At 33.7% G+C, this 72,089-nt stretch overlaps 3 protein-coding genes across 3 annotated transcripts; all 3 read right to left on the reverse strand.

Annotated features, from left to right (window-relative positions):
- Positions 1-1,660: 1,660 nt before the first annotated feature.
- Positions 1,661-3,661, reverse strand: LOC144572813 (uncharacterized). Its single transcript, XM_078322487.1, has 2 exons — positions 2,506-3,661; positions 1,661-2,194 (listed from the first exon to the last, which is right to left on the reverse strand). The coding sequence occupies exons 1-2, from the start codon at positions 3,659-3,661 to the stop codon at positions 2,139-2,141; spliced, it is 1,212 nt and encodes a 403-aa protein (XP_078178613.1). The 3' UTR covers positions 1,661-2,138.
- A 9,689-nt stretch (positions 3,662-13,350) lies between these two features.
- On the reverse strand, positions 13,351-16,687 carry LOC144572841 (uncharacterized). Its single transcript, XM_078322515.1, has 3 exons — positions 16,075-16,687; positions 15,163-15,510; positions 13,351-14,511 (listed from the first exon to the last, which is right to left on the reverse strand). Exons 1-3 carry the CDS (start codon positions 16,468-16,470, stop codon positions 13,888-13,890), a joined length of 1,368 nt encoding a protein of 455 aa, XP_078178641.1. The 5' UTR covers positions 16,471-16,687; the 3' UTR covers positions 13,351-13,887.
- A 44,842-nt stretch (positions 16,688-61,529) lies between these two features.
- On the reverse strand, positions 61,530-66,166 carry LOC144572315 (metal transporter Nramp6-like). Its single transcript, XM_078321846.1, has 4 exons — positions 65,357-66,166; positions 63,992-64,128; positions 62,728-63,380; positions 61,530-62,272 (listed from the first exon to the last, which is right to left on the reverse strand). Exons 1-4 carry the CDS (start codon positions 66,037-66,039, stop codon positions 62,060-62,062), a joined length of 1,686 nt encoding a protein of 561 aa, XP_078177972.1. The 5' UTR covers positions 66,040-66,166; the 3' UTR covers positions 61,530-62,059.
- Positions 66,167-72,089: the final 5,923 nt, after the last annotated feature.

The following is a 72,089-nucleotide window of genomic DNA, read 5'->3' on the forward strand; positions in this document are numbered from 1 at the left end:
ACTCCTTACTCAACCTCTTCTTCAGTGACGCAATCTCACCCTCATCATCACCAGTGATAATCATGTCGTCCACATACACTGCCAGCATCGTAATGTGAACTCCATATCGCCTGAAGAACACTGTATGGTCTGCATTGGTCTGCTGATACCCCATGCCTACCATAGCCCTCCTAAACCTGTCAAACCAGGCTCGAGGGGACTGCTTCAGCCCATAAAGAGATTTCTTGAGTCTGCACACCTTACCCTCCGTTTGTTTCGTGCCAAAACCCTGTGGGACCTCCATGTACACCTCCTCCAACAACTCGCCGTGAAGGAAGGCATTCTTCACATCAAGCTGATGTAACTTCCAACCCTCATTCGCTGCTAAGGAAACAAGTGTCCGCACTGTACTCATCTTCGCCACGGGTGCAAAAGTCTCATCATAGTCAATACCGTACGTCTGACTGTACCCCTTTGCCACCAACCGGGCCTTGTAACGCTCAACCCGACCCTCTGGGCTTTGCTTCACAGTGAAAACCCACTTGCATCCAACCGCCTTCTTTCCTGGTGGTAATGGCACAAGCGTCCAGGTTTTGTTCTTTGCGAGAGCCTCAAGTTCCTCAAGCATGGCGGCTTTCCACTTTGGATCCTCCTTAGCAACCTGCCAACACTTAGGAATAGAGACAATGTCCAGAGATGCAATGAATGCTCCATGTGCAGGTGAGATGTGAGAGTAAGAAACAAACTGGGCAATATCATGTGGGAAACCGTATCGATCAGGGGGAACTCCCGCATTGAGGCGAGGAGTCCTCCTTACCGACATGGGAGTGGGAGGAGTAGAGAGAGGAATCATATCACCTGTGTGCTCTGAGTCAGTGGATGGTGTCTCAGAAGTCGGGGTAGGAAGGGACAAGGGACTTGGCACAAGCGGCACTGTAGGTGCGGTATCCTCAACCTGCCTCCTTCTCCTCGTGTACACTCGCAGCTCCCCTTGAGCTTGAGTGCCACCATTATCGGGATCATCCCCGCCTCGTTCCGGCACCACAGCCGATTCCACAACAGTCGACTCCTCAACTGTTGGCGCGCAAGGGACATCGCTCACACCCACCATCCTCCTCTCACTACCACTGCTACTCTCCCCCTCTCGCCTCATACCTCCAGTATCGAGCGAGTCTCCAAAAGGTGATGTAACCTGAGAGGAGTAGTATGGCTCATGCTCTCGAAACGTGACATCCATACTAACAAACAACCTCCTCTCCACGGGACTCCAACATGTGTAGCCTTTCTGAGTGGCCGAGTACCCCACAAAGATACATTTGACCGCTCGCGGATCCAGTTTTCCCACATTTGGTCTGTTGTTCTGCACGAAACACACACAACCAAATACCTTCAAGGGGAGACTATCACTAATCTCACCTTTCAATAACTCAAGCGGGGACTTCCACTCCAACACACGTGAGGGCATCCTATTGATCAGTCTCGCAGCTGTCAGGACTGCCTATCCCCACAAGTACTTTGGTACATTCATTGAGATCATCATGCTTCTCGCTACCTCAAGGAGATGCCTGTTCTTTCTTTCTGCCACTCCATTCTGCTCTGGTGTGTACGGGCACGTGGTCTGATGCAGGATTCCCTGGGAGGATAAGTATTCTCTGAATGCATTGTTCGTGTACTCTGTCCCATTGTCAAACCTCAATACCTTCACTACTGCCCCGTATTGAGTCTGAGCCCCTTTGTGGAAATCTTTAAAACAAGCAAGCACATCATTCTTGTTTTTCATCAAATAAAGCCAAGTAGTACGAGAAAAGCAATCAATGAAAGACACAAAATATCTAAAACCATTAACAGAAGTTGTGGAACAAGGTCCCCACACATCATAATGTATCAAATCAAAACTACAGGTGCTCCTACTACCTGTACTAACATACGAACTCCTGGTGTGCTTGCCAAACTCACAAGCATCACAAACAAGTCTCTCTTTATTAGCTTTTTCAAACATAGCTGGATACAAACGACTCAAAAGACTAAAAGAAGAATGACCCATCCGCCTATGGTAGAGCAACAACAAGTCTTCCACACTACTCCTCACTCCTCCAGACCTCTCCACCACAGATGCGAGGGCTGAGTCCATCCCTTCTCTCTCAAGGAACCACAATCCGTTACGCCATGTGCCAGTCCCAAGCCTCCTGCCCGTTCCCTTCTCCTGGAAGATCACCTTGGGAATATCAAAAGAAACAACACATTTCAGTTGGAGGATAATAGCACTAATGGATAAGAGATTTACTGGCAAAGATGGAGCATGCAAAACATTGGACAAAGTCAAGGATTCGGTACATCGCACAGTACCCTTACCCACTACGGGCTGGGCCGTACCATCGGCTGTCTGAACACTCTCAGGGACTGCCAGGTGAGTATAAGAAGAAAACTCCCCAACAGTACCCGTCACATGTCGGGAAGCACCAGAATCAATAATCCATGGTGAACTAACGGTGGATATAGAGGCAAGAGCATGGGTGTCACTAGTACCTGCAACTGAATGAGCATAAGTGGCAATGTTACCCGAGGTAGATGCATCCTCTGCCGCACCTTTTCCCTTCCTCCTAAGTAACTGGGAGTAGGCTCTCAAGAGCTCCTGATCCTCCGCAGAGAGCTTCTCATCCTGCGCACCCCCTTCATCCTCTTCTCCTGCTACCATCAGGTTTGCCCGGTAGCCCCCTCTTCCACCTCCTCTGCGGCCACGACCACGACCGCGCTCCCCAGACTGACCACGTCCACCAGAGTTCCTCACCTTTGGTGGCTTAGTGCAAGCCGACTTCAGATGGCCTACCTCCCCACAGTTGTAGCACTCCCGGGTCTCACCTCTAGACCTGGTACCACCTGAGTTGGAGACGGCTAGAGCTGACTTCACCCCTGGAAGTCCCCCTGCCCCGGTCTGGAGCCCGATCCGGGTCTCCTCCTGTATCATGGCCGAGACTGCCTCCTCCAGCGAGGGAATCTTCGGCTGAGCAAGTAACATCGCAGTCCTCTGCTCGAAGGCTGGGGCCAGACCTCTAAGGAACCCCATGGTCCTATCCTGCATGCAAGCCTCAGTCTTCCTGCACGCAGGATCAGGGCAACACAACGTCCTCGTGCAGTAGTCATGATCCAGCCATAAGCGCTCCAGCTCTATGGCATACTGCTGCACAGTCCTCTCCCCCTGTATGCAAGCAGCAATCTCCCCCTTTATCTGATAAACCCTCAGGTTGTTCCCCACACCATCATACGTCTTCCTCAATTTTTCCCAGACACACCTCACATCCTCCATGCCATCAACATTGGCCGCGATCTCTCGAGTCATCGAGTTCAAGAGCCAGATGTACACCAGCATGTGAGTGGACCTCCACTCATCCCTCGCCGGAGTACCCTCAGCTGGCTCAGCAATCGCTCCAGTCAGGTACCCCTCTAGTTTCCTCCCAACTAGAGTGTACCGCACCCGACGTGACCAGCTCAGATATGAACCTGGACCATCGAGTTTCACATCAATCGGGGGAAGCTCCACCCTTGGTGCTGGTGCAGGTGCTGGGGTTGGTTTCGGTGCAGTGTCACTAGAGGAAAAACTAAATGCTCGCATCAACATCGCGATCTCATCACCACTCAACTTACTCAAGGCCTCTTTCATGGGATTCGACTCCCCGCCTTCCATTGATCTGACTCCGATCTACACATAAGATGGAGTCAAATCCTCTTTCTTCTTCCCCAAAACCCGATTTTGAACCCTCAAGATCTAAAATCTCATCACTGCACCCCTCTTCCTCTTTCCTTTAACCCAATCTTGATCTTAGCACATCAAGATTTGAGCTAAACCAACCCGATCCGAATCAGAAAATAACAATCACAAGAGATGTAGAGAGAAAGAGAAGGAAAAAATGGAGCAAATCAAGGAAAAATTGAAGAAAAACTAGCTGTTCTCAGGTCAGGGAGGCCAGATCTGGGTGGAGCAACTTCTGGCGGGTCACCTGAACTTCTGGCGGGTCACCAGATCTGCTGACAGAGCCGCTGGCCAAGCACCAGCAAGGGTGGCGGAGCACCAGCACCCCTGGCGGAGCACCAGCAGGGCCGGCGGAGCCCCTAGAAGCCCGGCGGACCCTGGTGGAGCTGGCGGACCTCTTGGCGGAGGTGGCAGAGGGCTGGCGGAGCCCCTGGAGGCCGAGCAGACCCCCTGGCGGAGCTGGCGGAGGCCTGGCGGAGGTCTGGCGGCGCGGGCGGAGGTGGTGGCGGCGCTGGCAGGCGGAGGTGGTGGCTGCTGCACGGTTTTTGATGCGAAACCCTAGATCTGAAAAACAGCTCTGATACCAACTAGATTTGTGTAAAAAAGGATTATCTTTATTAATCAAGGGTTAGGCTTATATAGAGCCTTACAAAACACTCTTACAAATAACCCCCTCAAACTATCCTAATACAATAACAAACATAAACATACCAACACTATTTTATCCACCAATTAAGAGGCAATAGTTATATCATGTTACCAACAGTCTAGAACTTTAAATCTAAATTATTTTAAATTAATCTCGAACTTTTGATGAAAATCTTATCTATTTAATAACTCCAAATCTATTATATTCTAAAAAAAATCATGCGTCTAAATATATATAAAGTAAATAAAATATAATCAATGAAACCAGATCAAGAGAGGTGGATATCGAAAACGATTATGAACATGGGCGGACCCACAAATATAACAGGAGACGGAAATTTCTTACTTTTGAAATTTGAAAAAATAGAATTTTGTCCATATCTAATTTCAATTATCTAGGCCATTGCCGGCTCCCAGATTAGTAAAGTGTCTATTAAATATTAATGGACCAGGCTTTTGTTGAATTCGCATCCTCTGAGATATCTCAAACTTTGCGTGACTTTATGGAAAATCCTAACCGTTTAAAGATGTTCTGCACGAATCTCAAAGCCCACATGACACTGACCCCTACATCACCCCGAATAGGCACTGGACACGTCGGTCACGCAAAAGTTGAGATATCTCAGAGGATACGCACCTGCTTTTGTTTGGGGTTTGAAAATCACTACCAAAAAACGTGACCCAAAATACCTCAACTTCGCTACCCAAAATTTGCTCCTCATGCATCGTTCGCTTTAGGGACAACAATTCGCAAAAAAAAAAAAAAAAAAAAAAAAAAAGAGAGAGAAAATAAGGCGAATGGCAAGATACAATGGCGGGCGGAACTCGCTACCATCCAATGATTATCTGCTGAAATCTTGCTAAAATTCGGCTTTTAAAAAATATTTTGCTCACTCCTGACTTGATAGTGGCTCCGTTAACGGAGCGTGGATAGGTGAAGTTGCTTGTTAATTCGAGATAATAACCGCGCAATATTGGATGTTGTGCAATTATTTTTCACTGTAAACAAACAACAGTATACAAAGCTTATCCGATTTTCCAAGTTGAAATACTAAATTTCAACCAATACTTCTTATATTAATAAGATCTTGAAGAACAGAATAACGGAAGCAATAATGACAGGCCACACAATCCCCGGTACGATGGATATGGAAACCCCAACAAAGCAACAGAGCAAGAAATTCATTCTCTTAGAAAAAATGGGCCAGTTAAAAAATAAACAAAGTTGTGATTTGTGAAACAGTACCTACCTAAAGGATCCAGCCCAATTACAGTCTTGCCTCGTTATTTATTTGTTCTGTTTGATTCCTCATTATTTAGTAACCCAATAATAAATCGTAGATTATGGAGATAAAATTGAAAGCCACGCTAACTTCACATTGCAGATTTTGGTCTGATAATTAAGCCCAGGTGCTTAAAAAGAGCTATCGGACTTGGTACCAGGGAAATATATGATAATTATTTGATTATTCATATTTGTTTGTTATTCATTAATCTTAACATACTAGTCAAGTGCCCACGCTATGCCGTGAGGATTGAAAATATGTTTTGATCACCTTTTTTAAATGTGATTAATTTAAAAATTAATTGTATAATTATGTATTAGTGAATAATAAAAGCAAATAAAAAATTTAGTGTTTGACCCTAAAAATATGCCAAGATTACAATTTTTTAAAATAATGGTCATTGGGTCATTCACATAAATTATTAATTATAGGTTGTATTTAAGTACATGAATTAGAAAATTTTCTAAAAAATGCATTTTTGTCCGTATATTTTCATTCCTACGAAATCAAATAAATGTGTGGCTATCAATCTGTTTTGTCGCTTAGCGCCAAAAATAACTCCATCCTGGGCATAATAACTTCTTTTAAGCTATAATTAATCAACGGATAATGGAGAAGTGTTTCATTTGAATTTATTTTTTTCGTATTCTTTACGAAAATGCTTTTAATCTGACACCATTAAATAACGAAGGAAAAGAGGAAAAACCCAAACAAAAATAATTTAAATCAAACTTCTCTAGATTGATAGAGTAAACAACTCCACCGTGAAGTGTACAACTATCTACGTCAATAGCACGGTTCAAACCAATTCTACCATCAAGCCAATCATACTAAACCACGCAACAGTTTGGAAAGAATGTAAGAAACTTTGAGTGAAATTAAAAATAAACTATTTTTAACCGTACAAAACGAATGAATGAGAATTTTGTATGGACCCGGTTCAAACGATATTTGAAGGATGGTCCTACAATTCAGTTAAATAACCACTGCTTCATAAAGAAACCACGTTTAAACAACGGACTAAAATGAAAGCGACTTTTAAATGATCCCTATATCTATCGGCTAGATCCGACGGTTAATACATCACCAACTCGGCGTCTATGAATTCGAGCTGCAGGATCCATCTTGCCCCCAGGCGCGTTCGATCATTGACCGACCGAAATCGACCCTTCAAATACGAATTCGATTTCAAAAGGTGAGAGAGAGAGATTTCAAAAACGCGTTGTTGCGTCGGGACTCGGGAAGGAGAAAAGGAGAGGCGTGTCAGAAAGAAAAAATGTGTTTCATGTAGTGGGTAGCGGGTAGATATATAACTAAATTTGATCTTCTATATGCTTGACAACATGAAACAGTTGTGTAAAATCAAAATTATTTATTAAAGGCTGAGATTGAGATCTGTTTTGATGAGTGGCTGAGATTTATAGAATGAACGGCTCAGATCTTCTCTTGACAGATAGAGGGTTGGATCCCAAAAAAATATGCGTGGTATTATATTAGTGAGGATGAGGATAAGAGTAGTGTACAAATAGATCTAAATTTTCAACATGTAAGGATAGATTATATGTAATACTAATTTTAGGAGCCAAGATTATTGCTGTAGCTAACTTTTGGGCTACGAATCAAAAGTCTAATCTTACATCTCAACTTAATCTAATCTTATCTTCTGATTTGAAGGGTCTGATAGGTTCCACTACGGTTTCCATGGAGGTTACACATGATTCAACCCATATGCATGGACCAGGGATAACTTTGATGGATGACATGTCAGATTCCAGCTCCTCCATATCCTCTGCCAATTAGGCGTACAGGGGCTTTTTTGACTATTGGCATGTCTATGGTGTTTGTGGTGTTGTTATAGCTTGTTATTTTGTTGATTACTTGTTTTGGTTATACTAAGTTGTAGTAGATTTATATGTACTGTTTTGTTTTGTTGATGTTTTGCTCTTGCCTGATTGATACAAAGTAGTTATTGTATGATTTTCGATTCTATGAAAATCGGTGACTAAGCCACTTCTTTCAAAAAAAAAAAAAAAAGAGAGAGTATGAAAACGCCTTCAGCCAATCTAATCGAGTAGAGATTCAACTAGAAGTCAATTAAGCCATTGAGTTTGGAATAATAATAATTCAAATTAAGTTCAAACTTTATGGGTCTCAATCATTAACTTCTTTATTTTTTCTAAAAATAAAAATAAAATATCTAATAATTGTTCTTTCCTCGTGGAAATATAATTAATTAACAATATTGTTGGTCTTATAATAAAGTAAAAAAAATTTTACATATTATCTCACAATAATGTAAAAGATTTCAAATTATAACCAACCAAATTAAATCCTACCATACTAATACTCTGTTGGAATAATAACCCTTTTGCTCGAACGCAAAAGCAAATTTGCATCCTTCCAACTAATCGGAGTAGAATGTAGATGAAAAAAACATAAGAAATATAGATTCATCATTTGGAGAAGTTCAGCTCCCAGTTTAAAATCGGTAAAAATGTAGAAATTTGACCAGAGTTGTGTCAAGAGGAGTTCTCATAAGTAGGCGTGCACAAAAATACTCCTGACTTTTAACTCTTTCGGAATCAATTTGTATTCAACTCATCAACAATTCGAGTTGAAATTGACTCGAGTTCATTAACTCGATTGTCTCACGAGTTTAATCCAATTTGCCTCTAACTCGGTTCGGAATCAACTCAGTTAACTATATAATATTTTGTTATACTTTGTACTATTTAGAAATTTGATAAACTTTGTACTACTTAATTATGTATTTGCCACTGTTTCATTACGTAAAGTTTTAAATTGTGTATTATTTTAATAAACTATGTACTATTTATTTTGTTAAACTTTGTTTTGATAATTTTTAATTTGATAAATGATGTAATATTTATGTGTCACGAGTCGACTCGAGTTGTTCGCAAGTTGAATTCAAGTTGGAGTTTCTGACTCAAAAATGAATTAGTAATTCGGACTCAACTCAGCTTATGAATTCACGAGCTGAATCCAAATTGTCCTTAACTCAGACTAAACTCGGTTCATAAGTAGCCCTATTCATAAGCTAAGGATTGTATTTTTTTCCTCTCCTTTCAGAAACTCCATGACAATTAATTTTCTCAGTTAACAAACTAAGGATTGTATTTTCTTCCTCTCCTTTCAGAAACTTCCTCATGACAATTAATTTTCTCAGTTAACGAATAGTTCCAATTCAAAATTCAATTCCGTAATGTCCTCAATAAAACATTTTCATTGAACTCTCAAGTTTGATTCAGACTAAGGAGTAACTTGGAGAATAATACTTTTCTTTTTATTTAAAACCAGGCATTTCCTCGACAAGAAAATAATAATAAAACCAGACATGACATTAGTTCTAAGAAGTGCAAATGAAGGGCTTGGTTATAAATTTTTAGTGAGGCTATGTACTATGCACAGCGTGGATTGATTTGTACTATAGATCAATATATTTATTTCTCTTACAAAATTCAAACAATCAATCTAAAGTTCTAAACCGTTCAACATGATCTCCATATGAAAAAGTATTTGTACCCATAATTTTTAAATTAGTTCATTTTCTACCTATCTAAAAATATAGTAATATTTTTTTTAAAATATAAAATTTAATGTAAAAGTACATTTTCATACAAAGATTATATGGAACTGTCTAGATCAACTAGTGGGACATTTAAAACAGAGATATTGATATATAGTACAAATCAATCTGCACTGTATACATAGTACCAAAGTCTCACTCATAAATTTTCATGTAAGTTTACTTTTTGCACTTTTCAAAAATTAAATTTTGTTTTAATTCCGCATACCACTAGTTGTCTTGTTCCCGGAAAATACCACTACAATCTCTATTTCTTTCTACCTCGCACGTCCTTGAACATGAAAATTAAACCAAATATAAACTCATTTAAGAAATTCTAGATCGAAAATACAAATTATATTTTTTTTCACATATGGCTTTGTATAAAAATGTAAAGAAATAAAACTTGCTAGATCGAAAATACGAATTTCAGCTAAGGCGTTGATTGACACGAAGAGCAAATGAAACAGGCTTGGGCTGTTGGGCATAGATTGACTTGCTAATATCGGGCCCGTTTTGCGGCCTGCATGTTTGTCTACAACGGTAGTGAAAAGAGAAATTCAAAAGCAAACTTATTCTGATTTGAGATGTTGGTGTTAGTCTTTTACTTTTCTTGTGTTACCTTGAAATAAAAACATGCTCATGCACAACAGGGGTGAAGATTAAAGTCTGAAGAGGATGGCTGGATGGCAGGATAAATTTGCTGCGCCAGATGTCATTTCTAATAGTACTTATTCAAATGAATATGCTAGCACGGAGGGTCTCCGAGCAACGGCTCAATATTTAACTTTTTAAAATTCTAACGGTAGATCCGAACCGTTCATCTTGTTCTCCATATTAATATGTATTTGGAGATCAAATTTTATATTTTTTGGAACTTTTTTTACTATTTTTTTAGATTTATTTAAAATCGCTGTTTTTTTATGTTCCAGATTTATTGAAAACAGCGATTTTCAATAAATCTAAATAAATAGTAAAAAAAAATTCCAAAAAATGTAAAATTTGGTATCCAAACACATATTAATATAGATAACAAGATGAACGGTTCGGATCAACCGTTAGAATTTTGAAAAATTGAATATTGAGCCGTTGCATGAAGGCTCTCTATGCTACGCGTAACATGCTAGCATATTCCTTATTCAAATTCTAGACATTTTGCTATCTTCTAAGAAACAGAAATATATGTTTCTTTTTGTTGTGAAAAGCGTTGCAGCAAGAAAAAATAAATTATAATTATAATAGAATATCAACTTGGAACTCAAATTTTAATAGATCTTATGGAATTCGGTAAGATAATAAGATTAAGAATTGAAACTTAATGTAAATAAAAATGCATATCTAGGGTGTCAACGGATACAAGAGTCGGATGGAAGCATTTTCATATCCGCACTACTCATTATAAATTGTCTTTACCCGTATTCTATTCTTATTTGCTACAAATTATCTTATTCATACTCTATTCTTACTCGTTATGGTTGTTGGATAACGAAACAGCAGCAGTTAAATGACGAGTAATACTAATATAATATTTTTTTTTATTATTTATTAAATAATACATTAAAGCATATACATTCATTTCACACATATAGTGTCTTATTGAAAAACTAATTCTGATCATGTTAAGTGTAAGTAAACTAATTAAAATACTCTTTTCAATGCCTATTAATATATACTAGTATCATACCCGTGCGTTGCAACGGGGACATATTATAAGAAACTAATATATCAATGAAAATAATAATTATCTAAAAATTAAAACACATGTTAATAGAACATTTATATGATTATGTATTTTTAATTAACTTTAATCGTGATCTCTGATAACAATTTGATGATGTGATGATTTTTTATTTTTAAGTACCAATGGTATCAAATAATAGCTCGATTCGAATCTAATATCAAATATCATACAACAATTCAATATCAACATATAATATGATATCAAAAAACATAAATAAAAAGTGTTATCGTGTGTATGTATAGGATATACACACACATATTATAAGAAAAATATATATTTACACACACGTTCCAATTTATATTCTTCTTTGTTTCCAATTTAGAACACACACACACACATTGATATATTCTATATCGGAAATATATTCTAAATTGTCCACACCAATATGTATAGAAACAAAGAAAGAGAAATAAGGAAATAAAAAAAAATGATTTCCATTGTGATCCGTATAGAAACGAAGAAGTAAGGAAACAATAAATAAGAAAATGAAAGGTGGAGTCTTCTGAATTGAAGAGGAGAAATATGGAAACAAAAAAAAAAAAACGGATAAATATATCGCTAAATTTCAGAATTTATTTAATTTTAATTGTAACGTATCGTGTGGCAGCATATGTGATGGGTATGTTTTTAACTAAATTTAGACTTCTATACATAAAACAGATGCATTTAATCAAAAGAAGACAAAATATGTAATTGGAGAGCTGAGATCAAATCCGAAGTTTCATCTCTCAATCATAGCCGTTGGCGGATCGGACACCCAACGTGCTTAATAATAGAATAGAGATATTTTTTATAATTACCCGATCAGGTAACAGATACGAACTGAGCTTTATCCGTACCCAATGTTTTAAAATGCAGTTTTGTTCATGCATGCGGAAGGCCACTGCATACCGCATAAGCAGTATGCGGATTTTAATGCGAATTTATATATGTGGATTTTAAAATAAAAATTCACGTATATATATTCATATTCATATAGTTGAATTTATTTTCACATAACCAACATGAAGTGTGTCTTATTGTATATAAAAATTACAATAATTTGGGATGGGATGGTAAAACTCCGCATAATGCATATGAACTTTTAATTACATGCACTGCATATTACATTTTTAATCTGCATATCCGCATATTCGGACCGCATATGCGGCCGCATGCTCAAAACTGCATGGGAGGGACTACATGGCATTCTGAGCATGGTTGCTGACTGTATAAGCATATGCGGCTGCATTTTAAAACACTGTCCTTACCCTTACTCTTTTAGATAACGAAAAAAATCATTATTTGTATCCATACCCGATAAATTTATAAAATCTTATCCGTATCTATCTTATCAAATTCATTACGGATTGAATAAACGGATGAAAGAGTGCCGTTGACACCCCTTAGACCCCTATACATGTTGTATGTAAAGATCAAATTATTCCTACGTTGATGTTGCCTTACAATATGACTTGTCAAAATAAAATATTTGTCGGCCGAACTATTAATTGAACTAATTGAACTATTTTAATGATAAATAAATTGACAAAATCAAAGTAATATATTAATCGTTTTCCTTAATGTCTGGTGGTAAGTAAATTGCACACAATAGTGCACGACCAATTATAAAATTACGATTAAAATTATTTTTGCATATTACGATAAGAGAAAGAAATTGCCATGAACATAATTGACGTCGAAAAAATTATATAACGAAGTTATCATCAATCTAGAGCCATATCAACATGAAATTTTGCAAATATGTAAGGCTTGACAAATACGCTCAAAGACATCCTTAGTATTTTTCTATTATTCCCTGCATATAGCGAATTAAAAATTTAAAAAATGAGACCAATATGTAAGGCAACAATCTGTACGATTTTTTAAAAAAAATATAACTCATTTTAATCATTTTAACATAACAAGCACCTTATGCGGGATTTTTATAAAAATAGCCTTCTCCGATCTCTAGGATCGGTGTAGCAAGAAACTATTTTCTGCACCGATTTTATAGATCGGTGGAGCCATTTTTGCATCCGATTCTAGAGATAAATGTGAAATTTATTATAAAAATAGCTTAATTATTTTTATAACAATCCCACACACCATGCTTACCATGCTTGTTCCGTTAAAAGGGTTAAAAAGAGTTATATTTCAAAAAAAATTCCTAATCTGTGGCTTTGACATTGTATGACACGTGTATGCAGACAGTTAGATAAGGCATCTAAAACAGTCATCATAGTGCCTCAGTTTGTGAGAACATAAAGCGTGCATTGCAATTGTACCAACGCACGAGAAAATAATTTAAGGGAAGACTAGCCATCGGCAATTGATTACCAAAGTACCATAAAAGATTAAAAAAAACTAACCAACAAGATAAGAATAAAGCAAAATTTAATTTGAATACTTTTAAATAACAAGAAACTTAGCTTTCCTCAAGTTTTCTGGAAATTAAATGAGTACCACTATAAGGCGATTAAGTACAAAACCAAAGAAAAAAGCTAACATCACCCTTGCATGTTATAGCTTTAGACAATTACAAATGAAAAGCAACTAAAATCTGACCCACCACCTAAAAATAGTGAGTAAATCAGATCAATCTACCGGCATTGACCTTTTCACACCGGCATGAAAATTAGTCCACAAAGAAAGGCCATAGATGCTTTCTTTTTTTCAGATAAATTTGTTGGGAGGACCTGCAAAATTAAAAATAGAAGAAACCCCCATTTCTTTTGCTCAAACCAAAACCCTAGCACCAAATTAACCAAACCATCGAGGCCCAATCCCACCAATTGAGCCCTATTTACAGAAGATTAGGTTGAATTTTGCTTACCCAAATCCTCTTCCATCACCACTCCTACACCTAATTATGTTAGCCAACTTAAAATATTAAAAAAAATTAGAAACTCTAAACAAATTAAACCTGAACTTTCCAGCTAACACCACCATCAGACCCATCAGAGGCCGCAGCAACCTTGGCCCGATTAGTGGGGCCCAAGGATAACCCCATCTTATTTTTCTCCTCCCCCTGGTTGAAATCTAGGGTTTCACTTACTGATCCGCATTTCAAATCATTAGGTGGAATGAAACAATCAATCGACAAGCCCGGCACATTAAATGCCACTTCCTCAATTGACCATGCCTCTTCCATTCGAGTCTTTGTATGACTCATGGCAGACTCACCAAACCTAAAAAGTGTTACAGCTGATCGCCCTGAGTGCGCCACCATGGCACCTTCGACTGGTCGGTACTCATCAATGAAGGAATTGATAGTCGTCTCCCAGTAAATGGCATCTCCACCAGCAGTGGATTGAATGCGAGTCAGGTGAGAGTCCTCCAAGTGAATTAAGAGCCCGGTACGCTGACTGAAATAACCAAAGAGCACGTGACGAATAATTTCGGCAGGTCCCTCACTACGCGATTTTAGGGTTTCTGGGTCAGTGCAGAGTTTTAGGATGAAGCAGTCCTCACCATTGATTTTTCTTTCCCCAATGCACCGTGACTCAGAGAACATGCTTGCAGTGGTCAAAGGATCCAAACCCTAGAAATGTTCAAATAATATTTAAAGTTTAGCAAGTGAAGTTACTTACGTCACACACTATACTTTGAATAGGGTGGATATGAGAAAACACTAAACAATGCATGAGTTTGGCGCCATGCAAACAAATTAAATGTAATTCATGCTTTCCATATAAAATAGTACAAAAAAGGAAATTACATAATGAATTAATTACGGATGGTGTCCCATACCTCTCCGACAAACCAACGGAAAGAGAGAGGTCTCCGATGCATTTATTATGTTCACCACAGCTTTGGATGATGATATTTCCATGCATGCAGGACTAACAAGTATTGCACGTACAAAAGGTGTACGTGATATTCTAGATTTTGCAACAGCAACAAAAACAATTTCCCGCAAGGCATCAATAACAAGTAAAACCCACACAACTAGGGTAGCTCGCTGAGTTCAGATCGAATAATATATTAATAAAATTGTTTGTCTGCTGGAAAAGATACAAGTTACGGAAGTCACCTAACTGCAATATCTCCAAACTGCAAAATCAGTACCGGCCCTAATATTCTAATTTCTACCCAAAGTCTAAAATACAGACCTGATTTTCCACACTTTTGTAGGAGATTGTCAATTGCAGGGTAAAAGAAAAAACAAGTTAGAGAAGTAAAATTAAATTACCTGCAGTGCACGTCTAAGAGGTCTGACGGGTCCCTTAGCTGCATGTGCACCTAGCCACGGAGTGTGACGCCACACAAGCCGTCCGTTACATCCAGCATGAACCTTACTCCCACCAAGTGCGAGCTCAATGTACCACATCTCAGGCGCCATCTGCCACAGCACAAATCGGCCAGCCTCTGACGACTTTGCGGGGTGACGATTCTTAATCACCTTGTTAGCTGTCTCAAACTCTGTTGCCACCATCCTCACCTTCCCCATTGCGTACAAATTTTTGATCGAGCTTAAGAGTTTTTGCCCCCCTGAGGCTGCAATGTATTGCTGGAGGATGTATTGTGCAGATGAGGTCTCCTGTTTGAAGGGAAATTAGGAAAATGTTATAGTCACCTTGAAAAGTAATATTCAAATTTGATTGTGTTGCTGAATCTTTGGAAAGGCAAACACAGCAGTGCAAAAGTACATTCTGGGTTAGGTAAAAATATATCACAATTTAGTTTAGGTGTATTCGAAGGTGTTATTGAGAGGCAAGAAATGCCTACTGCATGCATGCATCATGTCATCTCTTTTAGGGAAACAATCTTCCTTTATTATTTGGAATGATACTGAATAGATTTAATTCAAAAAATTTCAAATCAAAAGAAAATCAATTAAGCTGTTGCCAGTAACAGATCTAGAAACCATGGATAGAGGCATTGCCCTGCAGCACCTTATATATGTTCCAGAGTTTTTAACTAAAGCATGAAAAATCCTAATAAGTTTAGGCAAAAATAGAAACAATTTGCGGACACATTTCTCATTTGAACAATACTAACATTAATCCATTATACAGAAACCATTGAAATAAAACAAAAAAATTCAGAAAGTGAAATAACAAGTATTGTACTTCAAACTTCAAAATGGGCAGAGAAATCTCACAATGGGAGTATCCTTCACACTGAGATGAGGCAACGGCTCGGCTGCACAGACATGGACCGGCGCGAGTGGGGCCCCCATTACCCCTAATAACAGCCTCAGATCCGACCTGCGGGGCCCAACTCCGCCATTCGACACACTCTGAGCACGGTTGAGCTGTCCCTTGACCCACCTGCTCCACCTTTCCTTCTTCTCCCCTCCGCTTCTCTCGTTCAAACCAGGATCTGGTCCCTCCATGAGTGGCGCCAGCGCCTCTCCGGCACCTACGAGAACTCCAGCACCGGATCTAGAGGGAGCCGCCTCCATCTCCGCTGTCTTCGATCGCCTTGACCTCCCTGGAGAGAGCCCCCTTGTTACCTCTTCTTTCAGCGCCGCAAAAAACCCTTGCTTCTTCTCCATTTGAGATAACTATAGACTAAACGAGGAGAAGTTTAAAAAAAGAGAGGAAAATTCGGCTTAAAAGGAAGAAGGGCTCATGGAGAGTGAGAGCTGTTCCCTTTGCTACTTTTAGGAAGAGACTGGGATTGAGAATAAGGAAAAAGACAGGGATGGAATAAGAAAAGGCAAAAAGTTGAGAGCTGCGAGGACGAGAGTGAGAGTGAGCGAAACAAAGCAAGAGAAGTGAGTGCTCATACGGTTTTATGGTGACGTGATCAGGTCACCGCCAGTAATGCTTACCGCCGAGAATCGGGTTTGGTGTCTCGCTCCACTTTGCGCTTGGATAACAATACAATGTACAGGAGGCAGTACAGCGGAATTTATTCGGATTTGAATTCTTTCTGAATTAATGTTTGTCACTTGTTTAGCTGTACCAGACGTCCAGACCTAAATTTAAAAATATTTCAGAAAATATATACTATATTAAGAAAATTCAAATTATATATTTTGATAGCATAACAATTAAAGTTTTAGTAAATTTATGTTGTAGCATGTAATGTTACTATTGATATAAGAATCTTTTATTGATAATTTTCTACAAGTAGTTACTTCATGTGCTGTGAATTATTGACATAAATGATGTACGGATTTAAGAATTATAACTGGAAAGGAATTCTTTCTTATTCACTTGCTAAAACAAAGCCTGAGGAGCAGTGCACCGGAGTCCAAAGACTAGACTACCAGCAGCGGTGAGGAGAATCAAGTTCGGTGGGGTCCAGAAGGCCGCACGCAGAACCGGGAAACCTTCTGACGGCGCCGTTAGAGAAACTTCCCCTCCGGTAACGCGTAGTATGACGGCTCAACCCATAGTTCTATTCTTCTGTGTCCGTCTATTGTATATCTTTTCATGAAGTGCATCAATTTCTTAAACTCAAACACCGATGTGTTCATCTATCTGCCACAGAGAAACCAGAATTACAAAAACGCGTTGCAACAACGGAAAGGTTATGATTCCGTCAGGGCACGTGACCATCTACTTGGATTATTTAGTATAGTAATCAGTAAGATACTTTTGTAAGCTCTGATTAATCCAGCTGTACCTCATTCTTTTAATTTAAGAAACATCGTTCCCCTGCAAAGCGTGACATAATCTCGTGGTTAATGATAGCTTTTATTGCTCTAGATTTATATCAGAAATGCTTCATCCTACCATATATAGACGCTACTTTAAACTGTCATCTACCATTTCTTACCCGATTAATTTATGGAAGGTTCAAAGCAGAGGACATGATATTTTAATACCATAAGTTATAACAATATTTACTTTCTTATTTTCATCAAAAAAAATATTTGCTTTCTATAATAATATTTAAATATTTAAAATTCAAATCCTTTTAATGAGTCAAATCCTTTTAATGAGAGATACATTCACGTAAAGGTATGTAATTTTTTTTATTTCATTTAATACAGGATTTTATTAAAAATTGTAGACCAATTAAATATAAGGGTTAGTTTTAGTATATTAATTGTTTGAGCTCTTAATATTGTACAAATAAAATTAAAATATTACAAAAAGTCTATGTTGATGCACCTCTTGTGAACTACTTGGATTACACAATTTTGAATGTTTTTTCTTGAAAATTTGAATGTTAATCTTAAATGAAGTAGTTAATAAACAATAAAATTAAATTTATCATATCGTAATGTCATAACATAAACATTGTAAAAGAGAATAATTATCCTTGGAAGCATCAGTGAGATTTGATGCATTTCAAATTTAATCGTGTAGAATTTTCTTCTTTGCATAGAACTTAAGTTTTAGACATCACTAATATATAGCTGAGATTGGCATTTAAAAAACGTTGCATTGACCAATTCATAAAAAAAAATGTAGAGGCACATCTTAATCTGATTGTATATCTTAATTTTGACCTCGTGGCCCTTAATTTCAATAGACGTCAGCCTTTGCGTGATGCTTTCTGGATATTTGCACAAAAAAATATATAATTTGGTCAATTTGCATGTGATGCTTGAAGTGAACATACATGAGCGCTTATTGCTTGAGAAAAGACTTTTAATTGTTAGTTGCAAACAATATTTTTTAGTAATATTTGAAGATTAAAGTTACTCAACTATTTAATATTTATAAATAATTACTTCTTTGAATTTTGACTTTGTAATTTCTGACACAAAAAAAATTAAATTTGTCATTAGATCAAAAATTAATTCTCATACTTGCAAATTATCATCCATGTTAATACTATGCAATTCGTAAATTTTCATTTAGAAATTTCGTATGCAAAGATTATATAATTTTTAAAATGAAATATTTAGCATCATATTTTAGTAGTCGTATATCTATTAAAATTTTCATATACATACAAGCACTATAATGACGTGCTATTTATTGTGAAAATCATAGATGATACCACATTGAGAACCACAATGATATTAAATATTATATCTGACAATATTGATACTTAATCATAGTTGGTGCTATAAACACACATTTTACTTGGTACGAAATGTAAATTATGGTCTCATTAATGACCTCTTTAATGAGAATTTTATTTCCATATAAAAAAAATCAAGCTTCTAAATAGTGATTATCACATCCTTGTGGAAAAACTATTACACCGAAAATAGCTCATAGCGCTATAGCTTTTAAGGTATGAAAAATATATAGCGCCACTATAACTAGCTATTAAAAACACTATAAAGTTTTAAAAAAAATTGAATTTATTTACCATCATATCGAGTCGTTAAAAAATGAAGTTTTTTAATAAAATAGTGCATTAAGATGCGCACTAAAATAAATGTTCTGGAGACCGAAAGCTTATTGTTGAAGTTCGAAAGGAAACACATTAGCTGGACTCTTTGTGTGTTTATGTGTGTGTGTGTGTGTGTATAGAGAGTGCGTGCGCACGAGCTAAGGTCACAGTGATATGAGTGACGCACTGGTACTACCAAGTCAATTTTAGCATTTTGAAAGTTCAAAAAATCGATCTGGATCTTTATGTGTACTCCATATTAAAATGTGCTCGGAGACCAAAAAATTTTTTTTTACTATTTTTTTAGTGATTTTTAAATCCTAAAAAAAAATTCCACAAAATGTAAAATTTGATATCCGAGTACATTTTAATACGGAGGAAAAGTTGAATACTTCAAATCAATTTTTTGAACTTTGAAATCGCAAAACTAATTGATAGTACCAAAATCTTAATCATTTATGACCCCCCCCCCCCCCCCTACATACATACACAGTATAGTTTTTTTTTTTTATTTCTAATAGTTCTTTATTTACAGATGTTATATATTTAAGTGTACTAATTTGACAACTTTTGCATTGTGATTAAAAAATATTGAGATAAACCATTCACTCTTTTTCAAACTGGATGTGTCTATGACTTGGCACACATAACACTTGGTAGTTGGTGGAAGGAAGCTACACCAATCAGTCAATCACTGCGTCAATACAAAAATCTCGGAAGAACAGCATGACAACATAGTTCTGACTTTTTACATTGTTAATTCGTATAACAAAATTGTGTCATGCATCTTTATTTTGCTCCATTTAAAAAAATATAATATAGTACTGTATCTGTAGTGTCATTTATAAAATATGGAGGCCTGTCCTCTTTTCTTAAAATAAAAAAAATGCTTTTGCATGGCACCGCCACCTTCATTGTGCATGATAAAGAAAAGGATAAATAAATAAATAAATGTCATGTCTGGGTACCAAAATGGGAGCCCTCTAAGAGGAAGCTGGAGGCACGTGAGTTGCAAAAGAATGGGGGCGCCTTAATGAACACTCTAACTAGATCTAAATAGCCCAACTTCATTACTTTATTAATTTGGGTACAGTTTAGTTGGAACATGGCATAATGTAGGCTTTAGATGATAATTAGTCCTTTTGGGGCAAAGATTTTCTGACGATGACTGTCATGCATTTTTTATGTCATGGTGTTCATTAGTCTCCATCAGTTGATGCCTGGATGGTGTTGGCTTTTGTTATTTATTGATCAATTAATTAGATAGTTGGTGAGAGATTGAGAGGCGAGGTTATGATCTATCTCAACGAGACAAAATGGTTGGTGGCAAGGATTTGTTTGTTTTAGAAATTTTCTCTGGTTATCAATTACTGTGTCTACCAGAATTTATTTTTCAAAATATGGGCCTTATTTTTTATGAGAACTCAAATGCCCTATTGCTTCCTGTCTCAATTATACCTCAATATTTTTATCTTTGATTTTAAAATTCAAACGAAAGATCCGAACTCTTCAACATGATATCCATGTTAAAATGTGCTTAGGGATCAAATTTTAGATTTTTTGGAATTTTTTTACTATTTTTTAAGATAGTTGCAATGATATTGTATCAATATTTTTCAGAAAATTGTGGACCATAAAAAAATAATGATATTGTATCTATCTTAAAAATAGTAAAAAAAATTTCAAAAATATAAAATATGATCCCCAAGCACAATTTAACGTGGATATCATGTTGAGCAGTTCATACCTTTTGTTTAGACTTTGAAATGGAAAATAAAGATATCGGGATATCATTGGGGCATTTGAGGGCTCAAATGCCACATTGCTTCATGCCCCAATCGTACCTTAACATCTTTATCTTTCATTTTAAAATTCAAATTGACGATCCGAACCGCTCAATATGATATCCATGTTAAAATATGATTGGAGACCAAATTTTATATTTTTTGGGATTTTTTTTACTAATTTTTAAGATAGGTACAAAAATCATTGTTTTTTTTAGAAAATTGTGGATCATCTAAAATAAGTGATTTTGTACATATCTTAAAAAATAGTAAAAGATTTTCAAAAAATATAAAATTTAGTCTCCAATTATATTTTAACGTGGATATTATATTGAGCGGTTCGGATCGTCATTTTGAACTTTTAAATGGAAGATAAAGATGTTGGGGTATGATTGGAGCATGAAGCAATGGAGCATTTGAGCCCTCCAAATAAAAATATTCCATTAATTTATCATTAATGAAAATTCTCCGAAGTAATTGTTTGACATAATTTATTTAAAAATATGAAGTGAAATTCAAAGAGAGAGAGAGAGAGAAATGTAATTTGTTAATGATTATTCATTTTTAACACAAATATACTACTGTCCTGATAAGGGTATTGTGTTTTGAAAATTAGATTTAAATTAATAAAATATGTAAGTCATACCGTTAATTATTTTAAATACAGTTCAAATCTGTTTGGCCGAATTTTATCTAAATTCGTGACTAATCAAATCACAGGTTTGAAACATCTAATTCGAGCATTTTTAGTTGATTGATTTATACAAGTTTTGTGGATTTCATTAAAAATATATACATGTACATACTATTGGTATCATAATGTATATAAAATTATAGGTATAAAATTCATATCAAGAACAAATTTTATATATACATAGATTAAGTTGAATTTTAGTAATTCTTTTCAAGATACATTCTATCAAGATTTAATCAATTAAAATATAAATCTAATAATCTAAATCTACAATTTCTACAAATCTTTTGAATCAAGTAAGTCAAATTAATTAGTTTATTGGGTTACTTTGACCACTAGCTCATAACAGTTTACCATAATAAAGATTACTTGAAGAAAAGAACCCTGAGAGGAAGCAGCCAAATGGATATGAGAAAGTGGGGAGGACCAGAAAGAGATTTTTATGGATTTAGTCAGTTATCAGTTGGTATAATTTGTCTTGTACATGTTACAGTAACTATATGACATTCTACATGTCTAAGCTTATTATTTTATTGATCTGATCTATCGAAGTTGGATATATATATGAGTAGAGTTCAAATGTCTTCATTTTTTGTGCGTCTATGATGCTTTTATTTTTAAAAACTTTAATAATTCAAAATTTAAAATTTAAAATAAAACCGTTGAATATAATCTACATCATTTTCTCTATACATGTGTAAAAAAATAAGACATTTTAATTTTATTTTGATTGTCATCAAGAGCTTATAAAAAACGCACTAATGTGGATGATTTATAGGAGTTGATTTTTGAATTTATTGATTCACATATAACCAAAATTGAAATGTAATATTTTCTTACGAGCACATAGAAAAAATAATATAGATCACATCTAACGATTTTATTTTGACTTTTAAGTTTTAAATTTTGAGTTATTACGGTTTTAAAAAATGGAGATATGAGGGAGGCACAAAAAGTAGAGGATTTCAACAGTTTAGATTTGACGTTTGAAGTCCATCCGATGAACTTTTGGAGTTGTGCTCACCAAACTCTCTTGGTGAGCACATCACACCCTAGCTTTACTCATATATATATATATATATAGAGAGAGAGAGAGAGAGAGAGTCCGGCTAAATTGCTGTCGGGGCAATAACTTATTTTGTGATATTCAAACAACAAATTCAAACCGTTAGATGTTTAATCTATATTAAAATCTACTTGGAGACCAAATTTTACATTTTTGGGAATTTTTTTACTATTTATTAAGCTGGTTTGAAAACCGTTGTTTTCAATGCTGCAGAAATTGACTGAAAACAACGGTTTTCAAACCAACTTAATAAATAGTAAAAAAATTTCCAAAAATGTAAAATTTGGTCTCCAAGTAGATTTTAATATAGATTAAACATCTAACTGTTTGAATTGTTATTTGAACATCACAGAATAAGTTATTGCCCCGACAACACTTAGCTGAAATGCTGCCGGCAGCAATTTAGCCGGACTCTCTCTCTCTCTATATATATATATATATATATGAGATGGGCTACGGTGAGTTGCGAAGTAAAGCGACTATTTTACTTCACGCTCATATTTTGTGATTTTTAAGTTCACAACGTCGATCCGAACCGTTCATCTTGTTCTCCATATTGAAATGTGCTTGGAGACCAAATTTTGTATTTTTTGGAATTTTTTTACTATTTATTAAGCAATTTTGAAAGTCGCTGATCTGATGGTCCAGAAAATTTTACTGTTTTTTTACTGTTCACAGCAAAACAGCAATTTTCAAAAATGCTTAATAAATAGTAAAAAAATTTCAAATAATGTAAAATTTGGTCTCCAATCACATTTCAATATGGATTAAACATCTAACGGTTCGGATCGGTCGTTTGGACTTTCAAAATAAAAATACGGCATGAAGTAGAAACGCGTTTTACTTCGCAACTCACCGTAGCCCACCTCATATATATATATATATATGGGAATATGCTAGCATGCTATGCATAGCATAGAGCCCCTCCATGCAACGCCTTGGATTTTGACTTTTCAAAATTCTAACGGTCGATCCGAACCGTCCATCTTGTTCTCCATATTAATATGTGTTTGGGGACCAAATTTTATATTTTTTAGAATTTTTTTACTATTTCTTTAGATTTATTGAAAATCGCTTTTTTTTTATGGTCCAGATTTGCTGAAAACAGCGATTTTCAATAAATATAAAGAAATAGTAAAAAAATTCCAAAAAATATAAAATTTGGTCCCCAAACACATATTAATATGGAGAACAAGATGAACGGTTCGGATCGACCGTTAAGATTTTGAAAAGTCTAAATTCAAAGCGTTGCATGGAGAGGCTCTATGCTATGCATAGCATGCTAGCATATTCCTATATATATGTTCTAAATAGCGATTATAGCGGCATAGCGGGGAGACAAAAAAAAAGCTATTGCGAATAGCGTAGCTATAGCGGAAGCTATCACACATAGCGATTTTTCCTTTTCAAACTTTATATTCTATATTTCTACTAATTATCAACATAATCAATATTAGAGAATTAATGTAACAACTAAATGACAACTAATTTAAGTCTATACTTTTTATCAATTACGCAAATAAGAAGGAAAAAAAATATAAAAAATAACATTATTTAATAGTTTATACTTCATGGTATTACATATTATAATAGACAAAGAATAATTAATTTTATAAGGTAAATGAAGTCAATATACATATTTAAACATTTTATAATTATAATAATAATCAAAATCAGCTTTCAATTGAAACGAACGATAATAATTTTACAAATGAATACTATAAAAAAAGTAATCAAAATGAAGAATTAGTATTTGAATATTTCTCGATATAGAATGATAAAATAAATTACAAATAAAAATAGAAGTATATAGTTTGGTTTAGTATACTTATCATAGAAGACCATGTAGCATTATAAATAAGAACAGAAGTACAGAAGTCTATATAAATTGCAAAAAAAAAAACCACGTAGCATAGCGGTAGCTATAGCGGGTCTCATATAACGGTAATAGCGGTCAGCTATTATAGCTATAGCGGTCGTAGCTGAGTTAGCGCAATTTTATCTCATAGCTTAGCGTTTATGATCCGGAAAAACTATAGCTAGCTATTTAGAACCTGATATATATATACACACACTTAATTAGGAGGACATGAATTACTTATCTGTGCATTGAAACATATGTGGCCAAGGCAAACTGCCCTTGTTCCCCTTTATCAGAGTCTTTCCCTGTGACCGCAGTTTGTTTATACAGAAAATTTGATCAAAGATCTCATAAATTTCTTGAAATAAATGATCCGACCTAAACACCCACGTAATTTAGAGAAGTTTTTATTTATAGAAATATTATAAAATAATAGAGGAAAAGAGTGGTGTTTTTAAATTTTTATGTACAGAAAGATTGGTAAAAGTTTCATCTATCCAAAAAGTTTTTTTTTTTTTTTTTTCAATTGCTTTGGATCCTCTACGGCTTACATCTTGTGAAGAAAAGAAAAAAATTCTCTATGAATAAAAATTTAAATCGAAAATCAAGATACACTCCTCTCTTCCTCTATTATTTTATAATATTTCCTATGAATAAAAATTTCTCCAGAATCTCACTACTATGCAGTGTATAAAAATCACATGTATCATTTTGCATGTTTTGGGTAATAAATATGTTTTTTTTTTTGAAAAAAAATAAATAAGAATCATGTCTGATCTAATGACCATGACTATTTTTATGTGTGAGATATTAGTGTCAACTGTCAACCCTCGTATAATGTTCAGAATAAAAATAAAATTGTACAAGGACTTCGATCGTCTTCTAATGCCCAAAATATATTAAAAAATTTGTTTAGTTAGATTTAATCACACTTGTACGATGTTATTATTTTAATCACCCGGTACATGGAAATTTAGGTTGATAGAGGGCCTTAATTAATGTTTAGGTAAAATTCAGAAATTATCTTTTGATTAAAAACAACAACTTGACAATTGGCATCATACAATTTTGTATGGTAATTAATTACAATCTCACATGGTATATAGATAGGGACCATCTAAACAACCAATTAATAAACTGTGGAGTGCAGACATGTGGGGCCTTTTGGTGCCATAGTCTCCACCATTAAATGTGATTAGATCCAAGTAAATATGATTGTGATGAGAGGCCTAGGCTTGTAGGCTAATTATGTTATATATGCATAATGCATCGGCCTAAGGCCTTTCATGTAGAGCTGAGATCCATTTCCGTTAATAAAATTTTCTACAAATTAAGGGATTTCAATCTGCTCCTTTTCTTGAGAAAAGGAGCACCCTCTTATTCTTCAATCCGAACTGTTTAAAGTCGATCAAATGACTCCAATTACTTTTTTCATTTATATCAATATAATCTATTAAAATGAATTAGATGTAATTGGAACCGTTTGATTGATTTTGAACGGTTCAGATTGAAAAATAGGAGGATGCTCCTTTTCTTGAGAAAAGGAGCAGATTTGAATCCCAAATTAAGTCCGTCTGTTTGCTTCAATCCATGCAAATTTAATTTCAAAATATTCCCCTTATTTTTATTTTATTTTTCTCTTATTTTTACTACAAGATGGATGTCCAAACTTGTTTAGGACTAAAGATTTTGTTGTTATTGTTATTTATTATAAGATGAGGGTCAAAATTCATTAACACATTTTTACTATGGATTTTCATTTTCAAACATGTGATATTTCGTTAGGGGTGTTCATACGGTTTGGTTTGGTTGGTTTTCAACCGAATTGAAATATTTTGATTTAAATGGTTCGGTAATCCGGTTTAAATGGATTAGTTCGGTTGAATTTTAAATTATTTTGATTTAAATGGATTGGTTCAGTTTAGACTTTTCAAAACAGACTAAATCGAATCGACCGAATTATAATGATTCAAAGTATGGTTTATATTTTATTTGTTTCAATCATCATTTCCTTCTATTTTGGTTTGTATATTTTAGAACATCTACATATATATTTTGTATGAAATTGGATATATAATGTGTAATATTGTCTTGCTATTTATTTCTATAAAATTTGTATTCAATTTTGACTTTTTGAAATTTATATTTTTATTCAGTTTAATTGAACAAAGCGAAATTTACTTCGGTTTAAAAGGTTCAGTTCTTATTCAGTTAGATATTTTAGTTCAAATATTGATTTGGTTTTTAAAAGCCGAAAAAAGTTTTGTTTACATTTTATTTCGATTTTAACTGAACTGACCGTTAGTTGAAACACCCGTCTTTCGTAAGAGCAATATCCTAGTCAATAAATTAGACGTAATTCTCTTTATGTTTAGTATCTAAATACGAGTCAACATTATTTTTTAAATATGCTCAGGGTGATAATATTACAACCATTAAGAATCTCGAATTTACAACAAATTGGTCCTTTAAAAACCTTTAATTCATATGTCAATCAGACAGTTCAAACTTTGATATTGTTCACAACGACATATCTAAAAATTCATAAAAGAATGAACATGACATTCAATTGTTGTAAGTCTATAATATTGTTATTGATGGATATAACTCTAAGATTAGAGAGCTTTTCAAGAAACTATGGAGCATTAAACTTGTCAAATACCTTTTCATTTGTAAAGTTTAAAACAACTTTTTTTAATCTTTTTTTTGTCCATATTTTAGATCTATCCAAACTTTTTTTTTATCCTCTTGGTTGTTCTAGATACATAAATAAATGCGATTTCTTAGACAACATTTAATTGGCTATGTGCACACCAGCGACCAGCGAGGCAGCGATACCTTTGAGCCAATTAATTTTTACCATGTTCTTTCAAACAAAATTATAAAAGAGAAATGATTTTGTCCCCCTTGAATCTATCCCCTAAACGCCCCCCCGCATCTTAATACCACTTCTAACTTTTCAATTCAGTTGACTTATAACGAACCTTATTCAAATCCAAAAAAAATATCATTACTATTTACGAAACTATTTTGGAAAATGATAATGATCGTCGCAACCATCAGATAATATGTCAAGTAAATTATTTTGAGAAAATACAAAAATTGGATCGATCCAAAAGATAATATGTCAGATAATACGAAACTATTTTGAGAAATGAGAAAATTGAATCGATCCAAAAGAAATCGCACGATCAGATAATAGTAATTAAAACTGGGATCGTCGTAGCCGTCGAAGAGAAGGCCGTCGAGAGATGTCATCAGAGAGAAGGTCGGATCGTTCTCTTCATGTATCGTCGAGATCTGACGAGGAGAGCATGATGCACCGTCGAGATCTGACAAGATTCGGTGAGGAGAGTCCAGTGCACCATCGAGATCCGGCGGGGAGAGTGTGGTGCACCATTGGAGGGGTTCATGCTAGCCCAGCGAAGGTTGTCAAAGTAGAACATATGAATACTTTATTAGTTAGATATGAATACTTCATTTGTTAGATATGCATACTTCATGTTATATATGAATACTTCTTGGAAGAGGTGGGGTGAGAGAGATGAATCTGACAATGAATTTTGAATTGTATAAATTATTTCGAACATGTATGAATACTTCGTAATCGTCAGTATGAATACTTCTTGGAAGAGATGGGGGTGAGGGAGATGAATCTGACTTTGAATTTTGAATTGTATAAATTATTTTAAACATGTATGAATACTTCTTGGAAGAGGTGGGGTGAGAGAGATGAATCTGACTTTGAATTTTGAATTGTATAAATTATTTCAAACATGTATGAATACTTCGTAATCGTCAGTATGAATACTTCTTGGAAGAGGTGGGGTGAGAGAGATATGCATGAAGAAGGGTCTCACTTTGAATTGTATAAATTATTTCAAACATGTATGAATACTTTATTAGTTTGATATGAATACTTCATTTGTTAGATATGCATGAAGAAGGGTCTAACTTTGAATTTTGAATTGTATATTATTTCAAACATGCATGAATACTTCGTAATCGCCAGTATGAATACTTCATTTGTTTAGATATGAATACTTCTTTATTTAGATATGAATAATATATAGATTCGCTGTAGTGGTCTCCAATCTTGGCAAATGTCACTTTCAGGCGGTTGCGGTCCCCAATCCAGACTGTCACAAGACGTCAGCGGTCCCCCTGGTCGTTACTGGTCCCCTCCAACTTGTGTTTACATATGACGAATGGTTCTGATAATAAGTATGAATACTATAAATTCGTAGGTATGAATACTATACGTTTTGACTATTAATAAAATAACATTAATCTTGCTCTTTGGTGGTAGTTAGCACGTTTTAACTATTTTTTTTGTCTTTTAGTGCGGAGGACAGATAGGGGACTGAACTAGGGAGACTGTTAGTCGATCCCATTATAAAAATATGTTAATATTTAAAAAATAATTATAATATTATGTCCTATCCGTATGATATTTTCCTAAACCAAAATTTGTTGCAAAAGATTTACTTTGAACAGAGACGTGTGCTGCGAGTTGTGCAAGGCGGCTGCGCTGCAGATATATCATAGATTCATGTATTAAATTTATCTGGTCAAATTCTCTAGAAGGGATGAGCCAGACAGATAGAGGTTATATCATAAAGATTCTTCACTTAAAAAGTTGTGTACCTTTTCAACCTAGCCTAACCTGTCTATACTCTAAATTGCGTGCGATTGATACAACTTTGATCGTACAACAACGGTACAATAAATTCGATCGTACCGGGGGTAGTTCTTTCATTTCCAGCTGGGTAGTACCGGCTGAACAAAGAAGGACAAGAAAGAGGAGACAGAGGAGGAAATATAGGAATTTTTTTATAAACCATAATTAATAAATCAATTCTTACGGAACCAGTATGAATACTTTGTTTTTTTAAAAAACCAGAAGGACCGAGTGCTCCATTCGGTCTCTATTTTTTTCTTTTCTCCAGACCGAATGGAGCACTCGGTCTCAACCATTTTTTCACGTTTTTCCTGCAGGCGCCACAGAAGATCCTGAAAATTCTAGACCGAGTAGACCATTCGGTCTTGAGATTTATTAAATTGTTCCCCGTCTCTATGTTGCGTTCCCCATTCACCATTTTTCCTCTCCCCCCGTCTCTTCTCTCTCTGTGGCTGCCTCAAAATTTGTTTTTTACTCTCTAATTATTAGTTTAATTTTAATTCTAATTATATAGGTTTGTGTATTTTTGAAAGGAGAACAAGAAGAGCTTCAGATCTACAAGTTTCGTTAGGTATGGAGTTTAATTCTCTTATTTTTTATTAATAATCCGAAATTATAAATAAATAGTTAGAATAAATGGTTTAGTAGCATAAATGATTTATGTAATAATGGTAGTATAAATAAATAGTTTTTGTGTAATTTTTTCTTTTTGTAGTATAAATGATTTATGTGTATTTTTTTAGTAGTATAAATGGCTTATGGACTAATTGTAGTATAAATAAATGTTTATGTAGTAATTGTAGTATAAAAAAATGATTTATATAGTAATTTATTTGCATGTAGTTTATGTAATAATTGTAGTTTAACTAAATAGTTTATGTTGTAATTTATTTGTATGTAGTTTGCATGTAGTATAAATAATTGTATTAATTTATATTTATTTGTATGCAATTTGCATGTAGTATAAATAATTGTATTAATTTATATTTATTTGCATGTAGTATAAATAATTGTATTAAATAATTTATGTTGTAATTTATTTGTATATAGTAATTTATTTGCATGTAGTTTATGTAATAATTGTAGTTTAACTAAATAGTTTATGTTGTAATTTATTTGTATGTAGTTTGCATGTAGTTTATGTTGTAATTTAATTGTAGTATCAATTATTTTTGTAGTAATTGTATTAATTTATATTTATTTTTCTAGCGTAATTTAAGTTTATATATTGTAACTATTAATTGTAGAATTATTTAGTGTACATGCATTTAGTAATTGTTGAATGATTTATTTTTTTAGTGTAATTTAGATTTTTATAGTGTAATTGTAGAATAATGAAAAATAATAGAATGAATGTTAATATTTAATTCAATATTTGCATGTTAATATTTAATTCAATATTTGCATGTCAATATTGAATTGGAATTGCATGTTAATATTTTTTTGTATGAATTTATTTATATTGTAGTGGAAAATGGAAGGTGAACAATCTTTATTGCAGTTGCCCCAAAAGCAACATAAATTATATGCGGCGACTACGAATGTATTTATTTAATATCGGTTTGAATTTAAATTTACTTATTAAATTTTTGAATTCAAAATCTAATTTTTGTAAAAAAATTTTTGCATGTCAATTATCGTTCCAGCCTGATTTTGAACTGCGTACTGGTAGTTGCAAAATGGCAGTTAGGTACCAGCCTAAGATGAAAGAAGGTTTGAAAAATTTAGGCTTGTATCAGATGGTTCATGTCCATCATTGTCTGATAGATAAAGGGTTGATCACTGCTCTCGTTGAGAGGTGGAGGCCCGAGACGAATAGTTTTCATCTTCCGGTGGGGGAGTGCACAGTGACATTAGAAGATGTTAGCTGTTTGTGGGGCTTATCTGTTACTGGTAAAATATTTTTTGTTGCTAATTTATACTTTTGTTATTAATTGAAATTTTGTACTAGTATAATTTTGTTTAACATCTATGTTTACAGGGGAAGACTATCTGTGGATGTACCGATGATCATTATTCACAATTGATCTTAGATTGTCTAGGACATGAAGTATATGATGGTTATGAATGGGATGATAATGATTTTTATCATAAAAAGGTGGAGAATAAGGGTGAACCCAATGAGAAAGAATCAATCTCAAAAAACTATATGCGTCTAACATGGTTGAAATTTTTTTTTAATGATACGAATTTGGCACTAGTGGAAGACAAGGAGATAATAAATCGGCACACACGAGCATTTGCAATGTACTTGTTCGGGTCTATAATATTTCTGGATTCGAATTCAAGTTCCGTCTCATTAATGTACTTACCATTCTTGGAATATTTGGGACCTCGAGGTGACGACCACTACAACTGGGGAGGCGTTGTGCTCGCTTGCCTGTATCGCCAGTTGTCACGGGCATGCAGGTATAAAGTGGGATCAATTAATGGTCCATTACCGCTTCTTCAGATGTGAGTTTGTTGCGTATAACCTCCATGGACAACCCTCTGCTTTACATATAACTATATAGCCAGTACGATTGGTATGGGTTTGTTGTAATTCTAAGTTATGATTTAGGGCAAATTCACCCAACTGAGATTTAAGATCGGCTTTGGAGTCAAACATCTGTCCCACTGAAAATTGACCGTCAATTCTGGGTGGATAACCAAAAAATGCTTCATCCTTGTACGACATCGGCACATCGTCATTAAATGCCGGAAAAGGATGCTGCAATCCTCGATTAATAAAGGGAATAGAATTTACCCACTCCTTCATTACATCTTGCATTCTAATTTGATCCTCCATTTCAGCCATATCATCTTCCCCGACAGCTGAGCCACCAAGGTCAGAGTTTGTGTCTGAGCTAGTATTATTATTCATCTCGTTAAAACGAGTTACCAAATCATCCACTATCGGTATTTTCGGGTGGGTTATCACAATATATGGGTGAATCAGACACCGTTGGGTCTCTGCTACTTCCAGGTACACTACCCGGATATGGGTCATAATTGGTCTGACTAACAAATGGTACTGACTCAACCACTAAATCAAGAAGTTTAAAATTCAGTACCGGAGTGGCATGTTCAAGCACCATGTGCCATATCGTTCCGTTATCTATGCTAAACAACTGGTATTTTTCTGCTGAGCCAGGGGGTACGATATTCAAACGTGCCCTGATTGTCAATTCGAACTGGCTAGGAAGCAAACGAATGCCAAGATATATATTTTTTCTTAGCTCATCAAGACTCGTTAAGTTAGTAATAGCAAATGTGCAGGTCGGTGCGTCTGAAATTTCGCGTTCATGATAAACATTTATTATTACTTGAGACATTACCTGAAAAAAACAAATTTCACAATCAATCATCGATATCATTTTTAATTTTACAACATATTTAAGTGGGATTTATAATTTTATAATTTAGATTTATTTTAAGTCGAATTTAATTTAAGTTAAGTTTTGTGTCAGGTTAAAATAATAATTTGACTATTCAAAAAGCAGTATATCACCACAAAAATTGCTAAGAACTGTCAAAACTATCTAATTAATTATTTATTAGTATATCACCACACAAAAAAAATTATCATTCAAAAGCAGCAAGCGCTTGTGAAACAATATACCTTAGTCTTTATATTATTTTTTCAAACTGAGAATTTATAAAAGTTATGAAGTTGCATGTAACTTTTATTTTCTTATCATGTCAGAATGTTAAAAAATATAGTTCATTTTATATAAAATCACGAAATGGTCAACCCTCAAGATCAATAAAAAAAAAAAATTTCAACTTCATTACTTTGTATAAAAAAAAACTAAATTATTATAACTTTTTTGAAGTTACATTTTTCTTTTAAAATCTTAATTTCCTAATGCAAGAAAATTTGACCATATACAGTGGAGCATAAGAAATGGTAAACATTTTGACTCCTTCTATAAAATATAATTACGTGTATGTTTTGTCTTAAAAAATATTTAGCTAATGTCAATCAATATTTATATATCGATTTATTTATTTTATATGATTTTTCTAATGAAAATAAAAATACAGTTAATATCTTCAAATAAAAGATGCTCTTATGAACGTAATTAAAAAAAAAACTTACTACAATCTTTAGATGAAAGCTACCAACACAATGCAGAGACCGATATGTAAAAACACAATATTGCGATGGAGCTTGATTTTCAGCTATAAATGGTGAAAATGGAAGAGTGAATTGGAGAAGAAAACCTTGAGAAGGGAGTGAATTGGATACGCTTGGGAGAGTTGATTTTCAGCTAACATAATGCTCTCTGTCTTATATAGACGGATTATGTCGGTGCGTGCACATAAACAAAAGGTAAAAGTGCTACCATATACTGCACCATTTCTAACTTGTAATGATGTCAATTGTCGGTGGAAATGGATTTAATTGGAAAAAAAAATTAAGACCGAATGTTGTATTCGGTCTGGAGGCATATACCGCACCATCCGCTGCACAGGAAATTGTGAAAAAAGTTGAAAAAATGGTTGAGACCGAGTGCTCCATTCGGTCTGGAGAAAAGGGAAAACTGGAGACCGAATGGAGCACTCGGTCCTTCTGGTTTTTCAAAAAAACAAAGTATTCATGCTGGTTCCGTAAGAACTGATTTATTAATTATGGTTTATAAAAAAATTCCGGAAATATAACAAAATTTGGGAAACAAAAGAGAAAAAAGAGAAGGGAAGAAGGTACACATTTCTTATTATTTTGCTTTCTGTCTTTTGACATTTTGGCATCTAAGCTAAAATGGCAATTGTTATATTAAAAAAAAAAATGAGACTTGATTGACAAGCATTGTCACATGCATTATATAGTATACAGGTAACTGGTAATATTGAAAGGACAATGGTGGTTAATCTTCTTTCTTTTTTTGGGCGCAGATTAAAGTGCTAGATCAAATTAATATAATAAATACATGCAGCTTGTTCTAACGAAAGAAATTTATCCAGCCTGTTATGATATGATTATAAACATCACAACTTTTTCATCATCAATTTTGATACCACTCATAAAATATATATATAGAGAGAGAATGGCTAATATCAAAACGTTTGCACCACGTCTCCCATGTAACCGATTCATTTTCCGATTTTTAAAGTCCAAATGATAAATCTAAACCGTTAGATCTGTTCTCCATATTAAAATGTGCTTGGAGACCAAATTTTACATTTTTTGGAATTTTTTTCTATTTATTAAGCCACATTGAAAATCACTGATCCAACGGTGGCTTCTGATTTTACTGTTCCAAACAGCCACCGTTGGATCAGCGATTTTCAAAGTGGCTTAATAAATAGTAAACAAATTCCAAAAAATGTAAAATTTGGTCTCGAAGCACATTTTAATATGGATAACACATCTAACGGTTTAGATTTATCATTTGGACTTTAAAAATCGGAAAATGAATTGGTTGCACGGGAGGCGTGGTGCAAACGTTTTGATATTAGCCATTCTCTCTCTATATATATATGCTATGGATAGCATAGAGGGCTACGGTGCTACGGCTCAATATTCGAGTTTTCAAAATCCTAACGGTCGATCCGAACCGTTCATCTTGTTCTCCATATTAATATGTGTTTGGAGACCAAAGTTTATATTTTTTAGAAATTTTTTACTATTTGTTTAGCTATGTAGAAAATCAATTGATCTAAAAAATTATGCACCATTCAGATATTTGATTTTCTACCTATCTAAAAAAAGAGTAAAAAATTTCCAAAAAATGTAAAATTTGGTCTCCAAACACATATTAATATGGAGAACAAAATGAACGGTTCGGATCAACCATTAGAATTTTGAAAACTCGAATATTGAGCCGTAGCACCGTAGCCCTCTATGCTATCCATAGCACCCAAGCCTTACTCTCTCTCTCTCTCTATATATATATATATATGGGTAAGGCTAAGGTGCTATGGGTTGCATAGAGGGTTACGGTGCTACGGCTTAATATTTGAGTTTTCAAAATTCAAACGGTTGATCCGAACCATTCATCTTGTTCTCCATATTAATACGTATTTGGAGACCAAATTTTACATTTTTTGGAAATTTTTTACTATTTTTTTAGATATGTAAAAAATCAGTTGATCTAAAAAATTATGTACCATTCAGATATTTGATATTCTACCTATCTAAAAAAATAGTAAAGAATTTGCAAAAAATGTAAAATTTGGACTCCAAACACATATTAATATGGAGAACAAGATGAACGATTCGGATCAACCGTTTGGATTTTTAAAACTCAAATATTGAGCCGTAGCACCGTAACCCTATATGCAACCCATAGCACCTTAGCCTTACCCTATATGTATATATATATAGAGAGAGAGATGGGCTATGGTACATTGCAATGTATAGCCTTCTTTGTACATTGCACTATAAATCACGTGATTCAAAGTTCCAATAACCGATCCAAACCGTTCATCTTGTTGTCCATATTAATATGTGTTTGGAGACCAAATTTTACATTTTTTGGAATTTTTTTAGATTTATTGAAAATCGTTGTTTTTTTATGGTCCATATTTGTCTGAAAACAACGATTTGTAATAAATCTAAAAAAATAGTAAAAAAATTCCAAAAAAATATAAAATTTGGTCTCCAGACACATATTAATATGGACAATAAGATGAACGGTTTGAATCAGTTATTTGGACTTTGAATCACATGATTTATAGTCTAATGTACAATAAAGACTATACATTGCAATGTACCATAACCCATCTCTCTCTGTATATATATATATCAGAACCAGCCTCTTATTCACGGAATAAAATCTATATATTGTTTTTCTTTGAAAAAACATAAATCTACTTTTGTCATCCAATTGGTTATTTTCGTCAAAATTTGCGTATGAAAAAAATATGAACGGTTGGATGAGAAAAAACATATTAAAAAGTACCATATTCTCTTCCTTGATTTAGGAGTTCAAATCCTATGAGATTACATAATATTTCTGTTATATTCTAACTGTATGGGCCCCCTTTAATATTTATGCGGATTCTGATTGGATGGTCCGAATCTAAACAAAAATATTTTGTTATGTAGATGATATGAATTTTCGATATAGTGCAAAAAACTAATGTATTTTATATAATGATCGCTTCTATAAAAATTCTTTATGAGTATTAATTTGTTTGATGGCTTGACCGTTAACTCTCGTATAGAAAAAAATACAACTGTTGAACATATCTCTTTAGTTCTTAATCGATTTATCACAGTTAGGAATACAATTTTCAATAGGAGATAATTAGATAAAAAAATTATATTGTTACTTCTAATTTTTTATTTAGAGCTCAGCTAATATAATATTAGTGTCATTTCAGTTTATAGAACATCAACTTCAAAATTTATCAAATCGGCTTTAAATGACAACTCCAAACCAATATAGTTTATTAGTTATGCATTTACATATAAATTTTATAATTTTTTGAATTTGTAATTAATTTGTTAATAAGTCCATCGAAATTAAAAAATTGCACTAATTTTTTGTTTTGTTTTTAAAGCAGTAGTAGCTTAATTAGCTACCAGATTTAAAAAATTACAACAAATGCATTTATTGCCCCCATGCATCTGCACGAGCTTAATCATTAGTGCAATTTTGTTTTAATTAATTTTCATGATATCTACCAACTTTATTAAGAAATTAAAAAAAAATGCCAAAAAAATTGAGCATCTTATGTTATGAAATGAGTGTATAATTAATCCAAATTGAATAATATAATTATGTGTAAATTTATTTTAAATCAAGCTCGAGTGAATCAACTCAAAAAATTTCAAACTCGAGGTAGTCAAAAATTCTAATCAAAAGAAACTGTTAATTTAAAATTTTACTTTTTACAAAGAAATATTATTATTAGCTCATGTCATAAAATATAATTACATTACGTTTATTCATCCAGCCGCCCTATCTCAATTTTCTGATTTCGACGTAAGCAAACCAATATGGCAATATGCTACCGTTGTGACTACAGTGTGAACTAAATTGAAGCTTGAACAGTTCATGCACATGATATGTTAGCTATTATAAGCATGATAACATATATTTTTTTTTTCTATGTACATAAAGCTACAAAATGCCTGTTCCTGTGCAACTTTGGTAACAGCAGCACACAGTATTCAGAGTTCAGACAACGACTAGCTATTGTTATATGCAATGAATTAGACAAGAAAGAAACAAATTAGGTGGGATGTCAAAATGAAGATAGAAAAGTTTTTAGGTGGAGAGGAGATGACTTTCTTTTTAGGGAAAGGTGGATTTGGAAATGAAATGAAACATGGCTACAGTGTTGTTGTGTCACTTGTGTGTGTTGGTAGGTGCGTGCGACAAAACCCACTCAGTAGTCTAGCCGTTGATTGCGGAATCAGAGATGGATACATTGTCATTATCAATGGCTGCTTACTTCATGTTAATGTTGACTGTAGAATTCATATCAGAATAGGGATTTTTTTTTTTTTATGAAAACAACATGATTAATTTTTTTTTTTTACAAAAATCATAATAACCGAAATATCATTTCGGTCCCATCCGTTTTCACAGATTTCGAGAAAAAAATACGTTGAAAAATTGTATAAATACCTGGAACCGAATTGCCATTTTGGTCCCCCCCCAAAAAAAAAACCGAGACCGAAATTGTATTTTGGTTCTTATGATTTAAAAAAAAAAAGTAATCATGTTGATTTCATAAAAATTATTTTTTTAATTATGGTTTATAAAAAAATTCCAGATTAGGTACCTGATCTTGTTAGATTATAACCGGAGTTATCGGGTACTTGCAAGGTGGATTCAGAATTTTCGTTGGGAGGTAAAAAAAAATATTGAATCGGGTTTAAGCCCATTAAATAATTAGGTTTTCGATAAAAAAATAATACTTTAACTTATACCTTCTAATAGTCTAACTCGTAATTTCTTATTCTCTAACCTATAATTATAATTACCAATTATAATTCAAGAATTTTATTTTAATTTTAACCTTAAATTTAATATGAATTACAAATCAAATATTCAAAGGAGGCAAAAGAAATTCATGAGGGAGCAAAGTCGATCGGAATGTTAGATTATATCTGGACCGCTCAATGTAAGTGCCAAAATTTTAAAATCTTTTAATGGAATTCTCCGTTTTTTTTTTTCCTGATTCGACCAAGGTAATATGAACAAATAAATATGATGTCCAATATATATATTACAAGTAATTCTTCAAATTGAAAAGAAGGTATTACGGGAAGGTTAATGTAATAATATGAACTTCGGCTAAAGTTTATTTAGGCTCCGTGTATAGTAATTTTACATTGATATTCAAATATTTTTGTGGGGAACTATATAACGAAGCAGCTGAAGACACTATTATTACCAGATAAGCTACTTTAATAATGAAGCAAGCTAGTTATGCATTGGTAATGACAACCGAGATCAATTTTATGGACGATGCAATTATAAGGTGTGCAATTAACAGATTATTAAGAATAAATAATTAAACGTGACAACATAATTTATAGTACTATAAGGGTGGAGCCAAACTTCTAAATAATGAAAGGTCAAACGTAAATGCAACTCAAACATATAGAGAGAGAAAAAAAAAACATAAAAAATAGACTGTAAATAGAAATTAATTTTACAATTTTCATAACATTTCAATCTAAGTTATATAGAAAATTTTATACAAGTACATAAATTTTGAAATAAACTCGAGTGAATTGACCCCATTCATTAACTTTCAATTCGTCCATGTATTCAAGCATTATAAACTGAGTAGAATTACGATGTTCTTGAGCTCATCAAACCCCTTTGTAAGCCTATCTCCAAAACCTATCACAATGACTACCAACAACAAATTAAAAACATTAAAATTGTAAGTATATGTACTTCACAAGTGATGTGTTTATGTGTTAAATTTATAAATTTCAGCTCAACTTGTATACAGTCAAGCGATTCAAAAATGAGGGTTTATAAGTTAATTAAATGCGTTCATTTTTCATCATTTTATGACTGTTTGACTTTATACTAAATTATTTAAAAAAAAAAAAAATCAATTTTACATGTATGCATTAGTCTTGAAGTATATAAGTTTCAATATTTGAATTTATTATTTGAAGTCAGCCTGAGAAATTTTGTAATTTCTCAGTTAAATCCACAAAAAACTTGGCGAGCTTAAAGAACACCTTAATGTTACTCTAGCAAACAATCACATAGTTTTCATGAGTAGAAATTTGTGATTAAAGATTCCAGTATTACAACCCAATATCACAAAATGAAGATTATTGGGTCGTTCAAAATAAGAGAAAAGAAATAACACAATCCCCATTGATTCCCAAATAAGTTTCCACGATGAGAATAAAATGAGTTTCATGATTACAATTCACAAGCAACACAAAATGAGTCATAAAAAGCTTTTTACTTTAATGTGTTGAACTAGAAGTCTAGAAGGGGTAAAAAGGAACCACAACAACGGGGAATTTTACCGCATTAATTAATTTTGATACATGTGGTAAAATAATTTCTTTGAAGTAAATAGCATCAAAATTAAGCGGGGCGGATGCCAGTACGAATGTGATAAAAAAATATATTATATTAATGACCTTTTTATCCAATTACTAAAAAAACTTAATATTTTTTATTATATTAATGTCGAACTTGATTAAAAAAAAAATTGTAACCCTATCAGTCCTTCCTAAACCCATTCCTCGAACTAAATTATTTTATGTACATCACCTTCCTACACAGAACATTTTAATTTTATAGATATTAATTTAAAAAAGAGGAAAATTTCATGTATACGGTATACCCCTCAAAATTTCGAAATTATGTATTTTTCCCTTCCAAAATTCTTAATATCATATATATCATTCTAAACTTCAAAAACTCACAAATTTATCCATTTTATTGTCTTTTATATTAAAACTCATTTTAAATTTATAAAGTATCTATTTTATTCTAATTAGTGGGTTCAAGGGCAAATGATGATTTCTCTACTCTGACTTTTACACACGCAGATATCTAAATGTCACAGTCTAAGTATTAGAAGTATAGAAATGATATATTTGTCATCGGAAACCGTCCAATTATAAGATTGTCAATTTTCTAAACCATCCTATATAATTTTTTTATTTTTTTTAATGAACGGTAAATGGATGCTTCATAAATTTAAAATGACTTTTAATAGAATAGATCAATAAATATTAAATTAAAACGGACAAAATCGATGAGTATTTTAAGTTTAGAATACTGTATTATGAATTTTAGAGGGGAAATTGTTGAGGTTTCACGGTGCTGTAACCAAAAACCTGTTTAGGTTTAAGTTGCGGAATGACCGTAGAAAAAAAATTTCTACGGCCAACTTAAGCTCAGGATTAAACGGGGTATGTCAGGAAACTTTCCAAGGCGGTCCACCTTCAGTATTCTTTTGGCATCAAAACCCAATTTAATCCTTTTTACAGATCTACTCCATGATTGATTTCTAAAACTTTAATCTACTTACCAATTAAATAGATTAATATAGCATATTTATACCTTGTTTCCAAATCACAGTTGGAATGCAGACTGAGCGAGTAGAGCCTCACCAGGGAAGGAATCGACTCGGAGTATCACACGTGTGATACCTCTATCGGTTATCCACTAGAACTAACCGGAGAGCGGTTTATTTCTTCTGCCAGAAATACCGTAAACTGCGGAATTCTGCAAAAACACTATTCACAAAAAAAAGACGAAAACCCGTAAACACGAATTTTCGGTTGCTCAGTTTCATCAATATGCAAAACTGACATACCGCGAAATTCGGTAAAACACTATTCATCGATCCCGTAAATATACCTCACAACAACTCGCAAGATTATACGTCAACTACGTATAACTTTCTTTTCTCAACCGAAACACTATTTGGGAGAGAAACCGAGAAAGAGAGAAAATACCGATCCGTTTCGACACGAAACGGTATGAGTGAATTAGCGATTTTTCTCTCTACATGCACCCCTCTATTTAGGCTTTTGAGGAGGTTCGCAAAAGACCGAAATACCCCTCAACATATGCCTATTTACAAGATATGTCATTGAATGGATAAGGATGACATGTCATGTGGATAAGATCGATGACGTGTCATCTGGATAGGATCGATGACATGTCATGCGGATAAGCACGCATCTGAAAAGACCCGAATGCCCTCGGCCCGAATACAAATAATATTCGTATAATTATTCTGAACAATTATATATATTTTTCTTGCGGTTGTTGTTTCGGTAATTTATACAATGTGTCCTGCACATTTATAAATTAACCGGTTAACTTTTATACAACGTGTCACACACGTTTATAAATTAACCAATGTTTTTGCTTGTTATTTTTACATAACATTTATAATTTAATTATAACACGTATAATTAATTATAACCATCTTACTATTGATCATAACCAATTTATAATCAATCACAATAAGATTCTCCGATTAACTTCTATATGGTGTGACCCAATAGGATCTGTGTTATGTTGGTAAACAGAGTTAAAACTGTTTTAACTTCTATAATCATGAGCGGCATCTGACAACACATCATGACCATCCAATTACACAGATGATGCTGTACAGTACAATATCACGATCCAGTAAACAATTTACTTGTGTCTGTTCTTCTGTCTCATAGCTATCAGATTAGTTTCAAGGTAGATGTGTGTCATCCTTGCTAACTGAATCTTTTCTTGACCTTGAGCAGATTATCAAATATAATTACTCTTGTAATTATACCGCTAGCAGATAATCTTACTCTATCAAGGGGCCCAGTGATGCTATAGCTCGTATAGAGATACGAGGGACAAATAGTATTCTTGGTAAACCATCACTACCTCAGCTAAGCCATGTATACCGAAGAGCTTCCCTTATAACTGCATTTTACCGACAGCGTTTGATAATAATCACACATATACATTTCTTAGTAGGAAAGATGAATACCTCATACTTTAGAACTTAACACTGAATGAAAACATTAATGACACGAACACAATTCTATTTAATGTTTCATTCGGGGTCTGTCAAATACCATGTTCCTAGAACATGTATCTATGTGATTAAAATGACATCTCGTGTCAGGTGGTTTGTAAAACTTAACCATCTTTTAATCCACATACTAACCTTATCGCGGTAATTAGTGTTCCTGCTAATTTTCTTGGTCAGTGACTTTTTAAGAGTATATATTATCTATATTATGGAGTTTCACAATTTTAGTCATGAACTCGAAATGATCAATAAATTCAATAATACTCAAGGCAACAAAATGATATTAATCATCCAATTCATGAACAAAGCTTTATGATAAATTATCGTATTATTGACTTCTAGATTATTACAAACTAACAGAAATATGAAATTTCCAAGTTTTTGAGGGGTATACATGAAATTTTGTGAAAAAATAATATAGCAAAATAGATTAACGGTGGTGATATTTCAAATCTATTGAAGAAATTGAAATGTTGATTCAGCTACTTTATGCGATTCTAAATAAACCAAAACAATAATTCAATTCTTTTAATTTAGAATAATTATACTAATTTCCTCACCCCTGTTCCCCCTTTTTCCCGCACTCTCTCTACTCAATATTAACTTCCTTAACAGTCTTTATCCCCCCATTTATTCCGCTAATAATTTTTATTTATCTCCGCATTAAATTAGACTGTCATTTAATAACAATCCCTGCATTAATTATACTGTCCTCTAATAACAATCTCCGCATTAATTATATTGTCCTAAAATAACAATTCCTGCATTAATTATACTATTCTTTAATAACAAATCCCGTTAACATAAAGTACTTATTCATATAACATAAAGTATTTATCATTATGCTTGAGAAGTATTTATCATTCATATTTTACTAAAAGTTGCAGCTATGTCTGTGAAGTATTTATCCATGTAACATAAAATATTTATCATTATGTCTGAGAAGTATTTGTTATTGATGTTTTACTGAAAGTTGCAGTTATATCTGAGAAATATTTATCCATGTAACATAAAGTACTTATCCATGTAGCATAAAATATTTATCATTATACATGAGAAGTATTTATCATTGATGTTTTACTAAAAATTGCAGTTATGTCTGAGAAATATTTATCCATGTAACATAAAATATTTATCTATGTAGCATCAAATATTTATCATTATGCTTGAGAAGTATTTATCATTAATGTTTTACTAAAAGTTGCAGCTATGTCTGTGAAGTATTTATCCATATAACATAAAATATTTATCCATGTATCATAAAGTAGTTATCATTGGGTGAGGGGGTTATTTATTTAATGGTCTCCAGTTGTGCGGGGACAATCAAAAAAAAAAAATTGTGCGGGGATAACTGACAAGTATTTGTGAGGGAATTGTTTATTTAATGGTCCCTAATTGTGCGCGGACAATTAAAAAAAAAGAAATTTTGTGCGGAGACAATTGATGAATTAATTTATTCAGTCATAAATAGAGATCATTGCATATGGATTAATACTTTTCAAATTCAAGATAAATACTTTGATGCTTCAAGTTAAATACTAACAATTTCTGCGGAGTACTAATGATTGAGCGGTTCCCTCCATAACTTTTTTGACAGTTTGTGCAGAATTTTTTACGGAGTTGAGACTGCGAAAGTTGTTACCACGATCCTTTAATTTAACTGCCCACTCTACATGTCCTGTCACAAATAATTCTCACTACTCCATTTTATTTCTACAGAAATCGAAATAATTATTCAGTTCTTTCTAGTGAATCAAAATTTCGCGACAATCCATCAACTTCCTTATATATTTTTAATAAATTCTTTAAATTAAAAAAATCCGCTCACTATCCCATATTTTAATTCTTTTTTATAATTGACAGGATCGAAATTTTTATTAATACCCAAGAAAATTATAAAATTACAAAATCTACTTAACTTTTCAGAGGAATTCGAAATCTGCCCCTTTCGGTAATTAAATAACCGGACAAAGCCCCACTTTCCGGTTAGTTAGTCACCGAATTCAAAAATTGGTCCGGTGACTAAATAACCGGTTTTGTGTTTTTTGTTTTTTTTTGTTTTACAAAACATAATTTTTTAAATTTTTTTATTTTTTGTATTGAAATATTAGAAATGTTTAATATATTTCTTTGAAAATAGATGTAATACAATATAATTTTATTTACTAGAAAGAATGGGACAATTAACTCGGATCAATATTTTTCAGACTGGATTTTTCACGGCTGTAAAAAAAATTAATATATTTTTTCGTGTGTTATTGGAAAAAAATAAACTGTTGGTCCGAAAGGCACCGAGAGAAGGGGGGGGGGGTGAATAGGGCATTTTTAAATTTTAATATAAGTTATAAAGTTTGAGTGTGTCCTAAAGTTATTATTAGTGGAAACTTAGAATAACTTTGTCATAAACTAAAAGTATAAAATAAATAAAGTAAAGAGTAGAGTTTAGAGACACTTGACACGAGAGTTGTTTACGGAGTTCGGCACTAACGCCTACGTCTCCGGGGCTCGTGACCTTCGAGATGACGGACCTTTTTTTACCCAATGAGAAAGGATTACAAAGTGGAACCGGTGAGCCCTTACAAACTTCTGGGAAGTCACACGATCCAAACAAGGAGCACTAAGGCTGAGGTTGGTTAATCCGATTCGCGATCCACTCAAGGATTGCCGGGTGAGCACTTCAGCTCAAAGTTGTAAATGGGTTGATCACGCAGGATCACTCTAGGAGTTGTGTAATTTATTGAATAAGCTTGAGATTGATTGTGAGTATTCAAGTTTAAGTACACAAACAACAATGGCTTTCTCTAGATCTGTAAATACGAAATATTGAAGTTGGGGGCGGCTAGAGTGTCAAACCAAACCTTGGAATAACTTCTATTTATAGAGAGCTGCCAAAAAGGAAGTAAGTGATCCCGACCGTTGCAACGGTTCATGGACCGTTACAACGGTAGGGTAGTTCGAACAGGTTTTGATATGCAACGGTCAAGGACCGTTGTAACGGTTCCCACAATGGAAGTTCTCTGACTTATCTTCCGGTTAGGGCCCCTTGAATTGATTTAATGCAGTGCAGTCATTTATGCGGCTCGATTTATTCTGTTGCAACGGTTCATGGACCGTTGTTAAAGTAGGCCTCACTTAGTTCAGTTTCAAGCTTATTTTATCAATTTTACAAATTAATTGTTCTTAATCTTGAGTTATGCTTTTGCTATCCATGCTCTGGTGCTTCATGACCACATCCTTGATGTTATATTGCAGTCCATCAATTCATTCTCGATGTATTTATTATATCTCCAGTTGTGATGAACCTGCATATGTTTCAAGAAGAAAAACTATAAAATGAAATTATGTATATTTTGCAAATCCAGTCAAATGAGTAAGTCAAGGGCTCCAAAAGCCAACATAAATATGCTTTAAATGTGAGTTATTGATCGCGGCTCAAAAGTTTCTAGACAAATACAGAAAATATTGTCATCCTTCTAGTACATTTAATTTCTAAAAAGTTGTATCTATTTTTGAAAAAAAAATGAAGTTATTTAATGATTGTTATTTAAAAAGAATTATCAAAATAGATACAACTTTTTAGAAATTAAATGTAATAGAAAGATCACAATATTTTCTGTATTACCTAGAAGTGACTTTTGAGCCGTGATCAATAACTCACATTCAAAGCATTTTTTTTCTAATAACACATAAAGAAATATATTAATTTTTCTTACAGCCGTGAAAAATCCGGTCTGAAAAATGTTGATCCGAGTTATTTGTCGCAATCTTTCTAATAAATCAAATTATATTGTATTCCATCTATTTTCAAATAAATATATTAAACATTTATAATATTTCAATACAAAAAATAAATTAATTAAAAAAATTGTTTTGTAAAAAAAAAAGGAAAACACAAAACTAGTTATTTAGTCACCGGTTGTATTTCTTGAAACCGGTTATTTAGTCACCGAACCAATTTCTGTATCCGGTGACTAAATAATCAGAAAGAGGAGCTTGATCCGGTTATTTAGTCACCGAAAGAGGCAGATTTCGAATTCTTACGAAAAGTTGAATAGATTTTGTAATTTTATAATTTTTTTGGGTATTTATAAAAATTTCGACAGGAACAGGAACAGTGGCAAGTACTGAAGTACTATAAGACTTTTTAATATAGTACTACTCCAGCTGTCAAAAGCAAAATTAGTTATTTATTTGTTAGAATAGCTTCCGTAGGAAATACAACCAAACTTCTACAGGATTTGATTACAACTGGACAACTTTGTTACCTCATGCTACGTCACACTTGAGCTTCTCTCTTATTTTTATTTTTTTGGGGGGTATTATTTCCTATTGAATTATTTACCATTCTAATAACTTGAACATTATTTACAATTCCCATGCATTGACATTCATTATTAACAACATAGGTCGTCTCACGGGTTTCTCATTTTTCTTATCTTTTTTTTTGTTTTTTTCCAAACAACTAGCCAGGATACTTGGATCTATATGCACCTCGATTAGGTGTGAAGAATCAACTATCTACTGTTTAAAGTCAATGGCAACAATATATATACATTTCCTAATTAATTAATACCTTGATGGTTGCGCCTATTTTTCATTTTATATTAGTACCCTGGACTTGATTAATTAAATCACCATTTCTCTTATCTATACATGCTGCATATATCTAATAAAAAATTATGTGGTCGATTTCGTTATCAGCAATTTGTTCATGGGGAGTATCCGTATTTTATTTATTTTGCTGAGACAGTTTTATGCATAGCTTGTTATCAAAGAAATAAGTGCTCTTCATAAAAAAAAAATTCCATTTTTTTTTATGTTCTGGTACGTTTGGATGCACTAGAGAATAGCTAGAATAGCTACTGTTGAGAATAGTAGGTTAAGAATAGTTAGAATAGCGCTAACTCAAAACTATTCGGAATGTTGTTTGGATTGAACATTTAGAATAGCGAGAACAACGATTGAACATTTGAGAGAGTAGTTTGTTATTCCATGTTTTTGTAGGAATAGCGAGAACAACGCTATTCTCGCTATTCCTGAGTATGTTTGGATGGATCGGAATAGCATTGGTCTCGCTGTTTCCGCTATTCTCGCTATTCTCGCTACGTCCAAACATAGATAGAGTTGATTTTGTTGTGATAGACAGTGGCGTAGTCAGGATTTGAGTCAGGAGTGAGCAAAAAGTTTCGGATTACTGATTTACCGGATCAGTGGGCAAAATTAACTTATATACTTGAATCATTTTAATCAATCTCATCAAATTCTAAATTAGATTTAAACATAAATCAAGAAAAACATTAACACTCAACAATTTTAGTCAATTATCAGTCGCAATTTACAATTTAATTTATTTGATTAGATTGCAATATTGAATTGTCAAATGATAGAAGTAGACAATCTAATTTTCAAAAGTAAGCACACCAACATATTTATACAACTTCATATCCGATTTTAAAATTTCAAGGATACACAATTGTCTACCTGTGTTATATGGTGGCTCCGTCACTGGTGATAGAGCCAACACTTATAGTAGGAGATTAGATTTCGTTAGAATATTGTTCGTGGTAGTAAATGTTGGATATTAAATTTAACTTATATTTTGCAATAGAGAGTTAATATTGATTGTCTTAAAAAAAAAGAAGATAAAATAAACAAATTTAAATATAGATTTAGTTTACAATTAATATTGCTCCGCAATTCTTTTTACCTTATGTCTATTAAAAAGAATTATTTGAATCTAGATCGTTTGTGGTGCAGAAACAAGATCTTAGTGAAGAGAAAAATGAACTAAGTCATCCTTATAAATTGAAAGCTTGTAATTTGGTTGGTTAATTTTTTTAAATTTTTATATGTATCAATACTTTCAATCTTCTTTTAAAATAAAATTATATTAGAATGTTTTAGTGAGGATATACAGGTCAAAGTTTTCTACCAGTTCTTGGTTGCAACTTGCAATCGACCGGGTCATATCTACCATCATGATATTATCAGACTATATAAATCTGAATTATTATGCTTTTCAGAGCATTTTAAGTGTCACGTCTTTTAAGCCCATCTCTGTTTCAGTTAGTTTTGTGTCAATTTATTCCGAGTTTTTTAAAAATACCCAAATTTATAAATATTTTATTATAAATAACCAATTTTTGTCAAAATTTTATTTTTTCCCAAACCGTAAATATTCCTTACGGTTTGAATTTTTTTTTTATTTAAAAATTCGGAACCGTATATATTCCTTAAGGTTTGAGTTTTTTTTTTTTTTTTTTTTTTAGCCCAACTTTGCACCTCTAGTTAACATATCAAAACACCTTCAAAAATTATGAAAATTTATCGACATGCATTCTTGACATCATAGAACAAGACTGTGAAGTTTAATACAAAATCACAAAACAGATCGTGAGATATCGGCTCTCAAAAATTGCCCGAACTGCTGAAGGAGTGCTTATGAGCCCAAATTTGCACCTCTGATTAACATATCAAAACAGTTTCAAAAATCATGAAAATTTCCCGACATGCATTCTTGACTTCATAGAACAAGACTGTGAATTTCATACAAAATTACAAAACAGATCGTGAGACATTGGCTCTCAAAAATTTGGGACTTCATGGAACGGAGAGGACGGTGGCCCTGTCGCCTATCTTGCATTTCATGATTTTTGAAGGTGTTTTGATATGTTAATCAGAGGTGCAAATTTGGGCTCATAAGCATTCCTTCAGCAGTTCGGGCAATTTTTGAGAGCCGATATCTCACGATCTGCTTTGATATTTTGTATGAAACTTCACAGTCTTATTCTATGAAGTTAAGAATGTATATTGGTAAATTTTCATGATTTTTGAAGGTGTTTTGATATGTTAATCAGAGGTGCAAATTTGGGTTCAGAAGCACTTCTTCAGCAGTTCGGGCAATTTTTGAGAGCCGATATCTCACGATCTGTTTTGTGATTTTGTATGAAACTTCACAGTCTTGTTCTATGAAGTCAAGAATGCATGTTGGTAAATTTTTATGATTTTTGAAGGTGTTTTGATATGTTAACTAGAGATGTAAAGTTGGGCTAAAAAAAAAAAAAAAAAAAAACTCAAACCGTAAGGAATATATATGGTTCCAAATTTTTAAATAAAAAAAAAAATCAAACCGTAAGGAATATTTACGGTTTGAATTTTTAATTCAAACTGTAAGGAATATTTACGGTTTGAATTTTTAATTCAAACCGTAAATAATCTGTACGGTTTAGGCTAAAATAAAATTTTGACAAAAATATGATTATTTATAATAAAATATTTATAAATTTAGGTATTTTTAAAAAACTCGGCAATTTATTGATCATTGGATGCCTCGATGTACCTTTTTAATATATATATATATAATTTTCGTAAGGAATGGAATATAGCTAGTTGTGTAGTAGCAGATATTTTTGCATCAGTGCCCCAAGTCAAAGGGAACTGCCTTTTAAATATGAATGGGAGTACACTATTATATCATGCACGGTGCATATTGATTTGTAACATGGATTTATAGTTTTATTTTTAAAATTTAAATAATTGATCTAACTATTTAATATAATTTCATTATTAAAATGTATTTTGAAGTCAAATTTATATTTTTTTTTTCAAAACTTGTTACTGTTTTTTTTTTTTATAAAGGTAGATTTTTTTTTTTCAAAACTTTACTATTTCTCTTGCCTTTTACATTTATAAAAATAATCACTATTTTAAAAAAAATTAATCATATCATTGGATAGTCCGGAATTTTTAAATCAATTGATTCTCTAGTTATGTAAAAAAGAAAAATAGAATTCAAATAATATAAAGTTTAATAATCAAGTATATTTGTATATAAAAATTATATTGAATAGTTTAATTAACTGTTTGAATTTTAAAGGCGGTAATATAATTTTATAGTACGAAGTACGAACCAATGTGCTCTTGGTTCGCTATGTATTGTACTCGTCGATACTTGCAGCTGTTTCCGGCCTCCGATAACTTTTTCTTTTTGTGGCATATTTGTTTTTTGCTTTTGTTTCGATTATATTCTTTGTACTTCAATTAATAACTCGAGCGATCATAAAATTAATGGGCTACGCATACTATTCGATTTGGATAAAGATCGCTCCTTAAAATTATTTTATCCAATAATCATCGCCAGATATTTTCATCAACCCGATTCAAGATCCAATAAGCTATCGGTTCTTAATTTCTTATCGTCGTGGATAATTCCATGACCTAAATTATTATCATTTTTACATCTTCAAATTAGATGAAAAAAATGAGCTCCCCGTGTTATAAATTTATATCTTCATTTTTAAAGTTAAAATAATTGATTCAAACTGCTCAGTACGATCTTTATACAAAATTTAACATTTATTTTTCTATTTTTTATAGATAGAAAATTACTTGACCTAGATATTCTAGACTATTTGAAGATAGTAATTTTCTATTTATTTAAAAAAGATTAGGAACATTCATTTTCAATTCTAAATTGGTTGTTGTTTGTTTCTATTATCATGTTGCTACATTGGCATATATTTAACAACATAACATTTGAAAAGTCTTTTCTAAAAAATAAGGGACTGAAACCGCACATTACTAGGCATTGAGTCAGTTTATACATGTAATGAAGATAGTGTTGAGCAATTTGAATTGACTATATAATTTATGAACAAAAGTAAAAATTAATACACGAGTCGTCTTATAATATAATTAAATTGAATCACCGGCACAAAATTTAAAACTTCATTCTCACTGTAGATTTCGAGGCAAAAGTTACAAGATTGTATATGTTCCATCTAACTAGGGGTGCAAATGGGTCAGATACAAATTAGATAGGGGTAAAATTATATCCGTATCTGTTTTTATTTTTTGAATACGGATCGGATATTAAACGGTTGCAGATCGAATATCCGTAGATATACATAAATATTTATATAATATATATTAAATTATATGGTATCTATCTACTATTTTGATACGGATAATTAAAATTTAAAATCATATCTGTATTCGTATTCACACAGATGTTCAAATATCGAATATCCGTATTTAATTTTCGGATATAGATTCAGATACAATCGGATAATATCCGATCCGTTTGCACCCCTACATCTAACTCAAATCCCAATTAAGACAAGCCCATCAAGGAAGGCGTCTAAGCAAAAACATGGGCCTTCAATTTAAGGTTTAGGTTTAAAGTTTAAACTGTACAGGTGTGATGCACAAAAGTTGGTTGGGTTCATAAATTGGAGCAGGATCGATCCTATATGGAGTGAGAATCCTCTGCGGTACAGGACCGTGTAGAATACTCTCAGCCGATGAAAATCACTTCGAAACTTATTTAGAATACAAGAGATCCGCTTTGAGATTCGTGTCAGATCTCATTCTACAGAGTCCGGTACCGTGTTGGATCTGAATTCCCCCGTACGACCGGTATGGGTCAGGGCAAATGGGTCAGGCATTGCTCCAACAATTTGTTTCTACTTGGTCTTCACCGGGCAGATGTCGCATGCATGCATGATTGAATTTTGACGATAATGACAATGATGATAGTGCCCCAAGGATACATTAAATGCGAAAATTGTTCTCCTTAAATGCTCTGAGCCTCTGACCATTAAAACACATCTGGGTCCGATCGCATTCAAAATGATCCGGATCCAGAAACCTGGCATTAAAAAATTAGCATTATTCCATTGAAGGTAGAGCTGCAAACGGATCGGATAGTGGTAAAATCATATCCGTATTCGTTTTTATTTTCCGGATACGGATTCGGATTGAATATTAGACGAATACGGATACGGATATTCGCTTTTTATAATAGCAAATAGCATAATTTTTTTCATAATATATTAAACTATATAATATATATCTATCATTCGGGTACGGATAATTAAAATTTAAAATCATATCCGTATCCGTATCCGCACGGATATTCGGATATCGGATATCCGTATTAAATTTTTGAATACGGATACGGATACGGTCGGATAATGTTCGACCCATTTGCACCCCTAATTGAAGCACACCACTGGTTATTTGTTGTACCCAGTGTTGTAAATAGCAGTATGCCGTATGCGGTTGTCGAACAGATAAGGTACCGCCAAACGATTAATCGAGAATAATCGGTCATAATTTAAAATAATCGGCTGATTAGTCGGCAAAAATTGTGACGGTTTGATCACCGCCAACGACTAATTGACCGATTAATCAGTCTAAACGGACGTTTCTTACAACACTGGTTGTACTATATATATTGTTACAATTATACTAGCATGACAAAACTAGAAAATTTAGATTAGAGAACCGAAATGTAAAATTCAAAATATGTGGTAGGTGAAATTGATATTGAAGCTATTTTTCTTATCAATTTAAATGTTGGAGCTTCAAGCTTTAAACCTTAAAAAAAAAATGATATTGAAGTTTCCCTGACTTCAAAGTGTAATTATAATATGTAAGTTACAATAATATATTTAGTATTTTATGAGAGGAGTTGAATTGAACCACTTAAAAAATGGAAAAAAAAAGAGAGTTACTTTTGATATTACTGTTAAAAAATACTACATCAATCTTTTCATTTTCACGGGGGTATTGCTAGAAGAGAAATTTGCAATGTAACTCGAGATTATCTCATTCTATCATCTATACAAATAAGAACGGAGAGTCATCTTCAGTGGCGGAGCCACTAAGAGAAAATGAGATCAATTGACTCTCATTTATCTTTATTTTTTTATAATTATATGTAATTTTTATATATTTAAGAGTAAAATATTATGAATACTGTAAAATTAATCTCCATTTACAGAATAAAAATTTCATATGATTGACCTGCACTTAGAATTGACCTCCATAATCTGAATGTCTGCTTCCGTCCATGTCATCTTAGATATGCTCACCCAATTTTAACTAATTCAATTTATTTTTTTGATCTAATTTCGGATTTGAAGACTAAAATCGTTGACAGTTATTTGGTGAACTACCCAGTTTTAATTTCTTAGCTTTATAGTAAATCTTCTATGGCGATTTTTAACGAGCGAGTCTATAAAAAAAAAAAAAACTTTAATTCTGTAGGTCCAAACAATTTTATTAGAAATATTGACAAATAGAACTATGTGATCTGATGTGTTTATTTTTAATCATTAACTCTGTCAACGCATAAAAGTTTATGCCCCAATATTAAACTTCGCTCCATGTGTAATTAAACCATTTAATAAATTCATTTCAAGACATCATGCTTATTAAATATTTACCATAAATAATATTATTTAAAAACAAGTTGGTCCATACACACTACAGTGTATCTGGACACATTTGTATTAGATAGTAGGTGTAAACTATTGGGTACTTAAATGTAATTTGTCTTGGTGAAACATGAGACATGGTCAATTCAAAAGGCCATAGCAAATGCAACTTTGATGCACATGCACTTTTAAGGCACACAGAAGAGGTGGGGTTTCAGATTTTAGTGTACATGTTTTCATCACATGAGCTAGGTGGATCCTTACTATAGTGTGCCATGCATGCACACTTTTAATTCAATATCATTTGTGCTGGTTATCTAATCTGATATCTTTCTCTCTTTATATCTTGCTCTGTATTCTGAATCTTTATTTAGAGGCCCCCCTTCTACAAGGCAGTGGCAACAAAAGTGCAAAATGGTGGGTTAAAAATCTAAGGATATTTTTTAAGTTTACATCCTCCATTTCATGTTTTCCATCCAGAAAATCACCATATTTAAATTTAGCTGGTACACACACACAAATTTTTTTTGTCTAGCTAATTACATGTCAATTAATTTAATTTGATTTAAATAATCCATGAAGTTATCTTTATTTTGAAAAATATGTTACATCTGCAATCGGTCTTTTAAGTCTCCTCATGGGATATCTTGTTAAGATTAATTATTTAAAAATTTCATTAAATTTAAGACCTAGCAAAATTCAATCCAATTGAAATAATTCGCTTGATAAACCGAACATTATAATCCAACTAAAAAATGTTAAAAAACAATTAATGGAAGAGGGAAACAACATTAATGGAAGGAGAAGAGAAGGGTGACAGGGTGATGTTTTCCCTTACACCCCAAATTGGGGGGATAAATCTCAACAAAGTTGTACACGGAGTTCCCTTTGATCCGTGTTGCTACAGTGGAGTTTTCCTTTCGTTTCACTCCGATTTTGCTCCTTCTATAGTTGGTGAACATCACTGGACAAATACGGTCACACGCTGTTTCACCTTTGCTCTCTTCCCTTCCCTCCGTGTACCCTTTTCTAAAGCACGGTCTAATTAACCAAACACAAAAAGAAAAAAAAAAATCTAAAATCTAATAAAATCGTGTATCGAAACTTGAATGACCCATCTATTTTATCCGAAAATAATCTAAATTGAATTTTATCCGATCTAAACAGTACTTTCCATGTTCTATTCTTTCAGCTTGGTTTTGGAGAGAAATTAAACCTCATCAGTGGTACTACAAATTTGAAGAGGACCATATCTATTTTGATCTTTGTTGACGAATCTGAAGTCCATACATACTACTGCTGTGCTGTAAGTTGCGGATAGGAGGAGGATGGTCGGTGGCTTTATTTAAAGCAAATGCAAACAGATTAAACACTGTTCATAATTTTCTCTAGATTTAAAAGTTGGTATCATTAAAGATCGATACGGAGTGCTCTTTTTTGTTTTTATGGGTAGGATATGGGGCACCTGTGTTCGACTTATTTTATCTTTAGGTGTAAGATTTTAATGAGTGAGGCTATTGTACTGTATATAGCGCAGTTTGGTTCTACACTTCTACTATGGATCAATGTTTCTATTTTAAAAGTTTAAACAAACAATCTATATATCTATATCTTTCAACGTGATTTTTATATAAAAATACACTTATTGATCAAAATTTATATTTTCTTACAAATTTTTTTACTAACTTTTTAGATAGATAAAATATCATTTGATTTTTTACTAACTTTTTATAATAAATTTTTCAAGAAATTCAAATGTAGTCTGCAAGTACATTTTCATACGGATATAATGTTTAAAAGGTTTAGATCGACTACTTGAACTTTGAAATGAATTGATATATAGTACAAACCAATTCGCGCTATGTATAGTACCGTAACTTCACATTCTATAAAAATTAAAGTATACGAAGAGATTTCACTGTTTAGTTGAAGAGTGTTCTTCACTACTGTCTACTGCACAGCACTGAGTTGTGAGTTCCATACCAGAATGAATTATTTCTTTTCACTGCGGGTAATCTTTTGTAAGGTCAACGTGTTTTAAAAATTTGAGACTGATAGTTGGGATGCCAAGCTAGACCAATGAAAGATGTAATAAGTGCCATTTTTGGCAGGTTATACTTATAAATGCATGAGAGAGACGCTACGCAAGAAGTAGCATTGGATAGTGGCACAACAGAAAATTATGGCTGGTGGTTTTTATTTATGCTAAAAATACAATAATTAAATGAAAAAATACTATTACCAGAGTACCAGATATACTGACTCACCGTACGTGTGTACAGAGGCTCCTGTCTCCAAGACTTGAATTCAAAGGAAGCAAAGATCTTTAAACTTGTTATATTTTTTATTTTCTGGTACAAAGGTGGCCTTATGCCCTTATTAACTTGGTATAATTTAATATGTTTTACCTGTATTAATTTATTATTATAGGTCTTTATTGAAAGATGTAAAAGTCAAAGATTCCTTTCCTCGGTGAAAATTGGGCAGTGGGCTAAGGAATGAATGGACTCTGGCAGCCTGATTAATCAGCTACTGAGAGAACTGGAAACACTTCCAATTTATTATTTAATGTATTAATTTTTCAGTTGCAATTATATATTAAGGGATCAAGCCCAAAAACAAAAAATACCCAGCCTACTGAGAAAATCTGACCGTTAGCTGTCCTGAACTACACGACAAAGCTCTTTCACCAAGATCCAGCTGTGTACTCAACTCTTCATCTTTGTAAATTTGCAGAGAACCCCAACTATTTTTAACTGATTTTGAAAGTGGACTCTCATTTTGGTGCAGATGTTTTGTTCAAATGAGGGTTAATTGACCGTTAGCATCGTTTCAGAGTCCAAAGTTCAAAAATTAGCTTAGATTAATGTGATGAACAATTTACAAGATTTTGTAGCCGTATCAATGGTCCCGTTCATTTTGGAGACCAAACTGGAAGGTTTTGATCTTGACCCTAATGTAATTACAATGTTCTCATAGTTTTGGTTAATCTGGTACCAGCAAATATTGATAATTAGACAAATTGTCAAGGGATGGCGGTATCTCTCATCTTATCCTTTCATTTTTTTTTTAAGGAAATGGCCGTACATATTTCAAATAAGAGACCCACTTGGATAGTTTAGTTTACAAGTCTTTGGTATTGTTAAAGTGGGCCAATGTTATAGTTGGAAACAATTTGGGCCGTGGATCAAACTTGTGGCCCAGAAGTGTATGAAGGCCGATTCTAATCTTCATCCTCTTTTTATCCTAACAAATTTGTGGATGCTTATAAAATCTTCCTTTTTCTCATCAACAGAGTTGGCTATGATAATATGAACGGATCATGACCAAATCGTATCCATACCTGCTTTTAATTTTTAGACACTGATTTTGTATTTTTTATACATATCGTCTCAGATATAGATACAAACTTAATAGTAAATGAATATGTATAAGAATCTAATATTAAACTAATACGGATATAAATATATTTTGCATACTAATAAAACTGTAACTCGTTTCAAAGAAAAATGCACATATTATATACAAAATTTTGAATACAATTATCAACAAGTGATATATGGGCCTCCAAATGAATTGGTTTCTTCAGAGTCTGACATACTTCAATTTTTTGAATTCATCATTCGAACTCTTTCAAAATACACACCCGCTTGAGTCGGAATGAACCCTCAATTTACTATTTCAGTTAGAATACACAATTGCTTGAGATGAATTTAACATATACAGATATATTTTCTGCATATTTTTTGAAATTAGATAAAAAACGTGTAGAAATATTTGAATGAGATTTCTGGTTATACATATAATATCTATGTATCATGTTTGGTTTCATGCTCAAAAATCTCCTTTTTTTTTCTCTCTCTCTTTTAATATACCTTTAGTATCCTTTAATTTACATCTAGTTATCGTCATTTGGGATGTGTTATGTGCCAGACATCTACAGTAGAGAGCGGTACATTTATTATTTCAATGTTCATATGTGGTGCTGTATGGCAGGGTGTAGGAAGCAGACTGGAGCACGGTGCCATTGCGTCTGGACGATCCGTACAAGAAATTTGGCAAAACTCATTGGCTGATATTAGGTCAATGTTGGTTAAACGGAAACAGCGCAATGAGACCATATTCAGAGACAAGAGACTGCACCACAAATGCTGGTGGATCGGATCTGGCAAGAGGTGCAGATGTGGCGTAAATACTGTCAGCATAAGTGATCTCTTAACAAACAAGAAGTGCTTTCTTTATTTTATCATTATAATAAAAGTGATATCATCATTCTTATAAAAAAAAAACAATAGACCTGATTAAACTCGCTAAATATGACTTAAATTATATATATATTGTTCGAATGTCGAAACACATGACCTCCACAATAAAAACTAATTAAGAAATCCAAACCATTAACCTATTTTATAAGACAATTATATTTTTTTACAAACACGTTTAAATACATGTTCGCCTATATAAAGCCGGCGCGCTGCCAAAATTATGCTCTGATCCTGGAGTGTGGGGCGGTCTGTTGGATGGTTCACGTGTGCAAATTTTGAAGCAAATCGGACGGCTCAACTTATATTAGCCATTTTCTTTCTATAGCTTATTAAAAATTATAGCTAGCATCTATTCCCATAATAAATTCCTTATACATCCCTGGCATGCAGACAAGCCCATCTTTCACCTCTGTATTGTATCAGATCAGATCATGGCTGTTCTAGAATCAGAAAACAAGGTTACAGTCAATTGGTCGGAGCTTTATCCTGATATACTGTAATTGATCTCAAAGAAGCTCCCAGAGTTCTCTGATTTCATTCACTTCTGTGCTGTGTGCCGATGCTGCCATGCTGGTGCTCATCTGCCCCCATTTTCCACCTCCCACACCCGTTTCCTTGGCTTCTCATTATATTCCCTTGCCATATTTCCAGAGAAAAGGAGAGGAAGCCATCTTCTGATCTTCGATTCTACTCTCTCCTCCCAAAACTTCTTCACCCTGTCTGGTTCTCCAAACAACACCTACCGTACTACTGCTCATCGGAATTTACTCGTGATGCGATCCCTGTCTCTGCGATCACATTTCAACCCTGTCACATGCAAAAAGGTGTGCCTTCCTCCTATGAAACTAAGTTGGTTTGATGAAGTCCACATCAATAGAAATTACAGATATTCTGTATTGATCTATAGTGTGTCTAATTCCAGAATCTCTTATTTGCGACTTTGGGATGCGAACTGGAGTGCAATATATGTGCCGGATCCTCTGTACATGCTAACCTACTACAAGGGTTTTTATTTCAATGTGGACAAATCTGACTGGATCACGGAATCTTATGATGCCAATACCAGTGAATATGTACTTGAGATACCACCTCATGTCTGTAAGAGCAACTTTAAGGGCTTCCACTATCTGGGGAGCTACATGGGGTTTGTAGACTGATAACTGTAAGGATCTCATTTTGTTCCTTGAGAAGCTCTGCGGAACAGGCTTGTCAGTTAGCGGTAAGGACTATGGATTAAAAGGAAGCTGTATTTACCTTTTTTTTATTTTTTGAAGTCAAATTATATCAGAGGAAAAGAAATTATGAATGTTATATCATGTTCCATTAGAACATATAATGTGTTATTTGAGATATCTGCTGTAGAAGTAGGCCAACATCTCTATTGGCAAATACGAGGTTTACAAATTCATGGCCCAGTACTTATCACTTCTTGGACTGTAATTGCAACCTTGTTAGTATCCGTCATCATAGCTGTTCGGAATCCGCAAAGCATTCTGACTAATGGTCGGAATTTCTTTGAATTTATTCGGGACTTAATTACTTCCATGTCGTTGGTCTAGAATCCACTCTCTTCTGTATATATGACATGGAAGTTAACAGAGTTGAAGAACTTGCTAGTTTGCTTCAGCCAAAGGGTTCGTACTTGGTGTTGGTTTGTTCCCAGTCTCCAGTAGTTACTGAATTCACAACCGTGCAACAACTATATATACACAAGTATTCATCTCATTAAAGTATATTTCAGAGTAAACCTCTTCTATTTCCATTTAATTTGTTTGTGTATATTCAACATAAATATAAGAGGCACAAAATTTGTTGTTGCTGGCCCTTCAATGGGCTATATATACTACATTTTTTTTTTTTTGTTCTTTTTCCTTTTTGGCATGCGTGACATTTTCTTCTTGAGATCCCAAATACACTACCGGTAGCCAAGTAACCAACTGATATTTTCCCTCTCTTTTCTCTGAGTGCTAGTCATTTTAAACCACAAAAGCTCAGTTACCTGCAACTTTTTTCATACGGTCCTATGCAGTAATATTAGGTAATATGCGGCGCATATGCGTATGCAGTTCAGAACCGCATAGAAAATCAATATGCGGTTTAATATGCGGTTAATAACCCATTAACATACCCATTAACTGAGTCCTCAGATCCAAAATGTTCAATACCCATTAAATGAGTTCGGAACCCGGATCCGTTGAGGAAACCAGCACCCTCCGGTCTCCTTTATAGCTCTCCAGCGCTTATCTAATATGTATTTTTAAATTGTGGGACTAAGTTGGAATGTAGAAACCGGACTGGGACTGCTGGTTTGGAGCGGAGAATCGCTTCAATCTTCTAATCTTTTGTAAATCAATGCGTTGGGCTGCAGCATCAATATTTATATGAACACTGGGCTTTATCAATATGGGTTGTTTTTGTTGAAAATTCTAAAATACTCATTGTTGGGCTTGATCTTTATGAAATATAAATGGCCACTCAAAATTGAAAATTACTAATAGTTATGAAATTGTATGAATGGGCTGTTGTATAAATTGCAAATACTACTAAAATCTGCATATATAAATCCGCATATGCGGCTGTATACCGTATATGCGGTATGCGGTGCCCTTCCGCATACCGCATAGAAACCTAATATTACTACACTGGTCCTATGCATGCAAAGTGTGATATGATGCAAGCAAAGTTCAAAATTATATAAATGACATGATATCAAAATGTTTGTTGTGTGAATTCCTTTTCTTTGGAATTATACAGGTTATGAAAAATAATGTAGAAGCATATATTAGGCTAATATGTCCAAAAAGTTCAAACCAACAATGACAAATATAAAATTAGAAGTACAAGGAACATCTTACTCGTACTATGCTGGTACAACAACAAGATCTGTGTAGATTTATTTGCTAGTGTATTGCGCCTGTACTGATCATGTTAGCTACTTGCCTACTTCAGAAAGTAGTTAACTTGGAGATATGCCAGTTGATTTAGCTTAAATTTTTGTGATTAAAAATTTATTTGACAGCTCAGTTGTACTTCTTCTCTGGGTTGTTTGTTCATTTTTTTTAAACAAGCACCGAAGAGAAGCTGCTTTAAAAATAATGTGGCGTCTCTGCTCAACTCGTGACAAAAGTGGTTGGATCGTGCGCGGCACCTGGGTGGCGCTGGCACAGCACTGGATCTCCCACCTACTCAGTACTCCCCACAAAATATAACAAAAGACATCCTACCATACCACATTGGTATCTGGTTCGAAATCAGTGTCACTGTCAGTAGATGACCGTACTGCACTAGTGTGAAAGGCACATCTGATCCTAGAAAACTTAGGATCAAAATATGCTGTTATTCTCGTGCATGAACAGTGTTATCTCTGTTTTTCCAAATCCAGTAATTGAATTGTTTCGATATGCGTGGACAGAAAAGTTTTAAAAAAAGTTACTTTGAGATTCGTTCCCGAAAAAAATTGAACTTGGATTCAGAAAAGTAGAGATAGCAGAGTTACTGTTCACAAGAAGAGAATAGAAGCGGATTTCATTCTGAAAACTTAATCGTAGAAACTATAGTGAATGGCCAATTTGATAAGTGTGCTGTATGAAGTCAAATCAGCTCTGTCAATATTTTTTCCCAATTTGATGTTAGCTTTGGGTTACAATTTTGAGACCATTTCATCTATACTATAATCTTTGGATTTTTGCAACCCTGGATCTTATATTTAAAGTTTTAGCTTGTCATATCCATGTAAAGCCTTCATTTAATAAAAGAAAAAAATACACAAACAATACAGACAGAAATGAGACTATAAATCTCTGCTAAGCCTTGTTACTAACAAAAGGGAGAGTTTGTAAATGACTATAACAAGAAAACCCAAAATACAAAAAGTATTTTAGCTTTTATACTTTGACCCCCTCCCCAAATTACAAACCGAACACTGAATTATTCCCTACAAATGCATTACAAATATGAACCGACAATAAAATGCCTAAAACAAGTCAACTAGCTCAAGTTGAAGCATAGAAAGTCACTTCTGCAGTTTCCTGAAATTATTCAATTCTAGCCATATGTACATGTACCTATTTTGTATACCGTATCAGTAAAAGAATCCTTCTATCAGACCAAACATTGAGCTCTTCAATCCATTTTTCACTTTTAAACCCAGGCAACATTCTCACCGTATAATTTTCTTGTCCATGAGATTCCTCCAAGTAATCTGAGGAAAAAAAATTATGCACAAGAAGGAACCCACATTTTTGTATGTTTTTTTCCCGTGTGTATTGGCGAAAATTGTAGGAACCATATCCTAAGCAACACCTCATCTTGAAAATCTCTTTCGGATTGTTGAGATGAACCAATTTGGCATGTAAGTATCGCGTACTATGAGGTACACTATAAAAGTGACATATAATAGTATGGCTAGAGATATAAGGGATCCGAATAATAGGCCATTTATTTCCTTAGAAAAGAAATCCAATAATAAGTATGCATTTATTATAATCAGCAGTGCCGCCACAGTCCATGTTACCACCTATGTAAAAGAAAAATTCAAAATTTTCAAAACTAACTTTATCCAAATAAACAATTAAATTACATATTACTGAGACATACAATAAACACATTCTGATTAAAGACTACATGCAGACAACATAACTAGCCAATCATGTAGATTTCATTTATTTATAGACCTACCTCTACTGATATAATTTTTTCTTTTTATACTGATGAATGCTGAGAGGTTTAGTTGGAAAGGAAAATGTAATTTAGTGTTTATTAAAATTAATTATCAAAAAAAGTTGTATTAAGACAACAACTTCCCTAGTAATTTATATTTTAGACTAATTCAGTTTTGTCACTGTCAAATGGCAAATGGACAGACATGGATATGGACACTGATATTTGTTTCAATTAGGGGTATTGTGGGAGGGCATTTTGACAGAACCAAAATTAAAAATTCCATATTAAATGAGAAATAAAATCACTTGCCTTCATACGAGAACCAATTCTGAACACCCCCATGATCTCCTCCTTAGAAACCAATGTCAGAAGTGGCACCAATGCAAATGGAATTTGCACTGATTGAAGTACATTTAACCACTCGTTCAACACATCAAGTTCGGAATTTGTTGCATCAAAAAAGATTGCAACAATAATTGTAGGGATGATTGCAGCGCTCCTTGTTATCAAGGCCCGAAGCCATTTCTTCAGCTTAATGTCCAAAAACCCACCCATAATGAACTGACCCGCATATGTACCTGTTATGGTGCTACTCTGGCCTGCCGCCAATAACCCAATACCCCAGATGTATAAAATTGGCAATGTTCCGCCTCCAAATTTATCGTTTAAATATTGGCCTGCATTTTCAAGCCCAATACTTTTGGCCTCATCTGTGCCAAAAAAGCCCTTCGCAAAGACTGTTGTGACAAATAGGTTTATTGCGAAAGAAATAACTAGGGCTAAAGTTGACTCAATCGAATAATATTTTAGGGCTTCCCGAACCCGACTTTGCTTTTTAGGGTTTACTTTTCGAGATTGAACCAAAGCTGAGTGGAGAAATACATTGTGCGGCATGATTACACAGCCAACCACACCAACAGCTTGTCTTATGGTTCTTGAGCTCAGTTTTGGCACCAAAAGACCTGAAATTGTAGAAGCATAGAACTTAGTACATTTTTGCATGTTCTACAAATTGCAATTTCACCCCTAATTTGTTAGACAGATTGAATAGTTCTCATTAACAGATGAAATTTAACATTTGTACAGGGGAGTTTTGGTCGACCAATATATCAATAAAAAGGACCTTTTTAGATAATTTTTATAAATATCCAGTTTGACTCACTAAACAAAATGCAAACCAGAGCTCAGAGGTTACTTCACCAATTGCAACAAATTCAGGCAGGGGCGGAACTAGGAAATTGAGATAGAGGGGACTGGATGAATAAGCGTCATGTAATTTTATTTTATGAAGGGGGCTAATAGTGATATTTTTGTAAAACATAAAATTTTCAAGGTAAAAGTTGCAAAATTTTCGAAGGATAGGGGAGCTTAGCCCCCTTTTCTTACCATGTAGTTCCGCCACTGAATTCAGGGGTAAAAGCACAATTTCAGGGTAATTGTGAACTAGATGAAGAAAATTTACCAGCCAAGGTTCAAGAGCTGTTTTACCCTAGGGTGAAATTTAACATTTGTGCAGACTTAAGTAATTTTTAGGTGATGAGAAAACGTAGAGATGTAAAGGTGAAAACTTTACCAATCAAGAGTTCCTTTTGACTGGGTTGGGTTTCGTGGAACATCCAGGCAAAGGAAATGGCCATAGTTGCTATTAGAAGAGCAAAAACTGCCTCCAGTTTTCTCACACCATAATTTTCAAGAAAAAGAAATATAAAACTGCCACAAAATAACACATTAAAAAACATGTCAGTTACTCAGTCAAAAATAAGTACATAGAAAACAAATATGGATGCCCTTTAATAAATAATTCTGAAGTATCATCTTGAGAATTGCACCGCTTGATCTGTTGTGGTACAATACCAGTATGTCCTGGTTCTTGATCAGCTTAACTGGGCTCTAAATACTAACTTTCAGCTAAGACCCCCATAAGCAACCAACAGAGGTTAAGTTTGTGCCAACACAAGCTGCCTTGGGTTGGTACTGTATTACGGTATTTACTCCTTGGTTCACTGGTATTGTTGGAATTAGGATTGTATGTAGAACAGTATCTGACAAAGATCTGGGGAAATTCACTATCGGAGGCACTTCATGCTAGCACAAAGGCACCAATAAATAATTGTGGATCATTGTATATTATTAGGTCAGTGGAAGCCTAGTCATACAGTAGTGTCCTACAAAATAATACCAAGTCTCAATTTTTAAAATATTTAAGCAAAACTAGCCTAGACAACCATATAAAACCAAGTTTTATTAAAATTCGAAATAATATATTCCTACTTAATAAATAAATCTGTTCTCAGTTTGGGAAAAGGTCAGTAATAAAAAAAAGGGGGGAAACTGAGCAAACAAAGCACCTATCAAGCGAGCTAAACAAACAACTCCACATCAACTAAAGCAAGCAAATTTAACTAGTTTGACCTCAAATCTATGATAGCTCAAGAGCTCAACTCTATGGCAAAATATGCAGAGAGTCACCAAATTCATGCTTAGATAGATGAAAGTAGCAACCTGCTATAAAAAATGGCACAGAGGGTCCAAATCAGACAATAGGTGAATATTAAACCCAGCATGAAAAGGACTGAATATGAAGTACCATGTACTTGGTACCATACCTATCTGAGGAAATTTTATCTAACATCATGGATGTCAAACATTAATATTTTTTAAGAAAAAAAATAATCCCTGCTAAAACTTTTCAAATCAATGAGCATAGATTTGATGCTAAAATCCATAGGATTACATCAAATTACCTCTGACACTTGGAACTAGATATAGAATAATTGAAAATAAGTTATGTTGAATATTTGGAAACCCAGTAAAAGACACCCTGGTTCATCAAAGATCAAAACTTTTCACTTATCAAGAGCCGGTCTAATTAAAACTTGAAAAAATCTTCTCTCAAAAAAAAAACTTGAAAAAATCAACAAACTCCAAGTAATCTCACCAATCCATGGCAGTAATTACAACGCCAGCCCAAAGGGGCAGAAACCCCCGACTCAAAATCTTAATCGCAATCGCGCTTCCAATTACCTCTTGTATGTCTGCCCCAATCATGGCTATCTCCGCCATTGACCAGAGAACCAACCTTGCCCAGTTGGGGTACTCCTCTCTACACAGCTCCGCTAAGTGTCTCCCACTCGCCACCCCAAGCCGAGCCGAAAGCAACTGTATCAACAGCCCCATCGCCGTGGCCCACATCAGCAGCCAGAGCAAGGAATACCCCGCAATTGCCCCGGCTTGGAGATCTCCTTCTAAATTCCCCGGATCTAGAAACGCTATGCTCATTAAAAACCCAGGTCCCATGAAAAGCCACAGTTTTTTCCACGAGAATGGAGGGTCGGATCCAGGAATCACGCCTGGATTCTCTTCTCCATCCTCGTCATCGCTATGGTTCCCGTCTCTAGCTAGATCAATGACGACCTTCTCCCCAGGCTCATAAGCGCGTTCCTCTTCTTCATCGGAATCTACGAAGAAGTTGCTTTTGCTGACTGGGAGGAGGGAGATGTGCTCCGACTGATCTTCGTCGGAGGGGACAGTAGCGGGTTGCATCGGGTGGAGAGGGAATGAGCTGGGGGGAGACGTCTGGGGAGGAGTTGGGGTATCGGAAGCACCAAGCGGGGAGAGCATGCTGGAAAGAGAGAGGGCTCGTGTCAAAGCGTAGGTTTTTATCGTTTCTTTGTCCTCCAAGATTCGGACTGCATCTCGCGGGAAAAAAATAATCAGACATCACGACCCGGAGTCCAGAGAAGATATAGGAACAAGCTGTCGGGATCATCAGAGTATTCCATAGACCAAGAGACTGAAGATGGGTCCCATATTACATAGTAGTAGACCTTGTCTTTGTCTAATATGTGAGTTGCAAAACCATGGGCAGTGTTTTAAACACCAGAATTTGAGTACAAGGGGTGCTAAATAATATCATTATTATTTTTTGGGATCGATGCTATAATTTGTAATATGAAATTGTTGTTTTCAATTTAGGAATTGTCTGATTAGTCGGTGCTATAATAAAATACCATTTGTTTATTGCAATTTCTAATTTGGAAAGGATTTTATTTTTGCCATCTTCCAATGCGCAAAGACGGAAGGCCCACTAGTCCAAATAGAAATAAATTTAATTATATTTTTTTAAATTTACATTGAAGCTCTCTAATTTTGAATATTTTTATAGGTGGGGCTTATACATGTAAAATGAACTATATAATACAATTCCTATATACATGGTAATAAAAAAAATTTAAGTTGGGGTGGCTTAGCACCCCCCAGGTACACCTATGTTTCCCCCTGGTTTTAAAAGAGTCAAACCATGGTGTTGGTGTTTTTTTAGTTCAAAAGTTTTTTTTCCATACAAATATTATAAAAATAAATAAATTTATAATTTTTTTAAGCTTTAATCACTTGACTTTATATTAAATTAATATAAAATTTTTACATATAGATACATCACTCGTAATGTAGATAAATTTTAACAGTTTAAATTCGTCATTTCAAACTAATTTAATAAATTTTAAAGTTGAGCTAAAAAAAAAAATCGGTCAACTTAAAAACACTCTAGTTCTACTCGTTTTAAAATATGTGTACATTTCAGAACATTCGAGTGACATAAAGCTGGTTCAAATCTTTTCTATGTGACCGTTAAATATGTCATTTCTATTTAAACTGATGATGGAGGACTAGTTATAATCGCTTACTATAAAGAGACGGTATTAGGAAACATCCATATCATATTCGAGATTTTTGAGTAATTAATTAGAGGAAGGGTTAACTTAATTTTTTTTTAAGTTACAACGTTTTATAATAATTTGATTTTGTAATTTTAAAAATTCAAACAATCGATCCAACTCGTTCAACGTAATATCTATATTAAAATATATTTAGAGATAAAACTTTACATTTTTTTTTAAATTCTTTATTATTTATTAAGTATTTTACAAAATTGTTGTTTTCAAATAATTATGGACTACTAAAAAACAACAGTTTTGTAAAATGCTTAATAAATAGTAAAAGAAAAATATATTTTTTTCTCCAAACATATTCTAATATAGATACTATGTTGACCGGTTTAGATTAACTGTTTAGACTTTAGACTTTTAAAATTACAAAACCGAATTATTGGTATATGTATTGCAACTTACAAATGTTGTAAGTAAATCCCTCCTCAATTAATTACAGAGAACATCGCCTGAGTCAAATTATCTGCTATTGTCTATTCTAGCTTTGATATGACGTTTGACGAGCATATAACTGTGTTCAGTTAACTAATATATAATATATATTTATATACAATAATTAACTAATCTTGTTTAACATTTACTTAATTATAACCAATATTAACGAGCTATTAATGTAAGTAAAGCTATTTTATAAATAAACCGGCCCTTTAGAATTTAAAAATGGAGGAACTCGACTCATGAGTAGAACTAGGGTGTTCTTAAGCTCACCAAAGTGTTAGGTGAGCTTAACAATTCAAAACCGATCAAATCGGTTTCAAATGATGAATCCGAACCGTTGAAATCTATCTAACTTACGAGTGATGCGTCTGCATGTGAAAACTTTAAACATTCAAATTAATTTAGTATAAAGTTAAGTGGTAAAAAACGTTCAAAAAATGAATGCACTAAAATTAATTTATTAATCTTCTAATTTTGACCGATTGACTTTATACTAAATTAATTCGAATGTTTAAAATTTTCACATGTAGATGCATCACTCGTAAAATAGGCAGGTTCCAACGGTTCGAATTCATCATTTGAAATCGATTTAATGGATTTTGGAGTTAAGCTCATCAAACACTTTGGTGAGCTTAAGAACACCCTAGTTCTACTCAGGACTCATAATGTTCCCTTTTTAAATTGGGAGCAATCAGTACTTCATCACGAGTATCATTTGCGTCCTAAAGGTAAACCTCCTGAGTCCTGACTGAAAGTGGGCCACAACAACACCTGCCAGGGTGACCACGAGACGAGATACGAATCTGCTGCTATTCTTCTAAAAATAGCAGCTTCCTGCTCTTCATTTGTGTCTCTCTCTCTTTAAAAGAAAAGGAGAGAGAGAGGAGAGAAAAGGTAGAGAGATAAAGAGGAGAGGGATAGAGAGGATGGTAGGAAAAGTAGGAAATTTGAATAGCAGCGGATTTCATTCCCCACGAGGCGGGAGCCATTTTGCTGCTCATTTTGAGTTCCTATGCGGTTGACACAGTGCAGATCATGTATCGAGTCGTAACACAGACCCACAGGCTAGGCAAAAATAAATTTGCTACGATCCTAAAAGGGATTGTAGGGTCCTACGGTTCTAAATCCAACCTTTCATTTGTTTTGAGATTCGTGCATAAAAATAATATCTATGGAGATTCGTATAATCCAAAAAATGAAAGGTTGGATTTAGAATCGTAGGACCCTACAATCCCTCTGGATCGTAGTAGATTTATTTCCCAGACTAGGCTACAGCTCAACGCAGAACTGCAGAAGTTCGGTGATTTGAGAAAATGCCCTGGTTAAGTTTACAATTTTTGTTTATACCTGCATTGTAACTCTGTGGAAAAAAAAACAATTAAATATTTTTTTTAATATAAGATGGGAATAGGATCTACCTTATAACTTATATTATATTAATAACAAAAAATACAGTAGTTTGTTACTCAATTAATGATATTTATTTTAGATTATATTATAAAATAACCTTACTTATATAATAATTTAAGTTATAATAGCCCTATTGCAGTGTAGGTTAGGGGTCAAGCCTCCAATGAATCTAATATATTTTTTTAATAATAATTAAAGATATTTATAAACTGTAAGTTAGGTACTCGCAAGTCTATTTTTTTAATAAAATATTTCATCTAATTCCTCACACGCCAAAATTTGATGTATCTATGTCTAAAATCCTCTGCAATTTCTCGTTTAATTACACAATATTAAGTGAAATCAAAGGTATCAGGATAATTCTTAAAATGTAAGTTTGGATGGATATTTGTTCAAATTAAAAGTTTCAAGTACCATTTGTTCAAATGCAAAAGTGAAGAAAAATTTATAAAAAAAATTATCACAGCCTTTTTGGCTCCCTTTAAATATCTTTTCAGTTCTTTAAATGTTTTCTCTTTCTTTTTTCTAAAAGGCCATTATTTAAGTTGAGCCATGCTCATTGACTCATTGTTCCACACATTTAGCGTCACATTTATTTTGTCGCCTGGAGAATAATACCTTCACGCATCAATTTTATTTTTTCAATTCAGTACAATGAGACTTGACATTCATAAAATACTAAAATAGATACGCAAAACAAAAAACGCAATGCAATGCAAATAAAATCTTTAAAGGTCGACTCTCTCACAACCGTTCAATTTGATTTGATAAAACTTTAATTGGTTTGAGCTAGTGGAGACGGCTCATATTAAAATTCAATAAACATCTGTCATTTAAGGTGTTTCCTCTTTTTCTAAATTATGAACTTTTAATAGTGCTATGCCCATTGATAGAAAAGCAACTACCAAATTTCTTCACTATTAAAAAGGACTTTCCAAGTTTCTCAAATTTCATTGGCTAAAGGGAGTGAAGGGAAACTTTTTCTTTTTGGCAAGAGAAGCCCAAAAAGATGGAATTTGTATAAATATCTGCAAAATGCCAAAGTATATAAATAGAGAGTTTTATCTATGACCATCTTGGGATGGCATGGAAACAATTGTAGACTAAGATACAAAATGTGTTGGAAAGACCGAAACTTTTGAAAGATCACTGTTGTAAATAACGGTATGAGGTCATCAGACAGATAGGGTACTGTCAAACAATTAATTAAGAATATTGAGAATAATCGAAAATAATTAGTTATAATCGAAAATAATTAACTGATTAATTGAAAAATTCATGACAATTTGATTACCACCAATAATTAATCGGCCAATTAATCGACTTAAACGGACATCTTTTACAACACTGGATCAGAATTCCATATCTGAACATGTTGGAAGGCATTATTAGTGTTGTAACATAATTATTTAGGAAGATAAAAGGATTTCGGCCATTTTTATTAATAACCCAAAAAAAAAAGTTTTTTACAAAAATAACCTCAAAATCTAATTTTTTTCAAATATAACCAAACCGCCAGGGTTGCTGGCGGTCCACTTCTATAGCGGACCGCCACTATTCCTGGCGGTCCACTTTTTTTTTTTTTTTTTTTTTTTTAGAGATCTGATTTTTTTTCTTAATATTTTCATTTGTGAAGTTTTAGTTTTTTTTTGTTTAGGGTATTTGTCAAAAAATTAAAGACTTGGCCTTTATTAAAATTTTAAATTTCAAGTTCTGACAGCTTGTTGGTCTTTTTTTTTCGGTTTTTATAATATATGTATAATATATACATATATACAAACATACATACATACATACATACATATATACATACATACATATACACATACACATACACATACATATATACATATACAGTTTTTTTATGATGTATTTATTATGATTGCAGTTTTTTTATGATGTATTTTGGACTGTAGCTCTTTATTATGATTGCAGTTTTATTTTATATTTCATGTTGGTTTTTATGTTTTTTCTGCTTTACATCGAAATGGTCTTCTGAAATTACAACGTATCTTTCACGACGTCGGAATAATAAGTTCACAAATACAATTAAAGTTCAACGATACAACTGAAGTTCACAAATATTCATAACTTAGTTCATCTAAGCAAAATAATAAGTTCATCTTTCACGACGTCGGAATAGACCCAATAGACGAGAAGATTTTCTGGTGTCAGCTGCAGGAGCAGCAGTACTTGTAGACCCTTGGCTACTAGATGATTGGGTCGCAAGAGGTGGTTGTGTTCTACCAGTTGCTTCAGCAACAACTCTCGCATTTTCTCTTTCATTGTGTTCGTTTATGGCATCTGAACATAACAACAGAATTCAGTTATTAATATAATAAAATCATAAATTAATTCCGAAAAATGCTACATACCTGCCCTGCGCCTGTCAGAAACGGAACGGCGAGCCTGATTTCCCGATGGCCTCCTACCACCCATCTCGTCCATGGTCATTATAGCACGTTTGTGTCTCCTCCTCCCCTTCCTTATCCATCCTTCTGAAGGGAGTATTCTATCACCGACATACGCAGGCCACTCATGCTGGTTAGGATAAGAATGGAAAGATCCACCCCAAGTAGAAGCAAGGTAATCGGTACGATACATGTCAGCGACATAGTGATCCTCGCAGAAGTTTCTCACTCGGCATACCGCCATCACGTGACTACAAGGAATTCCAGATAGTTGGGGTCCTTGGCATGTACAGGTCACCTCTCTTGCCTCTCGGAATTGCACTACGTACTTGAAAGCCCTCTTCACAAACTCCATAGTGCCATCTGCTCTACGGCTGGAAGGAACGTACTCATTTGGATTGTGCACTTCGAATTCTGTACCATCATTACCCATCGGGATCACGGTCATAGTTGCACCTTTGTTCCTGTGTTTTCTTAGTTTCTCCTCCACCCTTATTGAAAATGACTGGTTCATCCTTATTAATTCTGCGGCCTTAGCACGCCGTTCCTGAAACCAGGTATTTAACTTGTAGAAAGTGTCTTCTACAACTGCAGCCACAGGCAACGTCCGGCTCTCCTTGAAGACTGCATTCAGCGATTCAGAACCGTTGGTGGTCATAATTCCCCAACGGTAACCTCCATCACG

The sequence above is a fragment of the Carex rostrata genome, chromosome 20 (assembly GCF_964058835.1).
Source record: "Carex rostrata chromosome 20, lpCarRost1.2, whole genome shotgun sequence".
Lineage (NCBI taxonomy): Eukaryota > Viridiplantae > Streptophyta > Magnoliopsida > Poales > Cyperaceae > Carex > Carex rostrata.

Excerpts from the sequence above, each read along its gene's own strand:
- LOC144572813 (XM_078322487.1), bottom strand. The coding sequence starts at position 3,661 with ATGGAAGGCGGGGAGTCGAATCCCATGAAAGAGGCCTTGAGTAAGTTG. Across the intron at positions 2,195-2,505 it reads TTATGCTCATTCAGTTGCAG|GTGATCTTCCAGGAGAAGGG; the intron begins GTACTAGTGACA and ends GATATTCCCAAG.
- LOC144572841 (XM_078322515.1), bottom strand. The coding sequence starts at position 16,470 with ATGGAGAAGAAGCAAGGGTTTTTTGCGGCGCTGAAAGAAGAGGTAACA. Across the intron at positions 15,511-16,074 it reads GTGTGAAGGATACTCCCATT|GAGACCTCATCTGCACAATA; the intron begins GTGAGATTTCTC and ends CCCTTCAAACAG. Across the intron at positions 14,512-15,162 it reads CTCTTAGACGTGCACTGCAG|GGTTTGGATCCTTTGACCAC; the intron begins GTAATTTAATTT and ends GAACATTTCTAG.
- LOC144572315 (XM_078321846.1), bottom strand. The coding sequence starts at position 66,039 with ATGCTCTCCCCGCTTGGTGCTTCCGATACCCCAACTCCTCCCCAGACG. Across the intron at positions 64,129-65,356 it reads GTAATTACTGCCATGGATTG|TTTTATATTTCTTTTTCTTG; the intron begins GTGAGATTACTT and ends ATTTTGTGGCAG. Across the intron at positions 63,381-63,991 it reads TCAAAAGGAACTCTTGATTG|GTCTTTTGGTGCCAAAACTG; the intron begins GTAAAGTTTTCA and ends CTACAATTTCAG.